The sequence below is a fragment of the Glycine max genome, chromosome 2, assembly GCF_000004515.6.
Source record: "Glycine max cultivar Williams 82 chromosome 2, Glycine_max_v4.0, whole genome shotgun sequence".
Classification (NCBI taxonomy): Eukaryota; Viridiplantae; Streptophyta; class Magnoliopsida; order Fabales; family Fabaceae; genus Glycine; species Glycine max.
Window position 1 is genome coordinate 2,137,970 of NC_016089.4, and position 71,246 is coordinate 2,209,215.

The 71,246-nt window shown below is 33.1% G+C and overlaps 7 protein-coding genes, 1 long non-coding RNA gene, 1 other non-coding gene and 1 pseudogene across 12 annotated transcripts; 4 read left to right on the forward strand and 6 right to left on the reverse strand.

Annotated features, from left to right (window-relative positions):
- Positions 1 to 1,065: 1,065 nt before the first annotated feature.
- Positions 1,066 to 2,325, forward strand: LOC106795230 (uncharacterized). Of its 2 annotated transcripts, none has more exons than XR_001383709.2 (2): positions 1,066 to 1,332; positions 2,125 to 2,325. It is a non-coding gene; the product is annotated as an uncharacterized lncRNA (long non-coding RNA). The 2 variants fall into 2 exon arrangements; XR_005889095.1 differs by lacking the exon at positions 2,125 to 2,325 and adding an exon at positions 1,478 to 1,948.
- Positions 2,326 to 7,250: 4,925 nt separating this feature from the next.
- Positions 7,251 to 9,837, forward strand: LOC100816739 (LEAF RUST 10 DISEASE-RESISTANCE LOCUS RECEPTOR-LIKE PROTEIN KINASE-like 1.5). Its single transcript, XM_003519732.5, has one exon. It carries the CDS (start codon positions 7,538 to 7,540, stop codon positions 9,383 to 9,385), a length of 1,848 nt encoding a protein of 615 aa, XP_003519780.1. The 5' UTR covers positions 7,251 to 7,537; the 3' UTR covers positions 9,386 to 9,837.
- Positions 9,838 to 10,668: 831 nt separating this feature from the next.
- Positions 10,669 to 16,906, reverse strand: LOC100803771 (tetratricopeptide repeat protein 38). 3 transcript variants are annotated; one of them, XM_041010291.1, is made up of 14 exons: positions 16,688 to 16,904; positions 16,412 to 16,564; positions 16,179 to 16,277; positions 14,553 to 14,654; positions 13,728 to 13,871; positions 13,252 to 13,343; positions 13,047 to 13,176; positions 12,858 to 12,929; positions 12,248 to 12,354; positions 12,115 to 12,166; positions 11,346 to 11,435; positions 11,173 to 11,257; positions 11,026 to 11,090; positions 10,669 to 10,918 (listed from the first exon to the last, which is right to left on the reverse strand). In XM_041010291.1, exons 1-14 carry the CDS (start codon positions 16,781 to 16,783, stop codon positions 10,832 to 10,834), a joined length of 1,374 nt encoding a protein of 457 aa, XP_040866225.1. In that variant the 5' UTR covers positions 16,784 to 16,904; the 3' UTR covers positions 10,669 to 10,831. The 3 variants fall into 3 exon arrangements, with proteins under 3 accessions (XP_040866225.1, XP_003519185.1, XP_040866223.1); XM_003519137.5 differs by having other exon boundaries at positions 12,858 to 12,962; positions 16,688 to 16,903; XM_041010289.1 differs by having other exon boundaries at positions 12,115 to 12,354; positions 12,858 to 12,962; positions 16,688 to 16,906.
- A 3,113-nt stretch (positions 16,907 to 20,019) lies between these two features.
- LOC100808374 (glutathione S-transferase U18-like) lies at positions 20,020 to 26,573 on the reverse strand. Its single transcript, NM_001317621.1, has 2 exons — positions 26,253 to 26,573; positions 20,020 to 20,397 (listed from the first exon to the last, which is right to left on the reverse strand). The coding sequence occupies exons 1-2, from the start codon at positions 26,571 to 26,573 to the stop codon at positions 20,020 to 20,022; spliced, it is 699 nt and encodes a 232-aa protein (NP_001304550.1).
- Positions 26,574 to 27,899: 1,326 nt separating this feature from the next.
- On the reverse strand, positions 27,900 to 30,998 carry LOC100817282 (glutathione S-transferase U18; annotated as a pseudogene).
- Positions 30,999 to 32,813: 1,815 nt separating this feature from the next.
- Positions 32,814 to 33,779, reverse strand: GSTU8 (glutathione S-transferase U17-like). Its single transcript, NM_001305053.1, has 2 exons — positions 33,459 to 33,779; positions 32,814 to 33,191 (listed from the first exon to the last, which is right to left on the reverse strand). Exons 1-2 carry the CDS (start codon positions 33,777 to 33,779, stop codon positions 32,814 to 32,816), a joined length of 699 nt encoding a protein of 232 aa, NP_001291982.1.
- A 2,059-nt stretch (positions 33,780 to 35,838) lies between these two features.
- TRNAG-GCC (transfer RNA glycine (anticodon GCC)) lies at positions 35,839 to 35,909 on the reverse strand. The gene has a single exon. It is a non-coding gene; the product is annotated as a tRNA-Gly (tRNA).
- Positions 35,910 to 39,363: 3,454 nt separating this feature from the next.
- On the forward strand, positions 39,364 to 41,100 carry LOC100817815 (wall-associated receptor kinase-like 20). The gene is made up of 2 exons (XM_003519734.5): positions 39,364 to 40,417; positions 40,775 to 41,100. The coding sequence occupies exons 1-2, from the start codon at positions 39,580 to 39,582 to the stop codon at positions 40,828 to 40,830; spliced, it is 894 nt and encodes a 297-aa protein (XP_003519782.2). The 5' UTR covers positions 39,364 to 39,579; the 3' UTR covers positions 40,831 to 41,100.
- Positions 41,101 to 43,830: 2,730 nt separating this feature from the next.
- On the reverse strand, positions 43,831 to 49,004 carry LOC100818349 (hydroxyproline O-galactosyltransferase GALT6). The gene is made up of 7 exons (XM_003519735.5): positions 47,882 to 49,004; positions 46,595 to 46,827; positions 46,222 to 46,512; positions 45,996 to 46,124; positions 45,709 to 45,879; positions 44,576 to 44,683; positions 43,831 to 44,407 (listed from the first exon to the last, which is right to left on the reverse strand). The coding sequence occupies exons 1-7, from the start codon at positions 48,666 to 48,668 to the stop codon at positions 44,198 to 44,200; spliced, it is 1,929 nt and encodes a 642-aa protein (XP_003519783.1). The 5' UTR covers positions 48,669 to 49,004; the 3' UTR covers positions 43,831 to 44,197.
- Positions 49,005 to 62,976: 13,972 nt separating this feature from the next.
- On the forward strand, positions 62,977 to 69,038 carry LOC100818886 (exocyst complex component EXO84A). The gene is made up of 7 exons (XM_003519736.5): positions 62,977 to 63,147; positions 64,184 to 64,281; positions 65,411 to 66,461; positions 66,745 to 67,224; positions 67,401 to 67,589; positions 67,836 to 67,972; positions 68,439 to 69,038. The coding sequence occupies exons 1-7, from the start codon at positions 62,977 to 62,979 to the stop codon at positions 68,563 to 68,565; spliced, it is 2,253 nt and encodes a 750-aa protein (XP_003519784.1). The 3' UTR covers positions 68,566 to 69,038.
- The last annotated feature ends 2,208 nt before the right edge of the window (positions 69,039 to 71,246 follow it).

Here is a 71,246-nt window from a genome sequence, read left to right on the forward strand (position 1 = left end):
GGAATACTAGGTCACGGTAATTAATTTATTAGATAGCAGAAATGATTTCATGCAATCTTGTTCTCATACAATATATACTTAGACGCGGCGTATCATAAACCTTGGTATTAGTGAATTGTACGTGTACAAGGAACATTGGGGGTTGAATCTCCGTGGAAATTGCGATGTAGTTTCTACGGTTTTAATGTTGAAAAGGATTATGCAAATTGGCAATGATATTCATACGTACGTGTTAATGGGATATATATTTTACAAGGTTTTCATAAAATTTAAAAGATAAAAATCAGTTTTATACTAATTAAACAAAAATTAATTACCAACATGTTGTGTCATAATTGATAAATAATGTATCTCATGAGCATCTGGTATAAGTTTAATCTTTAATTAAAGAAAATGTCAATCTTTTAAATAAATCTTAATATTCCGAATAATTAATTCTTAATTTTCGACTAAAAAGATGCATTGGTTTAAAAAAAAGTGATATAATTAACCTATAACTTTATTTCTTAAACATATGATTAGGGGTTTAATTCCTCATTTGTGTTTGTACAAAAATACATATGTTATTATATTTTTAAATGAATCTCAATATCTTATGAAATATTAGGTTAAAAAAATGAGGAAAATATATTTTAAAATTAGAAAATTAATTATATTTATAAGTTTTTTTTATGCATATATAAGGTTTGATTTGGTCACTTGAAACTTGTAAAATAACATCTTTGACTTGATTTCTCACAATTTTGAAACTGCTTTTAATTCGACGACTGTACGTTTTGATTTTTTTAGTCTATTTATATGTTTGGTTAAACTTTCATCTTATCATAAAAATGTCAAGATTATAACATATTTAGGACTTCATGTTATTGATTTTACCATGAATATATAAATCTTTAAGAAGAGTTATTGACACGTTTTCTGCTCATTTGTCAAACATATTTTACTTATTAAAGAATAGAGTAATGATGTTGCATATACTTTCGTCACAACGAAAAGGCTAATCATGCTCGGCCTTAACTTGTTGGTAAGTGGTATTATGTGATTTTCTTAATTAGTGGATATGATTAGAGATTAAGACAGCAGAAAATATTGAAAAGAAACCCTTCTAGTGCGTGGTTGATTGAGAAGAGTACTAGAAAGCTAGAATCGAATAAATATGATATTAGACGACAGAGAAGGTTCCAGGTAATACTAATGCTCGAGACCAAGAACAAGAAGATTAATTGGTATTACTTTTGCGTGTTGAAAATGAAAGTGGAAAATGAAAAATTGTCAGAGATGGTGATGGAAGATTTGGAATGGAGACAGAAAATGTGCGTCACCATGGCCGAGGTAACTTTAGTTTTTGTATTCATTTGTTGGGAATTGGAGTAGCTTCCATAGATCGAAGGCGGTGTTATTTGCATTATTTATTTTATGGGAAAGTTCCAAAAAAGATCTTTCTTAATTCTTATAGTAGTTTGTTTAATATTTATAGATTGTGAAGGAAAAAACAATCCCTTAAGCTTTAATGAAGGGGGATGCTCCGGTGGACTAATTTTTTGCAAATGGTTTGGTGCCGACTAGAGAGGTCGTCAAAATCGACACCATTGTGAGATGCGTTTGTTGTGTTTATCTGTTTTTAGGAGTTGAATGGGATATGGGTAGGTTTTTTCTGAAAATAAATTTTGGATTTTCGATTATTGTGTGAAATGTGAAGTTTATGGGTTGTGAGTTTTGGTGTGGATTCTTGAGCATTTTTTGTTGGTGTTGTCTTTCACTTGAAGGATCTCGGTTGATTTGTGGTATTTTGTTTCGACAATATGTTCAATTGTTGTGGTTGTATGTCTTTGTTCCTTGGTATTCGGTATGTGTAGCACTTGCTTGTTGTACATAGAATAAATATAATATATAGATTTGGTTTGCCTAATTTTATAAATTAAGTTTAGCTGAGGCTTTTGGGAAGTAATTCGGGTATTTATGTATTGGTTTTAAAATTTGATAAAGTAGTTTTAAATTGGGATTTGGAACTGTCAGAGTTTTGGATTGTTGTTTGAGATGAAATGATAAGCCTTTATTTGATGTAGGCAACAGCTTATATCAATCAGTAGAATTTGATATGAGAAAGTATTTTGTTTTTTTCAGTTATGGATAATACAGAGACAGAGCAAGAAGAAGAATTCGTCATTAAATAACCGATACGCAAAGTCACGGGTCACTCATCTACATCGTCTAATATTTTACAACTAAATCCAACGGACAGTAACAACTGCCCCAAACTGGACGACATCTTTCACTGGTCCACCGTAGAAGGAACCTTTAATGAATACTAAATAAAACAACCAATGAAGGAAAAAGTAATCCTTTACTTACTGTTTTTTTAATGTGCATAAAAGTAATATTGAGATAATCATTTTTTTTATACAACGACAAAGATATATAAAATTTAAATATAAGTCTTGGTACATCTATCTCAATTCATTACTATTAGACCAACTTTATTAATTCATGCTACTTAATAGAAATACAATGAAATGTTAAACACGATGAAAAATTATCTTAAACGTATGCGTTGCATTTGTCATAAGGTTATATCATCTTTAAGACCATTTTTAAAATAAAAAATCGTTTTAGGATTACTATTGGAGAGTGAATTAATTCTCTACTTTAAAAGAAAAAAAAAGCCTCGAGATGATGAAGTGTTACAATCTTATCATTGAATTTTTATAAATTAGTTTTGACTTTTGAGTATATAATTTATCGTTTGTAATAATAGAAAATTACCAATTTTGAATTCACGTCATGCTTAAAGGAACAAAAACGATTTAACATTTTAAAATCACAACACAATGACTATAACATTAATTGCACATTATATGCTAGCAACATTCAAATTTATTTTGAAGCGCCTTCCAAATTAAGAATCTCTATGGTCTCTTAAGAAGAAAGTATGAATAGTAATAAGATGGCATTAAGTGTTTGGTTGAGCTGATTTATCACGGAAAGCTTTAAAAAACTGATGGGCATCACACATCTGTCTTTCATAGCAAAAAAGAGCATAGACAAAAACAAGAGGAAAGCTACACTAAACAAAGAGACAATGTGGGTTTTTTTTTTGGTTTTTAATAAAAGCACCCTTTTTTTGTTAATGCATATATTTTCTTTTACCTATCAAACATCTTTAATTTAAGAGTTTAATGATCATGCACTAACGATATAATTCAATCATAAATCATTGTTAATATGATTTTTAAAATATTTATTATAAATCATTGTTAATATATTTTTTTACGTTTGTGATTAGATAATGGTATAAACTTTTTTATGTTGTTAGTGTATAACTTTTTTTCTTTTTAATTTAAATATTTTTCTCTTTTATACTTTATTTTACCTCAATCAAACATTCTTATTTTTTCACTCTCTTTCTATTCTATTTCACTTTTTTTTTTTCATTTCGCACCTCCTTTCGTTCCTTTTTCTTTTTCCACAACCAAACACAATGAAAATAAATTGTTTGACTAAACATAAATCACATTTACTCATTCTTTAGTTATCTCATTGTTCTTTGTTTTCTTGCACATTTATTGTTCTTTGTTATTATTTGTTAATATATTTTGTCTAACACTACGATGTGAGAAGCTTAAAAATGTTTGTAATAAAAGAATATTTCAAATTAATCTTAGAAAGACTATTAAAAAACATACTTTGGTCATCAGGATTGGGTTATCCATGGTACAATTGTTTCATATAAGTGAAAATTTTGGTTAAAATTCAAACATTGAATGTAGGAAAGGCTATTGGGTGAATCGGAATAAGCACAATGTGTTTATATTTCTTTTTTCTTTTATTTGTTTGTACTAATCAAAGGTAGGATTAATTGTGAAAAGCTTTTTTCTAGAAAGCTTAGGGTTTTAAACTTTAACAAAACTATTTTTGCATCATCTTAGTCTATACGACAATAATTATTCTTTCATTGCAAAAATATTTCTGTTGCTTTGTTTTTCAAATGCTTTTTTACAAAAAAAGATTTTGTCTGCAGAAAAAAAAGTTTGAAAGATAATAGTAAAACGAAATTCAGCCCTGTTTTTTGTGTTTAGTTTCTATCTTTCAACCTCAGGTTTAAACACTTAATAATGATGAAAAGAAGATCTAAAAGTGACATGGCACACAATAAATAGCTAAACGGACTTCTATCTTCAATCCCATGAGGCTAAGATTGATGCTTAGTTTTGTTTTTGTTTTTTTAGGGGGGATGCTTAAAATTTAATAGACCTTTTTTTTAAGAATTAATATACCTTCTTATGACTTATCTAATATTATAATATATGATTTTATAATAATTGGTACTTTAAATATCGAAATAAGCTTTAAATAGGTCATTGTGAGATTACAATAATTTATTTTAATCATTTCACCTCCTTACGCACACAAAGCTCACAACCACCTGCATTGATATATATTTTCCCAAGCCCAATTTTGCGGTAAGTGAGTGGAAAAAATCACACATCTTTTTTCCCTTACACTTCGCTCATCCTCTTCACGGTTGCATGCTCCCCAGCCTCCCTTATCTCAAAATTTCTTATCAAAACCTCGACATTAAACCACCGTGACACTGTATATTGTAGTAAAAAAAAAGGTTATGAATTTCAGCTACAATATTTTCTTTTAAAAAATTAGTTCCAGTAGGATATTTCATTCTCATAACCTCTCGAAAAATTCAAATTCAAAACATTGCCAAGAGTAACAAATCTTATAATGTTGATTAGTTTTTACGTAAATATGCAATTACTCATGTACTTATTCTAAAGCAGAATTTATATCCCTAATTGGGTTGGTCGGTCCAGTGAATTTATATTACCAATCCAAGCATGGCACAACCCAGCCCATGAAAACTGTCATAGTGGGTTAGGTGCAATGAAATGAAATAATCCTACTATTGAAATTACAGAATCAAATTTTCATGAATAATTTTTAAATTACAGAATAAAAAAACTCCGACATGGGGTAGTTTGAATGGCGAACGTGATGCTTTTAATAATAGTTCCCTGCAAGCCCGAACCCATTCCGGTTATATTAATTTTAGGCAAAATTATAAATTTGATCCCCAATAATTTACTTTATAAATTTGATTTCTTATTTTGTAAAATCGTGCAATATTGATCCTATAAATTATAATTGAATGTTGACCGTTAATAAGTGATGTTAAATATCATGTGTCACGTTCTCATTGGATGATGACTGTCACGTGTCATGTTCCGGTCAAATGTCACCTCCATGAATTGTTGTTTCCATTTTTAATCAAAACATGACACATGACAGTCAACATAACTTGTTGATCAACGTTTAATTGTGATTTGCGGGGTTAACATTGCCAAATCTAAAATGGAAGGTAAATTAAGGAACAAAAATATAATTTTCCCTTAAATTTTATAAACCGAGAAAATAAAATATAAATATTTATGTACATAAGCTGACATAAGGCTTGAGAAATGAAAAGTTGATTACTCGATTCGTTCGTATCCAAAAAAAAATGCTGGTGTGGGGCATGGGGAAACGTGTCCTGAGGCCACTGGTGCAACCTGTTTCTCTGAAAGTCTACTGCTTTATCAGTTCTCAGTGATTTCACGATCAACAGGGAGGGACCCTCTGATTTTCAAAAAACTATAGATAGCGTTCCATATTTTGGCAGTACTGGATATCATAATTACTCTTTTGTTCTGCAGTGCATACACAAGGAATTAAATATAAAAGGGTTTTAGAAAAAGCTGTGATATTAAATGTTACTCTATATTTTTAATTAAAGTTTTTTATTTATTATAATTTTTTAGTTGTTATTTTTAAAGAAATCATTAGTGAAATTATAATAATTTCATATAAAATAAGTACTATCTTGGGCCCTTGGAGTAATTATAGTCGAATTTTGTATGACGAAAAAGAGTTTAAAATGGACATTATCTAACTTTTGTTTTGAGTTTCTTTTAAAAAGTTAAGGATAAATGATAATATTTTGTTTTTTAATTTATAGATAGCTGATAATTTTTTTAAAAAAAATTAATTTATTTAACTTTTAAAAATATTAAAAATGCGATAATTTTATTCTGCCGTTTAGTTTGTGTGGCTGTTTTTTTCAAAAAAATAAAAGGACGACAATCATGTATAAATTGTTAATATTAAAAGTTAATCAATCACTAACCCATGTTTTAATTTTATCCTTTATAATAATATTAGGAGGCATGACTTGCTGCCAAAGCATACAAAACATTTTCCGTTCAGAACTAGGCATGTTATTATAACATCATGATCCACGGTGCTGTTTGAAAACCTTGAAGTAGCTGCTCTTCATTACGTATAGTCTTTATTGCATTATTACAAGATATGAAAACTGTACAAAATTCTTCCAATAATTTACTTCATAATTTTACCATTAAAGTGGATGACCATCCATCAATAATTAGTATAACAGATAAATGTTAAGAACATATATTTTTTTATCACATTCTCTTAAACATACTTTTTTTATTGGGGAAAATTTATTTAAAATAACAAAGTTTTGTGAATTTTATAATTTTTTTGTTATAATTTTAACTAACTATAATGACTGCATTTAATAGGATTCTGTTGGAACTTAGAAGGCCTGTTCACGATTTGTTCATTTCCAAAATACTTCTGAAAGTAACATTTCGAAATAGCCAAGTTATTTTTTGTTTGTAAAAGTAAAAAAGAAAAAAGAAAAAAAAGTTGCCTCGAGCTCGAAGATAAAGAAGGAAAATTGAAAAACAAGACATGAATTCCGGCGTTCAGCTGGAAGGCCCCACGAGCGGAAGTGGCGCGCACCAGTTTCCTCTTTCGAGATTTTTGTTTGGGTTGGTGCCAAAACACAATTCATGGGAGTTCTGGGTACATATGCAATATTGTTCACCCAAATTAGATTCCCTCATCTAAGACAAAATAGTTGCAACTAAAATATCGAGTTTAATTATTGCTACTATTATTATATGTAAATAACATTTTCGTTCTCGTCTTTCTAATTAAAACAAACTTTAGCTTTAATCCTTTTTTTTTTCTATTGTAATGTTTTACTACAATTTCCGTTAAATTTTAGTAAAATGTATACCTAAGCCAATAACATCAGTGTCTAAAAAAGTTTATTTTCTATTTTCTTTTAATTTATTTCTTCTTAATATGTATTTTCCTTTTCTTTTTCTTTTTCTCCCTCTGATACACCCTCAAAATGATTATCGGGATTCTTAAAATAAATAGCAAATATAAGCATATGCAAGTGCAATAAATTGAATGAGGAAGGTCTCTACACAATTCTTTGAAAACAAATTAAATTGTGTTTTATCTCACAGCTGCACGTGACCCTGTTTTGTTTGAAACCCTCTCTCTCTCTATTTCCCCAACTCCAAGAACTTAGAAGCTAGAAGAGTAGTAGTAGCATAGCAAAACACTTGTTCTCTTTCCCTCCTTCCTCCACCCCAAAAGCAGATCCCATCTAAGTCAAAACAAAAACCCCTCCACCCCTCCCATTCATTGATGAGTCCTCTCTCCCCAATCCATGTCTCCATCCATCTTCACCATCATTCTCCTCTCCTTCCTCCTCTTCTCCACACCTTCCAAGTCTCAAACACCATCATGCTCTTCCAATTTAAACACAAGCACACACACCTGCCCTCCATTTCCTTCTAATAATCCCCCTTACCCATTCTCATCTACTCCAGGCTGTGGCCACCCTTCCTTCCACCTAACTTGCTCCACCCCTCACTCCCAAATCTCCATCAACAACTTCTCTTTCTCCATCCTCTCCTATAACCCCAACACCTCCTCCATCACTCTCTCCCCTCACCAACAACACCCCAACAACATTTTCCCTTCCATCCCCACTCACCCCATCAACCTCTCTTCCACCCCTTTCCGCATCTCCGCCGCCACCTGCTCCCGCCTCTCCTTCCTCCGCCCCTGCTTCCCCCCTCCTCCCCTCCCCAACTGCTCCCACTCCCCCTTCCAATGCCACCTCCTCAAAAACCCCTCCCACCTCCTCCACGACTGCGCTTCCACCCACCACCACTCCTCCTCCGACACCGACCAGTCCTCCGCCTGCCAGACCGACATCCTCGGCTTCCTCGAAGAGCTCCTCCAGACCGGAATCCAGCTCGACTGGGACGAAACTCGTGATCCTTATTTCACCAACTGCTCCTCCTGCCGTTCAACCAACAACGGCATCTGCGGCTTCAATTTTTCCTCCCCAAACTACCCTTTCCAGTGCTTCCATTTCCACCCCGAATCCACACTCTCCCCTCCCTGGTTCCGCAAATTTAAACCCAGCAAAATCGCCATCTTCACCACCATCATCACCTTAACCTCCCTAATCCTTATAATTTCAGTCACCACCGCCATGCTCCGCAGATCAAAAGCTTCATCAGCAACACAACAAGACCCTAATACCCTCTTCCTCCACAACCACCGCTCCGCAAGCCTCCTCCCTCCCGCTTTCACCTACGAAGATTTAGCTCTTTCAACCAACAACTTCGATTCAAAACGGATAATCGGCGACGGCGGGTTCGGCTCCGTCTACCTAGCAAACCTCCGCGACGGGCGGCTCGCCGCGGTGAAGTACCTCCACCGCCACCACGCCGTTTCCGCCGCGTTCTCCACCAAATCCTTCTGCAACGAGATTCTCATCCTCTCTTCCATCAACCACCCGAACCTCGTGAAGCTTCACGGATACTGTAGCGACCCGAGGGGGCTTCTTTTAGTCTACGATTACATCCCTAACGGAACCCTAGCGGAACACCTGCATAACCGTAAGGGCTCGCTGACGTGGCAGGTGAGGCTCGACATCGCGTTGCAAACGGCGTTAGCGATGGAGTATCTTCACTTCTCGGTGGTGCCGCCGATTGTGCACAGGGACATAACGTCGTCGAATATTTTCGTGGAGAGGGATATGAGGATTAAGGTTGGGGATTTTGGACTTTCGAGGCTTTTGGTGGTGCAGGATAATAACACCACGTCGTCTTCGAACGGGTTTGTGTGGACCGGGCCGCAAGGGACGCCGGGCTATTTGGACCCAGATTATCACCGGTCCTTCCGGTTAACCGAGAAGAGTGACGTGTACAGTTTTGGAGTGGTGTTGCTGGAGCTTATTTCGGGGCTGAGAGCGGTTGATCAGAATAGGGACAAGCGCGAAATGGCGCTTGCGGATTTGGTTGTTTCGCGGATCCAGATGGGGCAGTTACATCAAGTGCTCGACCCGGTTCTTGACTGCGCCGACGGCGGCGTTGCCGCCGTCGCGGAGCTTGCTTTCCGGTGTGTCGCGGCCGATAAGGACGACAGGCCGGACGCCAGGGAGGTGGTGGAGGAGCTGAAGCGGGTGCGCAACAGAGCCGTTACGGCGGCGAAGGAGTGAGTTTTTTTATTTTGTTTTTAAATTACGGGGCCGAGTGCGCATGTGGAGTTTGACTGTGGGGGGGGGGTGCACTTGTGTCGGACGGTAACGCTGACTTGACCCCACTGAAGCTACTATGATGAGGTTGTTTTTTATATTTGAAATTGTTACTATACTATGATGTTAGTGCCACGTTGGTGTTGCACGCACGAGGGTTTTTTTTTTTGTTTTTTTTTAATTCTATCTTCTATGGTTACGTTACGTAACGTCAATGGGGGAAGTGTCAGTGACCCCGTACCGGTACGGTGAGTTTTTTATTAGTACTGCGAGTGGGAGCCTACCTAAATTGAGCTCACTTATTGGTTTCACTACTACCTCATATATGTCTCGGTATATATACCATATCTTGTATAAGTTGTAACTCTTTTTGCAAAGTACATTTTTCCATTTTCAATTATAGGATAAGTTATTTACGTTTTCCCTCTCTTTTTAACTTACCAGTAGTTTTGAGACTTGTTATTATTAGCTTTGTGTTTGGATACACATTTGTAAAATTGATTTTGAATCCATGTGATTTTACAAAGTTGATTTTAAATAAACGTGAGTAAATTATAATGTGATTTTTGTTTCAATAACAGACATTATTTGAAAACTTGCCATCAAAATTGATTTTGGGTATCAAATTACAAAAATATGCATGCACATGTATTTGATCTTTGTTATTCATCACAACACAAATAGGGATATACTTGAAACACATTGAGTGATTCAAGTTTAGGGAGATGGAGAAGTTACTTTTAATTGCTTGAATGAAACTTGAGTCCAAACATCCAAACATCTTGGTCGATGCAAAAATCACATTATCCAAACACACTTGAGGTATTTTAGATTGTTAGAAAGTGATTAATTATGATGGGGGAGCTTTTGTTTTATGTACAAGACGAGTAGAATAAAGTGAAGGGGAAAGATAGGTAAAGAGGTTGATTGGCGTGGATGTTTTTTTTAAAGGGGTTGGGGTTTGGAATGCTTTCGCGAAGTGTGAGGTGGGGGTTCTATATTGGTGAAGTTGGTTAAAAAGTCTTCTAAGAAGCTTTTTGACGAGGGCGTCAACGTTAAAATGACTACTACTCCGCAACTTTCCCCCGTGATTAGCGTTTCAAAATTAGACAGTTGATATCATAGCACCCGTCCGTCCGTGACCTACTTTTTGTTTTCACTACAATACAACCTTAATCAATGCGAAATTTGCACAATCCACAAGAGCATCATATGCTGCATAGGGAGTCTGAACTAGAAGCCACCAATGACCAAAACACTAATAATTTTTATTCGCGGTGGAAGGGACCGTTAGTTTTGATGAATTTTGTTACACATTTATTCCGAATGCTATTTTAACCAATGAAAGATTGGGTTTTGCAATGGTGATGTACACACATGAAATGCTTTTTTTATTATATGATTATTCCCTTAATTGAAGTAACGACTCTCCAAAGCCGTGGCCTTCTCGTTCGCAATTCTTTCTTCTGGCTTGTTAGCTAGTTTGTATGCCCTCTCCTGAAAAGATATGAAGCAATGATAATTGTAATTAGTAACAAGTTAGCTCCAGTTGATTATTCTTTAAAACCATTATTAAAATGCTTTGAGGGAAAAGCACCACGTACTAGTAGACGCCACAAGTAGGGGACGCCATCCCTCTTCTTGATTTGCTTCTCTAACACTTCAATTGCTGTGATTAAATTCAATTTTCATCACAATAGTTAGAGACGATTCGTGGGTTTGAACGTTACGATAAAAGTTCGAGATTTTACCCTTCAACGCATTTCCAATATTCAGTAACATATTATACCAAACTTCATTGAATACGTCCACTTGTTCATCAGATGCCCCAATGATCTTCACACCAATGTAATTTTGATATTGTAAGTTCCAAAATCAACAAAAGTGAGGCCAAAATACAGTAAAGTGGTTTGATTAGTACAACCTTATAATCAGTGGCATCGAAATCTGGATCAAGTAATTCTAGCCCACGCCTATCATCAGCTATTCCATACGCATAAAGTGCTTCTGCAAGCTAAGTTAAAAAAGAGAAATGGAGGGAAGAATTGTAACCAAGAAAGAAATATATAGTTCGTGTGAAGCAAAGCATGCTAATTAGAACACTATTCTAAGCAACAACAGCAGTAGAAGACTATGCAGTTGTATAAGTCTTCAAAGCCAGTTATTTTTTGCAGGGAAATAATCTGTTTGAACCACTCAACCACCCAAATATGAACATGAAAAACTACTGTTAGGCCACACACAATATATCTCAATTTTCTTTCAACTCTCTGCAAAATGCAAGCATGTGATGTGATGTCAATAGGTAAAGATTTCTGCACTCCAGCATTTGACTTTTACTTTATTCTTAAATTCTTCAGAACAGAACAGAACAGAACATAAACTCTATCAGGGCTTTTTTGCTAATCAAATCCAACAGTTATTATTTTTTTAGAACAAATTGAAAATCAAATAGAGTCACAATGTCCAACCTAGAACCAACCCATTTGTGCACAATTTGCCTACTTCTGAGTGTGACTCTCGTAAATGATGAATTTCCTGTAAAATACTGTTTAAGGTTGCATGTGACAAAGCTAATTGCTTGTGTTAAAATGAGTGCAACAAAGCATGGTTATAATATATTTGAGCTATGAACTAGACATACTATCTAAGTAGATTTTCATATATTCATGGAAGCAGCTACTGAAGCATACCATCATTCCTCTCTGCATCCGTTGTTGCTTCTTTTTAGTCATCCTCAAAAACCTACAGTAAGATAACATTAATATATCACAATTCATGCAACATTGCATCTCAATTATATTTTGCAAAATATAACACTTCCACCTGTTTTTTAAGCCCTTAAGAAGATCTTCTGCTTTTGAAATTTCTCCAGTCTTTGCCAAAGTCCACACTATCAATACATCAAAGTGCCACTCCATATACCAGTTTTCCTGACCATTTAATATACATCCATGATATGCACAAGCATAAGAAAGTTTTTCCAACATGATACACAAGTGATTAAAAGTTGTATCAAAATCATCACTAAGAAACACAGAAAGTACATTTATTTTTTTAAAAAAAATCATTCAAACTCATGTTTTATGTGTAATGTACATTTCGTCTTGAAAATGTAAATTTATGGACTTAAAAATAGTTTTTTGTTGTTAAATATGTATATTTTTCTTATTTGTTTCTATTTGGTAACTTTGTACTATGCATTCAATTTTCATCTTTTCCTTTTATTTTTTCATTAAAATTGTGAACTGGCAGTATCGCCAGTTTAATGTCCAATCTGGTTTAAGTTTTTAATACATCAGAAGAGAACACAGATAAGTATCAACCTAACCAAAGTGTAACGGAATTCAAGATTTAGATCAATATTCCAGTTGCATATTGAAGAGCCATACAATATTACCATTTTGTTGATTCATGTGGGTGTATCTTAACTTACTTGATTAGTTAGGCATTCCGCAAGCATCTTGAGACGATCACCAATGATATCCAATTCACCACGTACATACAACCGCAAAAGCAGACCCGCAGCATTTAAGTAAACCTGTATTCAGAGATATTATAACTTGTTACAGAAGTAAGAAAGTGAGAAACTACTGGTAAATACAAAGCTTATGAAATCACATACCTCTGCACTCATAGAATCATTTCTGTCTAGCTCCTTCCATATATAATTGTCATATATCTCTAGCACTCTTTGTCTCGGGGCATTACCTTCTAAGTAGCAAAGTGCTACATGCCACCAATTGTGTGTCAGCCTGAAAGAATGAAAATTCTGTAGCTGACTAATAGAAAGCTAGACAAAGCCATGGTTAAATGAATCAAATGCTTACATAAAAGATGAAGAACCCCATGATGATGAACATTCTTCCATGAACTTAACAGCTTCTCTAAAACAGCACTTATACTGAAGAACATGGCATAACTGCAGAACAGAATTCAATTATTACACTAGTTATTTAGGTCATAATTTATGAAAAATTCTTGTTACAACCAATTTCTGAAATTTGACAGCATAGTGTTCATAACTTGTGACTTCATTATGCCTAAAACTAAAGCTTGAGATAATCCCCCTATCAATGGTTAATTGCTTGATTTTTCTACAAACCTATTACTGCTTTCCTTTTTTAGATTCATAAGAAATACAGGGAACTTCTAAGACATTAAGTGGTATTGCAATGTATGCAAAAAGAACAGGTAGAGGTTTATTCAAAATCTTAATTGTTAACTAAACAACTTGGAAGATAGTAATAAGTACTACTCTAAGGTAGAGTGAATATTCCCATATTTAACAATTACATTGACCTACAGCATGCTGTGCCCAGCTGTCTTGCTTATTGATTTCAAATCCCCTTTTGGCAGCTTTCTCAGCTTCCTCCATCCGTCCAAGCTCAAGCAAAGGAAAAGCAAGCATGCCATATATGAAATTTTCTCCTTCATTGTGAGGCAGAACCTGTAACAATTAAAAGTATAAGGTACTCAGTTTTCATCAATAATAATAAATAAGCAAGCTACTCAAACGGTCCTTCAATAGAAAAATAATATAAAGAAGCAAGTTGCATCTTGTTTGGATGGCAAAAATTAGAGATCAGGATAGGATAGGAGTGGACTCTGATTTAAGCATATAATATGATGTTCCTAATTCTGGTGTTTGGTAGAACTTTGAAATTTGCAAGACAAAATTATGTTTAATAAAAAATAAAGGCCAACATGACACATTTTCCCTTGAAAATATTCAAACCAATAGAGAACTTTGGGTTAAGAACTAGGGTGATTACATATTCCCGTGGCTAAAAAATTGGGCTGCAAAGGTCTTCTAACTCCCATTCTCATCTTAACTTTTTTAGGCAACCCAAACAAAGGAAGCAAAAATAATGGAAGTAAATTCTGAGTAACAATTGACTTTTCTACAATCCAATTTAGTGGGGTTGAGTTACAAACTTTTCACTCCTCCATTATATAAGTAAAAGAAAAATCTATTATATTAACATTTTGGAAACTTCTTAAACAATATACAAGATGCAAAAATATTTTAGTAATGAAACTGTACCTTTTTATAGGTAAAGAAAACATTTATTTCCGAAAACCAATTATAGGAGAAATGAAACAGAAATGTTCTCTAATTAAGAGGAACCTTTTGAATAAGAGATAAAGAAAGACCAGGCAGACCCATGTAGAAGCATATGACTTGTGCTCTCTTTAGAGAAACCAGATCTCTTGGGAACTCTTTCAGAAGCTTCAAAACAAAAACAAGTTTCATTAATCAATAGAATTTGAGTAGCAAATCAGATGAATCTCAAAGCATGGTGCAGACAGATACAATTGGCAAACATGTCTGCAGTCTTAAGTAAGCTTCCATCTTCAGATAGAACTTTCTAAGTAACAATATGCAGAAGATCATCTAACCTTGTTCAAAATTTAGTTTCCACACATCTGAATAACAAAGGATCAACTCATCAAAGTGACAAAGTGTCCTATTAAAGCTACACGGATCATATAATGCCATTATACTCAGTGAAAGACATCAATTTTTTCAAAACCAACATTTAATATGTATTCCCTTAACTTAATGCCTTCAAGGACATACTTTTGGTTCAGGGTTCTTTCCTATTCTCTAGCACACACTTTATGCAGTTGATACCAAAATATCCATCAGCTGTCACCACTAACTTTGTAACTTGTAAGGACTCGGGATTATTCTTAACATTGCATCTATGGCATGAATCTATGTTGGCATTTGCATGAAAATAATTAACATGTCGGCTAGAGTTGAAAGAGCAAGAAAAAATCCATATGGAGGACAGCATACTTAAAGATGCAGGGAAAACCTGAGATTCTGTATGAACATTTGCTTATAGATCTTTCATTTGAATGTACAAAATAAGTCTATTGGAGCTTCAATTATGTTTTGGAGCCTTTTTGTGAAGAAACTACCAGAAAACTAATCTGGACTAGGAGGTCCCTACTGGATCCTAGCCTAATGGCACCCACACGATCAACTATCCAATGCCCTAGGGGGTGCACCTCCTATACAAGAACACACTAAGGGTAAGGGATACTGCGTCAGATATGAGATACCCAAGGCATGTTTACTTCTCTACCTACATTTTATCCCCATTGAACTCTAGAACTAACTTGAGCGTTAGAGTATAACCAATGTAAGATTCTCGCACTACCTCCTTCGGTATAGGTAGGAACATCGTCCTATAGTAATGCTTATCAATATAGTTTTAGCAATTTACATATCATCGCAACCAATGTAAGAGTGTTGGACTACCAACTTTTAGCAATTTACATATCAATCCTACAGGAGTTATAAGGTTGGTTTGGTGGTGAAGGAAGAAGGAAGAGGGAGAGGCTGTGAGTTTGAACTCCCTCACAAACAAAAACTATCAAATTAACAATTATCATTTGCCGATCAAAAAAATAAAATAAAAATCTTAAGTTAACATAGAATGAATTTCACACGCAGAGGATGAAAATATCTAGAGATCCATTTTAATAGATAAACAAGCAGCAAAACAATGTACACCGTGAAACTACATTCTTGAATATATACTTGTACTTATCTAGGTCCTCAAAGATATGAGTGTTTGTGTCATCAGTTTAATTAATCATCCAAAAATAAATAAATACACTAAGATTCAATGACAAACTTTGACATCAACTATGTTTTCAAATTTTATCTTTTTAAATCAAATTGGCCCTCAAACTGATGAGACTTGTATAATACAGAAAGGGACCTACTGAAGTCACTCACCTTGGAATGCAATTCAACAGCTACATCATCGTCTCTATCTTCAGATAGCATATAACTGATGGCATCGAAAACTAGTTTCTCGTACAAGGTGGCATGTTCCTGTAACAACAGAACTCCAATCATGCACCAAAGGAATTTATTTTTTATTTTATTTTTTGTTTCTGATGGATAGAGTCAGAGAAACAAAACAAAACAAAAAAACAAGCAATTGTAGGAAGCAAATGAGAGGGTACAAGGTTGGACTTAGCGGCATGAAGACAAGTGAGAGCACGGGAAGAGCCAGAAGAGTGAAGGAAATGTGCTGCCAAGATGTTGGCCAAGACACAGTGTTTGTCATGTGCCACTGCTTCCAGAATCACAGACCTCTCTCTGCCATAGATGAGAACCTTTCACACCCCCATTTGAGTATTGATATCAAAGAGTTTCAACAAAGACAAAAAAATCAAAATCAAATTAAGAAAAAGTCAGAGAGAGAGAGAGAGAGAAAGAGGTGATGTGAAATGTGGTACCTGATGGTAGTAAGAGTTGATGGCTGAAACGCATGCCTGAGAAGAAGTTGCAACATAGTATCCCCATCTGTCCTCCAATTTCACACCTTCTGCCATCGTTCTTCAAACTCCTTTCGTCTGTGTCTAATTTCCCAAGTCAAAGTCGTTGGTTATGGTTTTCGGGTTTAATTAGCTAAAAGATAAACAAGAGCAACCTGGGAAATCGACACAAGTACTAATTACATCTTATCTAACAAGTAGCAAGAAAGGTATTATTTATTATTAACACGTGTAATTCCAAGTTTGTCTTACTGTGCTACTACCTCTAACACCCCGGAGGACCAATTACAGAAATCAGAAGTTGTATGGTTATGAGATAATATAATTGAAAATAACTTTGAAAAATTTAATTGATACTATTTATATCATATCAGTAATATATATTTGTTAGTACATCTTTTAAAAATTGTGTTTTACTTAAAATAATTATGAAATAGATCACTTAAATTTTTTTATTAAGAGGTATGAATATGAATGAAGACAAAACATTAATAAATTTTGTGTTGATTTGTGGAACAATGATCTAAAAATAGTCAAAACAAATTATAAAGATCTAAAAAAAGATTATCAAAAAAAGTTTATATGGGTGAGATTTATGATGTGAGATATAGTGTATAAGTTATCAAAGATACATTATACCTCTTGTCCTATACATAAGAAATCAAAAGATAATGTTTTCTTGATTTTAATTATAAGAAACCTAGGATTATTTTCTTTTTACTCCTAATTAATTATAAGCCTTATTAATGATTACACTTTTTTCCCATGAAAGTTTGATGCATTGATTGAAAAATTATATTTTGAAAAATAACCTTCTCTTTAATCATTAATGTAATGAGTAGACTTAGAATAAAATTAAAATTTATGATAAGTTAATTAATCTAATTATTTTTATTAGTTTTGATGAATTAGGTAATTATTTTTTATAGATAGGAGTGAAGTAGTATGACTTATTTGTTATTGGATTTTTGTGGATGACTAACGTTTTTAGTATAAAAAAAACTCTCCTTTAATCATATTTTTATATTCACAAAAATCACATATTATTTAAAAATTTAAATATAATTTCATTGGAATTAATGCTATATTAATTAGTGGTTTCAAGTTTTTAATATCATGTGTGTAAATAAGTTAATATTTTAATGTATGTATTGCAATTAAAGTTTACAATTAATCTTGGATGTTGATAGATTATGTTGAAAGATGTAAATTTCACTTTAATGATTTCTAATTTTCCATCATTCGAAGTAATTTCTCTTTTATTATTGTTGCAACATACGTTGATATAATTTGATAATGATTTACAAATTTGGGTCTTTGAATTTTGCTTCGGAATCCTGATCCTTAGACATTATAGCGGGCCTTTTTCTTTTTACACCCTGCAAACTTATCCTACACTCTCTTCTCATTTTAATTTTTTCACATGATTCCTAAAATACTATGTATTGTTTATTCTTGATCACGTTTCATAATTATTTTTAAATGTATTATGAAATAGACATTCTTAAAGTATGATATTTGGGTTATGGAATAAAATTATGTTCGACAAAATTAACTGAAAAGTTAGTCGGAAGCTAAAAAATTAGCTGACAGCTGTAAGTTGAAAAACTAATTTATTAAATTAGAATTATTTGATAGAACTAACTGTTGAAGTAGTTGAAAATTTTAAAATGAAAAAAAATAATAAATCATTATTTATTTTAAAAATGTAACAAGGAAAAGGAATAAATATATTGAGGATAAAAGTGAAAGAAAATATAAAAATCTAAAAATTAGAAGCTAGTATTTAAAAAAATATTACTTTAAATAATATTTCAAAAAATATTAGAAGCTATTAAAAAAAGTTCACTTATCGAACAACCAAATGAAAAAAATTCCAAAATACTTCTTCAATAAGTATTTTAATTGTATTGTACAAAGACGTCCCAAAAGTATGATATTTTAGTTACAAAATAGGTGCTCTAGAAGAACTACACCAATTCATAAAGTGTTCTGAAATATATTTTGTAATTATTTTGTAATTTATTAAGAAATAGGTATTCCAATAGTAAAACATTTTGCTTATGAAAAAAGTGCTTCGAAAGAACATCATTCATAAGGTGTTCCAGAATCTCTTTTGTAACACATTTAAAATACCATTGCGGAATACAAATTCAAGAATTTATGTTTATTGAATTACATATTTAGTAACTAGGAAAGAAAAACATATGAAAAAAATAACAGACATACACGGTAATGTTAGTTTAGGAATTTTGAAAATATTAAAAGAAAATGGAGGTGCAGGTGAGTTTTGAAGGGTGTAGCAAGAAAGACCTAGACACCAAGTATGATAGTTCAAAGTAAGCTTGGACCAAATAAAAGAAGCAGCCCTGGATCCGAAAAATTCAAACTAGTTCCACTCTGTCTGGACAAAAACGAATTTTTTTAAATCAGGGCTTTTGTTTCTCTAGTACAATTTGAGATATATTCATAATTTTTTATTATTAAATTGATTATGAGACTAATTATTGATAGAAATGTATTAATTGCAATGTGAGGATCAATTTTTTTTTCTTTATAATTATTTAAATATGTAACTTCGAACAAATGAGTTGCATAAAAAAATTATTGGTTTAACAATAAAACTAAAATTCAGTTTCATTTCAAACAAGAAAATAAGAAAATTTCCTATTTCAAACGATAAAAAAATCTATAATTCATAGAATATTAATTATTTTTTAAAATAACGCAATAATTACTTTTTAAAATTTTGTTAAATAGTATAATAATCACTAACTATAAACATATAGTTGAGTACTCTTGAATCTCAGTCTCAGATGTACAACAACAACCAAACAATACTGTGAATATTTGTCTCACTATCCAAAAAAAGAAAATGAGGTTTATTGTGCGGATGGGCATGGCTCCCGATGCTACAAGCAATCTCGCTTGATTGGTCCTCTCGATTTCGGTTCCCATTCAAGGACCACATCTGACTTGGACTAAGCAAAAGAACGAATCTGCAATTTAATAGATTATGCCATGCAAATGCAAACCATTTGGCTTTCCTATTTTGGCATTATAATTGGATTCATTCGCCATTTCAACCCTTCACGACAATGTTGATCCCTTACGTAAAATTTCAGACATAACAGCTCAAAATGCAGAACAAATTTCTAAAATATTTTTTTACTATATTATCATAACATTTATTTTGACTTTTAAATATATAAAGTTGCAACAAACATAGCCTCAGATATAAATAACTTGCACAACAATTTTTGAAATTCATCCAGCAATTAATTTGATTCCATTTACTTTGCAGCAGCTGCAGCAGCCCATTTTAGCTGAAGAATCTTTGCAAACTCAACAAGCTTTTCAGTCTCTGGCAGAAGGCCCTTCACAGCAGGATCAGCAGCAAAAGTTTCAGCCCATAGGGTCAAACCAGGGTGCTTCGTTTCATCAAGCAATTTTCTTTCATTCATATTCTCTGAGACTCTAATGAAACTCAAAAAGCTTCCAAAACCAATGTCAACAAATCCAATCGTATCTCCTCCGAAATAGGCCTTCCCTTCACTGCACTTGTTGAACACTTCTTCCACCTTCTCAAGCACTTCTTCCGCTTGCTCAAAGTGTAGCTTCTTTGCCTCATCATCTTCAGTCGCTAGAACACTTTTCAAGGACGTAAGCCACTACTCTCAAGTAGAAAAAAATACACCAAAAATAACTTAATTAATTATATATAATAAAAGAATAAATGAAGTATGCACCAATAAAAAATTATTAGATAGTTCAGGATTATCACATTTATATGATCTGATCCAACTAATATCTGCATAACCCATTTAAGTTTTATAGTTTACCTAATAATTAATTAGTGTCATATGTGAATATTAGTGAGAATTATAATGATGATCTCAAATCACCTAATAATTTCTCATGCACCTAAATATCATTAGCTGTGTGTATGTGTTAACAACACAGAATCTGGACTGCGAGGGTCCAGAACCTCCTAAGAACAAAAGAGAAAAGGAAAGGCAAGGATATTTTTTCATTCCTCATTGCTGGTGAAATACATGCTTATTTATATTGCAATTCCTCACTAACAGAATTGCAATTGTGCCAGCTTGGGAATATTACAAAATGACAAATTTTGTTATGCTTGTTTCCCCTGCTGCAGGTCAAGGCTAATCCAGCAAGATCTTGTGTGCCAGCTCAGTAGGTCATCACACATAATCCTGAAGGTACGTTGGTTTTGTAATTCTTCTTTTCCCTTCCTTTTCTATTTGCACCTCTGTATGATTTCCTGTAATTACCCTTGTGCTTGCCTCTGTGTCTGATGCTTTGCTAACACTCCATGACCCTTGCAGAAGCACCTTGTCCTCAAGGTGATAATCCTGGAAAAATGTGGACCAGTCTTCCCACGAAGTATCATCAAGAGGGAGTCCTTGCCATTGGACCAATACTTCCTAGCGTGGAGGATCATTCAAAATTTGTTTGTGTTCCAAGATTGCTAGAAGGGCAATGATGGGTTGAGTGCCAAAGAACTTCTCAGGTAGCTGTCCAGTGGTGTCTGATGGTGGAGTTCCCTTGAATGGTTTTAACAACGAACATTGAAAAACTGGATGTATGCACGCTCCTGCCAGAAGTTGGAGTCTGTAAGCAACTTGACCAATGCGCTCTGTGATCGAAAAAGGCCCATAAAATCTCATTACAAGTTTGTCAGTGTGCTCCTGTGGTTCTCTGATAGAAGTTTGTCGATGGGGACGAAGTTTGAGCATCACCCAATCACCTACTTGGTATTCGACATCACGACGTCGCGTGTCGGCGTGATGCTTCATTAAACCCTGAGCTTTAAGAAGCTTCTTCCTAATGTACTTGAAGGTATCCTCCCTGTCAGTTAACATAGTTTCGAAGACGGCAATGTCAGAAATGTCTGTGATGTAATCTGGAATCGTGCAAGGTTTTCGGCCAAACATTATTTCATATGGAGTGGTGCTAGTTCCAACATTCCAAGAAGTGTTGTGCGACCATTCTATCCACGACAACAATTTGCCCCACGTTCCCGGCCGCCGGTGGACAAAGGCTCGCAGATACTGTTCAATAACTCGATTTAGAACTTCAGTTTGTCCGTCACTTTGGGGATGGTAAGCTGAACTCATCTGCAATTTGGTGCCACTCAAACGAAAAAGTTCCTGCCAGAAGTTACTAACGAAGAGTGGGTCACAATCCGAGACCAGACTTCGAGGTATACCATGCAATTTGGCCACAATTTCGATGAATAAACAAGCAACAGTGTGGGCTGTATGTGAAGGAGTAAGCATCCCCAAATGAATCCCCTTGGAAAATCTGTCAACAACCACGAGGATGACTGTGTGACCATGATACGGCGGCAGACTGGTAATGAAGTCCAAGGAGAGGTTTTCCCAAGGACGATGAGGCACTAGCAGAGGACATAATAGGCCTACGATTCGCTTTGTCTCATACTTAGTATGTTGGCAATCAATGCAAGTGGTAACAAATTGAGTAACATCTACACGCATGCTAGACCAATAAAAGTTTTCAGAGAGCCTAGCCAATGTTTTTGCGATGCCGGTGGGGCCCCCTGTGGGAGTTGAGTGGTACTCAGTAAGCAGGGTAAGGATGATGGGCAATCCCTGGGGCAACCAAATTTGACTTTTGTGTAAAATTAATTTATCAGTGAGCTTGAAGTCAGGGTATTTGGCAGGGCAGTTTTCGATCTCCTTGCGCAATTGAAGGTATTCTTGGTTGGTCGAGAGCTAGTGATGTATTTCAGTGAGGAAACTTAAGCAAGGTACTGACAGGACCATGCATGTAGGCACCTTCTATTCAGGTAGGCGAGATAAAGCATCAGCCGCCTGATTGTTGGCTCCTGAACAATATTTAATTTGATAGTCAAAGCCCATCAGATGCGCAAGATATAGGTGTTGCTCCGGGGTTTGAATCACCTGGGTAAGGAGCTCCTTTAAACTCCGGTGATCGGTGAGAATAGTGATGCGTTGACCGAGCAAGTATTGTTTCCATTTCTTAACAGTTGCCGTAATTGCAAAGAGTTCTCTGACATATGTTGAAGCCCGCAGAAGCTTTGGAGTGAAGGGTTTACTAAAGAAGGCAATCGGGTGGCCTTGCTGGGATAAGACTGCACCCATGCCCACCCCCGACGCATCCGTCTCCATAGTGAAAGGCAATTGAAAATTGGGCAGAACAGGAGCCTGAGACAAGACTCTCTTGAGTTGATCAAAAGCAGATTGGGCTTCTGCACTCCACTTAAGTGGTTCTGTTGTTGTGGCCTTAACCAGAGGGGCAGCGATGGTGGCGTACCCCTGGATAAAGCGTCTATAGAACCCAGCGAGCCCCAAAAAGCTGCGAAGTGCTCTGGTTGTTTGAGGTGTGCGCCACTGGTCAATGATTCCTATTTTGGCAGCTACCGATGCCACTCCCCCTTGAGAGACAATATGGCCCCAATATTCGACCTGTGACTGCGTGAAGAAACATTTAGATAACTTAAGGACAAATTGGTTGTAAAGAATTACCTGAAACGTAGTCTCTAAATGCTGCAAGTGCTCATGGAAGGAGGCACTGTAGATTAAAATGTCGTCAAAGAAGACGATGATAAATCGCCAGAGAAATGGTCTGAAAATCTGATTCATCGTTGCTTGAAAAGAGGACGACGCATTCCACAGACCAAAGGACATTACCTTGAATTCATAATGCCCATGGTGAGTTCTAAAGGCGGTCTTAGGGATGTCACCGGCGTGCATGCGAATTCGATGGTAGCCTTGCAATAAATCAAGCTCTAAGAACCAACGAGCATGCCCCAATTCATCAAGAAGTTCATCAATAGTCGGAATGGGAAAATGATCACGCACCGTGAGCGCATTAAGAGCTCGATAATCCATGCAAAACTGCCATGAGCCATCATTCTTCCTCACCAACAAGACCGGAGAAGAAAACGGGCTGGTGCTTGGCTGAATGAGCCCTTTCTGGAGCATCATTTCTACCTAAAGCTCAATCTCACACTTTTGGTAATGGGGGTAGCGGTAAGGGCGCACGTTGACCGAGGTAGAAGCATGTGAATATGATGATCAGTCGGTCTCTCCGGCGGTAAAGCAGACGAAGGTTGGAACATGACCTGGAAACGAATGAGTAATTCCTAAATTTCCGGGGGGGTGTTCGTCATCGGAGATGGCAGAAGTGTCATCCCTGAGGACCACAATGTGATAGAAAACACCAGGACTTTGTTTCCTGAGTACCTTATTGAATTGGGGTGGCAACAGCAAGTGGGAGATGGTCTCATGATCTCCTTTCAGCTCCACCAATTGACCCGCATAGAAGAACTTCATGCACAAGCTGTTATAGTTAGTGAGTACTGGTCCAAGAGACTTGAGCCACTGAACACTAAGCACGACATTGGCATCGGAGATGGGAGGATGTAGAGATCAAGGGTAAACTGAGTTGATTGGATGCCAATGGTGACTGCCTCACACCATCGCTTGCACTCCAAATGTTGTCCATTCCCTACCATAACTCGTAATGGTCGAGTTTCACGAGAGGAGAATCCCAAATGAGCAACAAGCGAGTCCTGGATTAAATTATGTGTACTACCGCCATCGATAAGGATCATGATAGAGTGGCCGGAGATGGTGCCAAATAAGCAGAGCGTTTTTGGGGCCAGATGACCCGCGAGAGAATGGAGACTGATTTGAGTCTGGGTTGGGTCGCTCACATCTGGTGGGTCAGGGGGCGATTCAGGAGAGTTTATATTAGAAAGGGACGGGTCTTTAGCATCCGCGATAAGGAAAAAAAACCCTAGAGTGGCCTCTATGGTATTTTTCGTCGCAGTTGAAGCACAGGCCGCGGTCACGACATGACGCAAGTTCCTCCGGTGACAAGCGTTTGAGGCCAGGAGCTGGGAGGCGCGGCGGTGGCGGTGGCAGTTGAGGGAGCGTTGGTGATGGCAGGGCAAAAGAGTTCGTGGGCGACGAACGTAATGGAGTAACAGGCATCACAGGCGGTGGTCATCCCCTAGTGAAGGCTCTCCCCTTGGAAAGCTTCTCCTCCTGTAGGCGCGCAAGGCCGATCGCCTGGACCAGGGTCAGGGGTTACAGAGCCTGCACTTCCCGCCGAATCTCTGGAGTGAGCCCAGAGATGAAACAACTCAGAAGGAACGGCGCAGGGAGCCCGACAACGCGATTTGCAAGTTATTCAAATTCAGCCAGGTATTGAGCCACTGACCCTTTCTGTATGAGTTTGAAGAGGGCCCCTGTGGGGTCTTCGTATTGCGAGGGTGAGAATCGTGTCTGGAGTGCCTGGAGAAAAACCGGCCATGAAGTGAATTGACCATTGCTGGTCATCCATTGAAACCAGGCAAGGGCACAACCCTCCATATAAAACGAGGCTATCGTGAGCTTGTCCTGTTCCGAGGTGTGGTGATAGTCCAAAAAATTGGTTGATCTTAAAGATCCAACCAATAGGGTCATTTCCATCAAATCAGTGAACATCTAATTTCATTCTGTGGTTGGTGACAGGTGTGGTGGAAGAAACGGGCACAAAGGGGATAATCGAAGGTGATAATGAGGAAGGGGAAGATAGTCGTTGCAAGAGGCGTCGAAACGAAGGTTCATAGAATGGATTGATTCCCCTAGGGTGAGGTTCAAGGAAGTGAGCTTAAGGATGGCATCTTCCAGCTTTTTAGTGGATGTGGTGGAGTGGAGAGGGTCAGACATGGCACGAGAGCACCAAAATGTTAACAACACAGAACCTGGACTTCGAGGGTCCAGAACCTTCTAAGAACAAAAGAGAAAAGGAAAGGCCAGGATATTTTTTCATTCCTCATTGCTGGTGAAATACATGCTTATTTATATTGCAATTCCTCACTAACAGAATCACTAACAAAATTGCAATTGTGCCAGCTAGGGAATATTACAAAATGACAAATTCTGTTATGCTTATTTCCCCTGCTGCAGGTCAAGGCTAATCCAGCAAGATCCTGTGTGCCAGCTCAGTAGGTCATCACACATAATCCTGAAGGTATGTTGGTTTTGTAATTCTTTTTTCCCCTTTTTTTGCTATTTACACCTCTGTATGATTTCCTGTAATTACCCCTGTGCTTGCCTCGGTATCTGATGCTTTGCTAACAGTATGTTTGGTTTTTAGCTTGAAGGATCAGAAGTATGTTCAAAAAGCAAAACAGAAAAAACATCTTGTTTCGTTTTTTAGTTGAGCCTAATTATTGTAAAGAATTTTGTCACAATTTTGCGTTGAAACTCATCTTGAAATTTAAGTAAAAGGAGAGTTGCTTTTACAATCTTAATTTGCAAAATAAGTTAAACTTAAGTTTACAAATTTTAATCTAACCATCCATGTGTGTTAACTTTTATAATAATATCTTAATTAAAACTCGTATCATCCGTGATTTCTGATAGATTCACTTTGTAAAACCTTTTTTTCCATTGTTAGAGACATAAATTATGTCACATTAGTTGGTACTTGGTAGGAATAACAATAACATAAAACCAAGAAGTACCTTGTCATCGATGTAAGAAACCCAAAATCGGGCATTAGCTCGATCATATGCATTTTGTGGAAGGATGGAGAGAGCATTGTTGGACCAAACCTCATCTATGTACTCAACTATGATTGCAGATTCACATATGACTTTATCTCCATGGAAGAAAACTGGGATTTTCTTGTGCACAGGGTTGGACTTAAGAAGCAATTCACTTTTGGGATTCAAAGTCTCTTCAACAACCTCATAATCCAAACCCTTGAGGTTAAGGGCAATCTGCACCCTCAGGGCAAATGGACTGAACCAAGCACCCAAAAGCCTCAAGTCCCTTTCAGCCATCACTGTTTACTATAACAGGTCAAACACGGAGCAATATTGTGTTTGTTTTGTTAGGTTACTCAGCAGGAAATGTGGAGTTTTATGTATGGGAAAGGAGGGTGAGATAACATTGTGTGATAAGCATGCTAGAATAAATTATTAGGTAATCCTAAATCATCCATGTATGTATGGAATATTGACCAATTTACAAGAAACATATATTTAGATTATTTAATTTTAAAAAAATAAATATATCCAGATTAAATCAGTGATAAATTAAACCACGACCACCTAATAATGTTTTCTTGAATAGAGGCTACACCAAATATATTATGCATTGAACGCATCAAATATGTCGATGACAACTGATTAAAGATATTATATAATGATTATTAATATAATAATACAAATTAAAAAAGACAAAGGAAATTACACGATGCTGGAATCAAAGTTCTTCTGCAAAAGTCAAAACTACCCAGGACGTCGTGAATGTAGGAACCGCCGACGATACTGACTTTAAATGAGTTTTATATGTTCTTTCGTACTATTGTAATTATAATGAAAAAGAAAACCAGTCCTCAACAGAATTTTATCGTAATGAAAGGAAAAAAAAAATGTGACGCAAGTGATGAAGTTAGATGCCAATAAAGTTCTTAATAAAAACTAAAGATGAAGGAAGCAATGATAATAGATGCCAACGTTTTCCACGGTTTCACATCTTCTTCCTCCAGTTTTTCAATATTCAGTTTCATATATCTTTATTGTATAAAGTCTTATGTTCTGTGATGACGTATTGTCTTGACTCTTGAGGGCAAGAGAGACATAAGAGAGTGAGAATGCCAAAGACATAGGGAGTATTTTTTTTTCTTCTTAAATTTAATTTAATATCATTTTATTTTTATTTATTTATAGATATTTTTAATATGGTGGCACTATCTTTTTTAATGTGTTGAACCCTTCATATTTAGGGTAGTGACTACTACCCAAGTTTTTCCCTTAGGAAAATCAACTCAAATTGTTTAATGTGTCCAACTCTTCATAATTCATATATAGGGTAGTGTTTTACCCAAGGCCTCCTCAATAGTCAATACATGAACCCAAAAAGTTGAAATTCACACAACAGTGGGACACAATAATTCAAGTGGGACAAACTAATAGTACTGCAGTTCAAAGAACAAGCCAGAATTGCGTTATCTTGTTTTTCTTGAACGATTCAATATTTAAAAGCCTTACGAATGCAGTTTGACCATTTGAGATGAAAAATAATTTATAAATATAATAAGTGATATGACTTAATAAGAAAATTGAAATACAAAGAAATAAACGATAAAAAATAAGTATTTGTAATATATGAGATATAATTGTTTAATCTATAATAAATTACCTCTAATTTGAATTGAGTTATGTAAATTTATTCAAGAGGATAAATATCTTTTGATATATACTTTTATTTGATTTTTAATTTGACTCTTAATAAAAATTAAACTTCTCATCGTTTAGAGTTTGATATTCCACATTTTTTTAATTCTAGAAAATTATTTTGATTTTTAAATTTAGACTTTCACCTTTGTATTGCAATGTGTAATTTTGATATTTTTATTTTACAATTTATCTAAATTTTTTTCAATTTTTTTTACGTACCTATTAGAGATGATATGATTGTTTGATGCATAGTGAGATTTTTTTTTATAAAGGTTATTGTTTTTCGTCACAAAGCTGTATGGTTGTTTTTCGTTCTCACACTTTTTTTATTTACCCAAACCTACTTCATGTAAAAAAAAAACATTTTAATATTACGAAGATAAAAAATATACTAAAAATTTACAGAAACAAATTTTAAATAATTTCATATTTATAAGAATAAAAATCATATTTTAACATATACTTTTCACATATACTTGATATAAGTTGTGTGCCACCGGGCCCTCGTATAAGTGGCTAGTAACTTAGGTTTTTTTAAATATATAATAGGACAAAATTTGTTGGGAAAAGAATTTTTCTTTAATTGGTACTCTACTTTTTTTTAGTAAGTTTCATGACTTTCGGTAGTGGAAATATTTTTGCTTCTAGATAAATATATATATATATATATATATATATATATATATATATATATATAAGTTGTGTATCTTTCCAAATAATATTTTTTAGTAGAACCATTACTATATTGCGTTTGAACATGATTTTGAATTCTAAATCACAATTTAACTGAAAATGGAATAAAACTCTTTATATGTAAAACTAACCATGCTAGCAGCCCATGGAGAAGAAGAAGGGTAGTCTTGCAGAGAAGATGGTGTTTTTGTTCAACAGTATCCTCTTTAAGTTAGTCTGCTGTCAAGAGCTACCTGGCCACAAAACAAATGGATTGAGCCCACTTGAGGGATTTTATTGTAACTGTCCTCAAGAAACCGAATCTCCTAAAATAAAGAAAAAAGCAGGGTTCTTTGCTTCATCAAACACTTTTCTTTCATTCATCTCTTCTATCACTCTCATCCAACTCCAAAGGCTCCCAAAAGCAATGTCAATAATTCCAATTGTATCCCCTCCCAAAGTAGGCCTTTCCTTCACTGCACTTGTTGAACACTTCTTCCATCCTCTCAAGTGCTTCTTCCATTCCCACAAAGTGTGGCTTCTTTGCCTCATCATCTTGATCAGCTGCTTCAGCCAATAGAGCATTCCGCATGGACGTATACCACTACTCCAAGACTAAAGATTAGTACTTATTCAATAAAAAACACACGAAAGCTTATAGCCTCTATAAGTTGGAAGTGTTGCCGCATCCAACACCGACATACCCTAGCATTTGTTTCATACTTCTTATTAGGTATATAACTTATACATTTGAAAAAACATTTTTTGGTTAATTTTAAAAAATAAATATATCATCAATTTAGATATTTTATTATATGTTATTATTTTATTAGAATCTCTTTGTTTATTTGTATGTGGTGTCCGTATCATAGACATTAAGACATTAGTTTGTCGAAGTGTTTGTGTTAGAATTTGTGCTTCATAGCTTATAACTAACTTTTGATGATAATTAAGCTGTTCATGCAACTTAATAAAAAAAACTTCTTGAAAAGGCCACACCGCCGCAGGTAACTTAGCGAAACACATTACTTACATGAGTTCAATTAAGTTACATATATAAATTATTGAGAAATGATACCGTACCACTGTAAATTAAGAAGTTCGGGTATAGTTGAATTTTATAACATCTATTATTTCTTCTCTACCCATTCATTTGCCTCCATATTTCAAAGTAATAAACTCAACTCATATATTCTTGCCTTCTTTCTTTATTTCACATTAACCCGCACATCAATCCAGCACCAGCGAATTGAGTTTGAGTTTGAGTTGTGTAAATTACATTTGAGGCTTGCAGCTAACAATTAACATGAATTTTGTCATTGGTACGTCTACAAATTCTATAAACTCTTCTCAGTAATAATATTATGCCTCCTTATCATTCGTTTAGCTCAAACTATATTTACATATAAGTTCTAACTTCTAAAATTCTAAATATACTGTATATGAACGCAGCAGCTAAACACAGCTTGCTCAAAACGACTAAGTGTGGAACTTCCTAGCTTCGGAGTCCAGAATTCTAGAAAAGTTAAAGCACTGTGGAACTCATAGATTCTTGCTTTTATTATTATTATTATTTCACATTAACCCGCGCATCAACTCAGTGAATTGAGATTTGAGTTGCCCAAATTATATCTGAGGCTTGCAGTTGGTGGATTGATGCGCGGATTAATGACACAAAGAAATAAGGAAAGAATCTAAGTTGAGTTTATGTTTTTGAAATATGGAGGCAAAGAATGGGCCGAGAAGAAATAATAGATGTTATAAAATTCAGCTGTACCAAAACGGCAAAACCCCCTTAATTTATGGGTACGTTCTCTAAGTTATTTCTAAGTTAGTTAGTAAAAGTAAAAATAAGAAAACCAAAAACCAAAATCCAAAATCCAAAATCAAAGGGGTTTAGTTTAGATGGTAAAACTCTGGTACCTTCTTCGATTTTTAGCGATGAAAAAAAAATCAAAACCAAAAGGAATATATATAAATACCTTGTCATCGATGTAAACAACCCAAAATCGGGCAATAGCTCGGTCATAAGCATTTTATGGAAGGAGGGAGGGAGCATTGTTGAACCAAACCTCATCAATGTACTCAACTATGATTGCAGATTCACATATAACTTTATCTCCATGGAAGAAAACTGGGATTTTCTTGTGCACAGGGTTGGACTTAAGAAGCAACTCACTTTTGGGATTTAAGGTCTCTTCAACAACCTCATAATCTAAACCCTTAAGGTTAAGGGCAATCTGCACCCTCAGGGCAAATGGACTGAACCAAGCACCCAAAAGCCACAAGTCATTTTTAGCCATATAAAAGATCAAAATGCACTGTGTTACTTAAAAGGAAATGATGCATTTTATGTATGTGAAAGAAAGTGAGATAACATTGTGGGATGTATCAGATAAGAATCAACTTACAAGTTGAGCAGAGACACGTACAACAGTGCTTGGGACACAGTAATTCAAGTGGGACGGACCAATTAATAATTATACTGCATGCATTGCAAAATGCAAAGAACAAGCCAGAATTGATGTGGTCTTTTGTTTTTTATATGATATATCTTTCTTTAGATTTTTTTTACTAGGTCTTTAGATCTAGATAATAGGAAAAAATGCGTTGGTTATTAATTTTTTATTAAAAGAATTAATTTATTCTATGAACTGATTTATTTTTTTGTTAAATTTGAATCGTTTTAAAATACTAGCATAGTCACGCACATTAAACATAATAATATTATTAATATGAAATGATTAATTTTATTTTTTTAAGTCGATTCAATCTTATAAAATTGATAATTTTGAAGAAATAAAAGTAGAATAATTTTTTTATGGGCGGCTCAATATTCCAAAAATCATAGAATAATGATGCATGGTTTTTTTTACCCTAGCTTTGAGATAAAAAAATAGAAAAGAAAATAAGTGAAAATGTAATTAGTAATGTGACTTAGCATGAAGATAGAAACACACAGAAATAAAGGATATAATAAAGGATAGAAGATAAGTATTTGTAACATGAGATATCATTGTTTGACCATATATAATTTACGTCTAATTTGAATTGAGTTATATGTAAATTTATTCAAGAGGATATTTTGATAACATGGTTGTTTGATGGTTAAATAAAGAGTGATTATATTTTGATGAAAATTCAGTTAATAACTTTTTTTTTTCATTTTCTTTATCATATTACATCATCAATCAAATTAATCATTTATTTCTCGTATTTTTTTCTCTGAAGTTATAGACAATTCAAAATTATCCAAGAAACATTTTTTTAAATAAAGAACTTAAAAAAGAGAAATTTTAAAAATTTCAGATAACAAATACACTGAAGGCAATATCCTTACATATCTACAGAACACGCAAGGAATGCCACACTTTTTTTGAAAATTACCCCACAAGAAGCCGGGCGAGGAGCTCTTTTGGTCGCACCATCCGTGTTGCACTTAATAGAGTTACATTGAGGAGGAAATCAAATCTACTTGAATTATCCCAAAACCTTCCAAAAAGGATGAACTAATCTTTGGCCTTGTCATCCAATTTTTTAAATATGCAAATCTGATCCCGAGGAGACTTAGAAATAGATGATTAAACCATACAGAGTTAGCTAAAAAGATTAATTTTAGATACTCGCATCTTTAGAGAAGAAAATTCTAAATTGGCCTCTTTTTTTTCGCAATAGGTATGCTTAATGTTTTACCCTTCTTTAGCTTTATCTTGGGTTAGGTTTATGCCCTCAAGTTTTATTTTATTTTTATTTTAATCTTGCCTTTTTAAATAAATTTGGGTGTGCTGCGTCTTAGCACTCCTTATTGCTATATATATATATATATATATATATATATATATATATATATAAATGAGACATGACCTACAATCAACAGACAGAGACTCAGTTGCTAGCAGAGGCAACCTAAACAAACAAATACAAAAGCATAATTTTTTTTATCCCAATTGTTAATTCTCTTCAAGTGAGATTCGGACTCTTCAATTGAAAGGTTACCCTCACAACTCAAAAGTCAAAACCGAAGACACTCCCCTTTTTCTCTACTTTATTTATAAACCTTTTATTTTAAAGTTATTTTTAAACCAACATAAAGTTAGAACAAAGATAGCCTACAAGGAAAAAAAAAATCACAATTTCAAAGCCAAGTAATCTTGCAATTAGTTCCATTTACTTTGCAGCTGCAGCAGCCCATCTTTTCTTAAGACTCTCGGCATACTCAACAAGCTTGTGAGTCTCTGGAAGAACACCCTTCACAGCAGCATCAGCAGAAAACGTTTCAGCCCATTTAGCCAAAGAAGGGTTCTTTGCTTCATCAAACACTTTTCTTCCATTCATCTCTTCTATCACTCTCATCCAACTCCAAAGGCTCCCAAAAACAATGTCAACAATTCCAATTGTATCCCCTCCAAAGTATGTCTTTCCTTCACTGCACTTGTTGAACACTTCTTCCATCCTCTCAAGTGCTTCTTCCATTTCCACAAAGTGTGATTTCTTTGCCTCGTCGTCATCTCCAGCCAGTAGAACACTTTTCAAGGACGTAACCCACTACTCCCAGTAGAAAAAAATACACCAAAAAATATTAAGTACTCATGCAATAAAAATTAAAATCACATGAAAACTAAGCTTATGGTGATAATTAAGTTTTCATATGCAACTTACTAAAAAAAACTTAGGAAAAGAAAGGATCAAGGTACACTTTTAATTTGGATTTTATAATAAGGGTTGGATGGAGTAAATTATTTCTAACATTAGATAGTAGGAATAAGAATAAGCAAAATTAAAAAAGGAGTGAAGGCACAGAAATATAAATACCTTGTCATCGATGTAAGAAACCCAAAATCGGGCATTAGCTCGATCATATGCATTTTGTGGAAGGATGGAGAGAGCATTGTTGGACCAAACCTCATCTATGTACTCAACTATGATTGCAGATTCACATATGACTTTATCTCCATGGAAGAAAACTGGGATTTTCTTGTGCACAGGGTTGGACTTAAGAAGCAATTCACTTTTGGGATTCAAAGTCTCTTCAACAACCTCATAATCCAAACCCTTGAGGTTAAGGGCAATCTGCACCCTCAGGACAAATGGACTGAACCAAGCACCCAAAAGCCTCAAGTCCCTTTGAGCCATCACTGTTTACTATAACAGGTCAAACACGGAGCAATGCTGTGTTTGTTTTGTTAGGTTACTCAGCAGGAAATGTGGAGTTTTATGTATGGGAAAGGAGGGTGAGATAACATTGTGTGATAAGCATGCTAGAATAAACTATTAGGTAATCCTAAATCATCCATGTATGTATGGAATATTGACCAATTTACAAGAAACATATATTTAGATTAGTTAATTTAAAAAAAATAAATATATCCAGATTAAATCAGTGATAAATTAAACCACGACCACCTAATAATGTTTTCTTGGATATAGGCTACAGCAAATATATTATGCATTGAACGCATCAAATATGTCGATGACAACTGATTAAAGATATTATATAATGATTAGTAATATAATAATAGAAATTAAAAAAGACAAAGAAAATTACACGATGCTGGAATCAAAGTTCTTCTGCAAAAGTCAAAACTACCCAGGACATCGTGAATGTAGGAACCGCCGACGGACGATACTGACTTTAAATGAGTTTTATATGTTCTTTCGTACTATTGTAATTATAATGAAAAAGAAAACCAGTCCTCAACAGAATTTTATCGTAATGAAAGGAAAAAAAAAAGTGAAGCAAGTGATGAAGTTAGATGCCAATAAAGTTCTTAAAAAAAATTAGTTAATAAAAACTAAAGATGAAGGAAGCAATGATAATAGATGCCAATTTTTTCAATATTCAGTTTCATATATAGGGTAGTGTTTTACCCAAGGCCTCCCCAATAGTCAATACATGAACCCAAAAAGTTGAAATTCACACAACAGTGGGACACAATAATTCAAGTGGGACAAACTAATAGTACTGCAGTTCAAAGAACAAGCCAGAATTGACGTTATCTTGCTTTTCTTGAACGATTCAATATTTAAAAGCCTTACGAATGCTGTTTTACCATTTGAGATGAAAAAAAATTATAAATATAATAAGTGATATGACTTAATAAGAAAATTGAAAGACAAAGAAATAAGGGATAAAAAATAAGTATTTGTAATATATGAGATATAATTGTTTAATCTATAATAAATTACCTCTAATTTGAATTGAGTTATGTAAATTTATTCAAGAGGATAAATATCTTTTGATATATACTTTTATTTGATTTTTAATTTGACTCTTAATAAAAATTAAACTCCTAATCGTTTAGAATTTGATATTCCACATTTTTTTAACTCAAGAAAATTATTTTGATTTTTAAATTTAGACTTTCACCTTTGGTATTGCAATGTGTAATTTTGATATTTCTATTTTTCAATTTTTTTACGTACCTAGCTATTAGAGACGATATGATTGTTTGATGCACAGTGAGAATTTTTTTTATAAAGGGTATTGTTTTTCGTCACAAAGCTGTATGGTTGTTTTTCGTTCTCACACTTTTTTTATTTACCCAAACCTACTTCATGTAAAAAAAAAAAAGACATTTTAATATTACGAAGATAAAAAATATGCTAAAAATTTTATAGAAACAAATTTTAAATATTTTCATATTTATAAGGATAAAAATCATATTTTAACATATACTTTTCACATATACTTGATAGAAGTTGTGTGCCACAGGGCAACATTTGTTGGGAAAAGAATTTTTGTTTAATTGGTACTCTACTTTTTTCTTTTAGTAAGTTTCATGACTTTCGGTAGTGGAAATATTTTTGCTTCTAGATAAAAAAAAAAAAATATATATATATATATATATATATATATATATAAGTTGTGTATCTTTCCAAATAATATTTTTTAGCAGAACCATTACTATATTGCGTTTGAACATGATTTTGAATTCTAAATCACAATTTAACTGAAAATGGAATAAAACTCTTTATATGTAAAACTAACCATGCTAGCAGCCCATGGAGAAGAAGAAGGGTAGTCTTGCAGAGAAGATGGTGTTTTTGTTCAACAGTATCCTCTTTAAGTTAGTCTGCTGTCAAGAGCTACCTGGCCACAAAACAAATGGATTGAGCCCACTTGAGGGATTTTATTGTAACTGTCCTCAAGAAACCGAATCTCCTAAAATAAAGAAAAAAAGTAATACAAATTTGCACCAGCCGGGAATCGAACCCGGGTCTGTACCGTGGCAGGGTACTATTCTACCACTAGACCACTGGTGCTTTTTTGATTACATATTATTTAATTAATATTATAAAACCATTGTAATAAAACCAAAAACTTATGTCTTAAAACAAAATTTAATTTCTACATTCAACTAATGCAGACTCTTCCGTTCTGACCTAGAGACTTTTCTGACCCACTTTCATTTTTCCCTTCACCATTTTGGATGTGATTTCTTTGACAACAGATGTCTTGCTCCCCCCTTTGTCCCATAGAGTTTGATATAATGTTATTCATCATTTTGTTATCCAACAAACTAGATTCCTTACTACTATAAAGCAAACAGGTTCGGCTCCTTCACCCACAGTCTAAATTTAAGAGGTTCCCTTTCCCAAATATGCTTGGGTTTTCCAAAGAGTCATCATATTCACATAAAATTGCTAATTGTAGCCACAAATTCTTTTTTATTTATGTAAATCACATTACTTTTCCTTGAGATGTTTTTATCTTCTCTCCTTTCTTATTTTTAAATATACATTTATTTTCTTTATAAATGCACAATTTACATTTGACTCAATTTTAATGTAAATAGTGCATTTAGAAAGAAAAAAAAAATCTCTATTGTTTAATTTTCAACAAGATTAATAGCTAGTTTACCAATATTACATTGATATGATTTGTGCTAGTATGGATCCTTTGAGTAAAGTTTTAAATTCAAATTTCGTGAAATAAAAAAATGTTATTAAGGAAAAATTAAAGGCAGCTAACCAGTTTTTCAATTGAAATTAGTCAATGGTGGAGTAGATGATACTTTTCTAAATTTTAAATGAAATTTTAAAGTATATTCAATGCATTTAAAATTTATTTTACCTTCTAAAATATTAAATTAATAAAAAAATATTCAAAATTACCTATCGAGGATATTGAGAGTTATAGAAAAATATAAAATATTTTTGGGAGACACTTTTATAATTTATAAAATATTATTGGGAGACACTTTTATAATTTTATACTATTATCACTTATGATTATGTTTGAGAAGATATTTCAATTAGTTTTTAACTTTTTTTATTAACTGAAAAACTCATCTGTTTATTTGGTAAATAAACTTTTTTTTAATAACTTCTAGCATTTTTTGAAACATTATTTAAAGTAACGTTTTTTAAAACACATGCTTTTATCTTCTAGTTTTTTATATTTTTATCTTTAATATATTTATCAAATTTTTTGCTTACCCTTTTTAAATAAATTATGATTTCATTATTTTTTTAATCATTTTATACTTTTCAGCTATTTCAACTATTGATTTTACCAAATATGTTAACTTTTCAGCTTTTAACTATTTTTGTCGATATAATCTACATTAAAGAAAATTATAATATAATTTGTATTCATTTATTAGAAGAATACATATTTAACACAAGAGAATAAGAATCCACTTAAGATTGACTTGGCGGTGGAGGATTTGGATATATAACTTGGTGTCTTAAGTTTTAATCTCATTTTTTGCTATTATAAAAAGAAAAGAAAAAACATAAAGAGAGAATAAAAGAATAATTCAAGCATCTTAAAAGAGAGGAGTGTAGTTTATTTTGTTTCCATTGTAGGCACAATTTTTTGTTGTTGAGCTTCTAGATCTGAGCAATTGAAAGATATAATATGTAAATTGTTAAGCAAAACTTATCATATATAGAGAAAATATTCAGCAAGAATTAGTGCCAACAAAGAATAAACGTGCATGTGATGTCGAGAAGATTCACATGGAGAACTAGTAGAAATATTGTATCACGACCATTTAACTTGCTTGGGTTCAGTAGTAGGAGATGGAAAAAAGAATGTGCAGTAAACAAATAAAGTGAAAAAGGTTTTATTATAGATGAGATGAAAAAAAAGATGTAAATATAGATGAATATATTCTCTTCTAAAGTTATTTGCATTTTAAATATTCTTCCTTCCACCAACTTTAGTACAAATGACTGAAGGCACAACGTAATTGATGAGTGGATGATATATAATTGGATAATAATAACAAGAAAATAAATTATAGGGATTAGAGAAAAGAAGATGAAAAGTATAAATGTAATCATCACCACATTATTCTAATTCATAGTTCTTGTTATAATTAAGTAGCAAGTGCGTCGGCAATCATCATATGCCTTCAAAAGCATAAACGTTTGGCCAAGCTTGTTTTGGGGACTGAAGAGCGAAGTAGAGGTATCTACTGCTTCTTTTATGAAATCTTTCCTTATTATTTATATAAAACATATTAAGACATAAACATCAATCCTAAAATATTTGTAAAAAATGTGGGAGAGTATTGTTCTGTCAAATTATACATTACACACTTTATACATATACTTTTAAAAAAATGATTCGCAGATTGATATATCCTTTTAACTCGCGGGTTAACTGATTTATTCCAAGATTTAAATGTATTAAACCAAAGAAACTTACGTTTAAACAGTATTAAGTTTTTCTTGATCCTAATCTATACGAATGAAGGGTTACATACTTACATATGCCCAGTTTTAATTTAGAAATTAGAAATACTTAACATACATTTGTTCCTTCTTTCATCCCACTTTCACCTCATTTCTCTTTCTCGATCTCACTCTCCATATCATTTATTTATAACATCTATCATTTTATTTCTTTATTTTTTTTTCCTCTTTATCTTCTTTTTATTTCCTCTCATATACATCCGAAAAATGGAGTGTATGTTTGTTATTATCTTTAGATATAGTATAATGAAAGTCAAAGGTTTTAGACTCCAAACACATTTGCCTGTGACTTGTGTAATTAAGGTCGTAACGTGGCTGCTCGAGCACATGATCATGTGATTTCTCTTAGTAAGAGATTTGAAATAATTAACGTGCTCTAACATCTTATCAATTTTTCCACTTTAAAGTAAACACACAATTCATGAAGGTGGAGATCCCGGCCAGAAGAAAAATAAAGCCCGTTCCATCATATTAAATCCGAATTTTAGTATGTACTGACAAAAAACAGTGATGATGGTAAGTACATCACCGAACCATCTAATTAATCTAATACTAATAAAAGAAAGGACAAAACTTATATATTACTTAAGTGTTTTTGATGTTGTTTTCTAATCAAAATTTAAGTCTCATTTTTGTAATCAGATGTTTTTTTAAATTATTTTATTGGTGTTTCAGTCGAAAAATTTAAATGAATATTTTTAATAAATTGATTCCTCAATTAAGTTTTTTTTCATCAACAAAATTTAAATTTAAGACTTTATTTTAAAAAAATTCATTTCATTTTATTTGAATCAATGACACTCATGCAGCAAAATTTAAATTTAAGACTTTATTTTAAAAAAAATCATTTCATTTCATTTGAATCAACGACACTTATGCAGTAAATGTTTGCATGCTTGATGAAACTTTAATTTTGATGAAAAACAAAACTAAACATTTATAAACCTCCATGTAAGTTTTATCCTCAAATAAAAATATATAACAAAATGTTAAATAACATACAATGAAAAGCAATAAACAAATCCTTACATAACAAAAATGCAAGTTCCTCAATCCTCATACCTTCATCTCAGAAAGTTATTATTCATCTGCTAGCTAGCTAGAGGGTAGAAGATGCTTTCAACAATTCAATAAATAGTAACACTAACACCAGAATCATACCTATTAGTCCCTCCTCTTCTTGCTTCACCACTTTCCTTTATTCCCCATCCTCATAACAACAACAACAATGGATTTCACCAACCCTTCACTTCTTCTCTCCATTTTCCTTCTACTACTTCCTTCTCTGATCTCATCACAAATCTGCCAGAGAAACTGTGGCAAAGAAACTCTCAAGTACCCTTTTGGAAGTGGCCCTGGTTGTGGTGACCCTCGTTTCCAACCACATGTAACATGTAGCAACCAAAAGCTCACATTCACCACTCACACAGGCTCCTACCCTATTACCTCAATTGACTACACAAACCAAATCATACACATCTCAGATCCCACCATGTCAACATGCTCCTGCACTGTCCCTAGCAAAGGCTTTGGCCTAAACTGGGATGCACCATTTACTTTTGCTGATAGCACCATCTTTGCTCTGGTGGATTGCTCAATGAACTCATCATCTATATGTCAATCAAATGGCTATGATGATGGGAGCAATTCCAATTCCAAGCTTTTATGTGATCAAGAGACACCAATTTGTAGTCTTCTATACTCATGCAGGCCTATTAGCACCACCATTAACCTTCCAATCTCGACGTGCTGCGTTTACACGCCGGTTAATCTCGGTCCAGCGTTTGAGATGGATCTGCAGAAGCTGCAATGCCCTTCTTACACGGGGTTCTACAACTTCAATGATCAAGAAATGGATCCTGAGAAGTGGAACTATGGTATAGCACTCAAGTACAAGTTCAGTGTCACAAATGACTATCCTGGCTCGTGTGATGCTTGTGAAAGGAGCCATGGGGTGTGTGGGTATGGTGGGACCTATAACTCTTTTATCTGCAATTGTCCTAATGGGATTAACACTACAGCGGATTGTTTCTTCATATCTTCTTATAACAATGGTTTTCGAAATGGTAAGCGTAATTATATTGTCCCTAATCTCTGGTCAATTGAAGCCTATCTATTATTTAGGTCCTTTTTTGGTAAACTTTTCAGTACTTGAAAGACAATAAAATATAAAGGTATAATGAATCCAGTTTCTCTAATAAGTTAAAATCAACTTAATGTACTTAGTTTTTATAGAAGCTCTCTGATCTAACTTTTCCAAGATGAGAAATGTATAATTAAATGTTGGCTTTGAAGAGATACTCAATTCATTTTATTTTTTTGTTGTATTTTTTTGTAAGTACTTATTGAGAAATTTATCAAACAAGACTTCATTCATCTGTAAATGGCCAACACTAAAATTGTTTTGGCCCTTTTGTTTTCAGGGGTTGCTTGGTTGATCTATCCTGTGGCATGTTCTCTTGTTTGGTTCTTCTTGTAAGTTATCTTGCATGGAACTTCAACAATCAAACTCATGACCCAGAGAGTAACAAATCAAAAAAATTCTGAAGGGTGTGACAAGTTCGAGTGTTGGAAAATTTCATGGTTAGGGGGGAAATTATGTATGACTTTCTTGGGTTAAAGAATGTGGCCATTAATTCATGGTGTCCTTCTGTGGCAGATGTGTGCACATGCAACCTGTAATTTGAATCTCCTCTCAGTTCATTTATGTTCAGAATTCAGTGAATGACATTTTTTTTAGAATTTTTAATTGATTGCCTGCATGTCAATTACCATAGTTCAAGTGGTAAAGGGTTTGATTCCTCTTATAAGGATTTAATTTGGAGTTTAAGTAATGTCAATGTAAAAAATAGACATTAGATAGCTTTCCTCTCTCACTGGGTCTATACGATCTCTATTAGTCGTAGTCTAATTTGACTCCTAGATGTTGAGAGTCTTAAAAAACAAAAATAGAATGTCTGACGTACACCTAAATAAATGAATTCAACAACCAATAAATTATGTTCATTAGCACAAATTCTGTTCCTAGAAATGTATGTGAAAAATATTAAAAATACTTAGCTAAAAGAAGTAAAATCTAACGCCGTAAGTATCTCAAAAGCCTTAATTTGCACATGTTATACAATTGACATAAAAAGAAGAAAACATTTTTTTTACTCTTTGACAGGATTTTAAGGTATTGTCATAAGTCTTAAACTTTTCTTTTTTTGAATCGATTATAGAATTTATTCTCCACCCAAGACTTAATCATAATTAAATTTTATTATCATTCTCTAAAATTGTTTTGCCGGAATGAAATCCATGTCATTTCCTGCAATAAGTTCAATCTCAATTGAGCCACACTCAATCTGAAAAATATTAGCATATTTGGAAATTCCTTGAGAAGTAAGAAATCACTATTAGAATATAAGAAATTATAATTATTAACTTCTTAAAACCACAACTGAGATGTGAAAAATCACGTTCCAAAATGTGAAATGTAAAAACAAATACACTATATGACATGAAATGCGTGTTTGGATTAATATATGTAATTCACGCTTAATTAAATTTTCGCGTCAAGATATATCAAAAATAACTAAAAGTTACTTTTGTGATTCACATTTTAATTGAATTGTGTGACTGAGAATCCAAACATACTATAATTCAACTCGATATTGACCTTTATTGAACTATGAAAAAAGGAAAAAATAGGCAACCGATTATTATGTTATAAAGGTGGAAGCTTCGTGGGGGCCGTCATGAGCAATTGAGTTAGTGATACAGGCAGTACATTAGTGAATCTCTAAAGTGTGAACCTGTAGAAGTAGAACACTACGAGTCTGTCTTGATCTAAGACTAGAAGTGTTTTTAAGAGTTTATTTACTGAAAAATGATTTATATTTTTAATAGAAAAGATATTAAAAGTATTTATAGCTTATATCCGAACAGACCTAGATGGATTGGTAAAACATTAAAACAATATGGGATATGGAATGTGATTCCCAGCCTTTAGTCTCTATCCACTAACAAAGAATCTCTAACTTTGTCAAGGGCCCTTTTCTGCTTTATCTCTATTATCTGAGAAGGTGCAGCAAGCTTTAAGCCTACATGTTTATTCTCACAGCAATAGGTCACTGGCATCACGCCTTCAAGTTTCATCCATAAAGCACCGAACCGATTAAGATATACAACTAGAAAGTACGGATATGATATATATAGCACATACACAAAAATGCCACAAATTTTGACACAATTATAACATAACATATAAATTTTCTTGTTTAGATAAATTTCTCAAATACTTATAAGAAAAAAATTACAGTAAGCTTTTTTTATAAATTAATTTGTAAAATTTTTCTCATATTAACTTTTCTATAAATAAATTTCAACTTATACATGAGCTAATCTTAACTTATAAACAAGGTCTATTTTATTTTTTTTCTTATTTTTTCCTGTAAATTCTTATGAACAAGTTTATTCAAACGTAGCTATTAAATTAATTTTTAAATTTAAAGAGCAGATTAATGTCTAAAATGTAAACATGAATTATTATAAAATACAATAAAATTTATAATTCATCAATTTATTTTTCCATGTATTAATTCACAATTAAAAATATTCAACCTGAATAAATGTTCAAAAACATCGAGTGTGTGGATGCGTGAATGTTTTAACTTAACTATTGAGATTTTGAATTTAAGTCATAAGTATATAATTGTATTAAAGATTGAAAAGGAGAATATGATTTAAAAAAGGAATAATTTTTTGTCCACCAATTGAAAAACACCCTTAATTGACATATAAAATACTAAGAATTAAAAATCAAATTCACTAACAATTATAAAAAATTCAAGAACTAAATATGCTATTGTATAAATTTAGAGATGAAAATGATTAGTGGTGGCAATTTTAAGAATTAAATTGAATAATTATGGTCAAAGTTAAAATTAAATTTAGCTTTTTATAATATTAAAAATTAAATTAACTAATAATATCAATTAATATTAGATACATTTTACTTAATGGAGATCCAAGATTTCCTACTTGAGTTCTTGCCTTCTGAGACATTTTGGGTCATTATGAAAACCTTTTTTAGGTTCACATGTAAATATTTATTTTATTCACTGGCACAGAATTTATACTTGAGAGTATATTTCAGGATCTCGCTCCTACTTGGTCCTTGTTTCCATCTTACGTAACCCAGATTTTTATAATTGTTTGGAGATAATAAATGATAGGTTGTTTGGCACAAAGCAATAATACATTATATATTTTATGATTTGATATTTAGTTCTATAATTTGGTTGTTTTCTGATACGTGATACTTTTAATTTGGTATTGCCATAGGCTTATTGATATTAAGAATATAAGTACAAAATCCATTAGCAAAATATAAGAATTAAGAAAATCAAGTAATTCGAGACCAGACACAAAATACCTCTTCACGGAGAAGATAGCAACTTCTTTAATGCATGAAAGAACATAGGAAAATGAAGTCAAAGCAGAAAAAAGTAATTTTATTCTGCTTCTGCACCATTTTGCTCTACGTTACAAACCATAGGTTTGTTCCTTTACCTGTTCCTGTAGTATCCAACTTTAACTCTATCTAAGATGATATACCTACACCATCTATTCTTTTAGGTAGGGGGGGTTATGGATCAAAATAGGGGCAAACCACAAGCATAGAAACTTGACATAAATCATCCTCACCATTTTAAAGTAAAACCCCCCGAAACCCCCCCTTAAAAGGGAGAAAAAGTGCTTATATACAGAGATATATATTATGATCATAGAACTTGCCTAGTTAGCTGTGCATGTTTCTTTTTCCCTTGTCGTACACATCACCTATACCTACCATCATTTTGTCATCTCATGTTGCAACAGAGTGATTTTCCTTGATGTTGCAATTTTTCCCACATGCATGTCATTTGCCTTGGTGATTGGTAGTGTGCAGTGTAGTACTCTTCAATGCACCCAAATTGGCAGAACTTCAAGTTGTGCATGTACTCTACCGGTCTTGTGCTGTTGAAGTGCTCCACCCACATTCCCATGCTCACGTCCTCCATTTTGAATAACTGCACCATGTTGAAAATTGGTTAAGTATGTCATCAACAGCCAACAACTTCCTTCAGTGCATATCAGAAAACAAACTGAGATATAACAAATCCATATGCATGCATGTGCGTGCACACTTACACCAAACCAGGAATAAACGGAGATAAAAAAATTATTCGCAAACATACTTTTAATTTGCGCTTCTCAAATTCAGATACAATGAACTGAGCAATGTCAGCTGAGACTATGTAACCTGGACCGTTAGCATAGATGGGATATTCTTCCTCTACCCATTCCTGAAAGTTAAGGGCAAAGAAAAAAAAAGTCAGAAATGCCTCCACAAAGTGAACATGAGATGACAATCCAGAGTCACAAAAGAAACTGCAAGTCCATAACAACAAATGTCATAAATTTCAATGTGTGAAAGTTGAAGTCATTGAACTGAAATCATATTGTGTGAAAGTTGAAGTCATTGAATTGAAATCATATTGTGTGAAAGTTGAAACTCTGCCAATCATAAACCTAAATAGAAAGGTTAATCTGTTAAGTAAACGTCTGGTAATCATCCAATCAGAATATCACTGCAAGCTCAAAATATAAGTTGCAGCATTTTAGTTGATGACCTACAAACTCAAATGTTTCAACTATCAGAGAATTTGTCAGAAATGTCAAATGACTGAAAGTCTTAAACTATTTAATAAAGCTGATCACTATTCATAGTTATTAATCTCATGATATAGTGGCACATAACAACCGACTCCAAAAACACTGGTGGTAGAGCGCATTACAAGACTCCAAAAACAACAGTGTTATGGTCATAGTAAGATTACCACTATGTTAAAAATCCCCCAAAAATGATGCTGTTTTGAGGGCAAAAATTGATTGTTGAAAAGTCTCCCTCTAGTGCTGCAATGGCTACTATTTGAAAATGGACCATTATTCAAACTTTGTAGTGGCACATGGCCACTCCACGCCACTATAATAGTGCCCTATTGATAACTATGGCACCAGTAAATTGATTTAATACAAAAGGGAAAAGAAATGAGCAACAGCATTCATAAACTCAAATAAAAGTGGTAGTTAAAAACAAATACTCAAATGCAAACAGTAAACCTAAAATAAGTAATGAAAAGTTCAAATTCTGCTATACTGTAGAAAAGTAGACGAATCAACAAAACTAATTGGACCAACAATACAACATTTCATGATAATTACACACGGATGGTATCAAAAAAGCTAACTGCATATGATAAATTGAAACAGATTTAAAAATATAGAAAAGCACTTCAAAAAGAAAGAGAAATCAAGATGAAATTTATACCTCATAAGTTACAGCCCATTTCCCATGGCGAAGAGGCCTATGGTGATAATTCATATTTCCCATGTACAGACTTCTACTTCGAACTTGTCTTGCTTCGTTTAGGATAGAATCCACTCTGACAAACGTGTCATCATCACATTTCATTATATACTTAGAAGTCATGGTCCGAATCTGCAACATGCATATTCAATAACTAACAGTCAGTGATAATGCAAGCTAAAAGAGAGGATAAAATATTAAAATGTGTGCATAAAGAAGCAACATTTAACTCTTCTGCCATCACTCACCCCATATTCACAGATAGCTATGGTCTTCAACACAACAAGGTCATAATGATCCATGTATGGGACTATAATAATATCACCAAAATACTCTGCTTCTTTCTTTATGTCCACATTTATATCCTTCCTTGCATGCTATCATATAAGAAATGGAAAATAGTAAGTATAAAACATTGTGTAATCTTGAACCTTTTATCCTTATTTAGGAGTGGATGATGCAGTGACCCTTTACCAAGGCTACAAAAAATCGAGCCACAACACGTGAAGATTGGATTAGCTTATGCTGCATCCAGGACTTCCTCACTGCCATCCGTTCAGCAAAATGGTTTCCAGCAGAAAGGATACCAATGAAAAGCTCCACATTCACATTCTGAAGAGGAGGAGCTTTCCACTGAGGAAGCAATTCAAGATGCATCTGTGGAGCAAAGCTAGGATGTGATGTAGGTAAGGAAGCAGCAAATATAGAGTGTACATCAACATCCCCATTTATAGATAGTCCAGTAGCATCCTCAAGGGCAAACCCCTGCAAAATATGAATATAACACAAACAATATAAGATATTTCTGCAAGCATACAGAAGAAGGAGATATGATTTGTGTACCCACCGTGCGATAGGGAAAGGATGTCACATGCCTCCCGTCCACACTAACATGGTAACCTTCCAAGCCAGCACTTATGGTGAGAACAAATAACTTGCCCTCCGCAAAAGGATATGGCCAGTCTACCATCATCTTCTTTTTTCGCCCTATCAATCTGTTTAACCACCATGTCGCCTTCCACTCTTCAGAATGATTATTGTCATCACGAATCCACTTTTCACATTTCACATGTCCATCAACTTCACAAAAATAAGAAATTCAGCAAAGAGAGATAACGTCCCTTGAAATAAGACATGCAAAAGTAAGAAAATAAAATAAACAAGAAGCAAGCTTGCAAGATGTCCACATTCACAAAAGCGAATGAAAATGACCATACAGAATGAAAATCTTCTCTTTTTTTTCCTTTGAATTTTACATTTGATCCCCAATCAAATTCGTCAAGTCAGGCTTTCCATATAGTAGTCATCATAGTCAACAACAACAACAACAACAAACACCATATCTCACCAAGTGTGGTCGACTACATGCATCAAACAATGCTATTCAATTCAGTTAAAGACGAAGTCATGATGATCAAACTTAAATAATTTGGCAAAACACCATAGTTTAGTAATGTAAAAAGATAGGATCAAAACTAGAGTCTTTTTCTTTTTTCCAACTCACAGCACATACAGTCCCCACTCCAAAATCAACTCCAATGAACTAAAGAGTACTGCCATTGTCAACGACAACAACAAAATTCTTATCCCACTATGTGAAGAGGCTAGGGCAACTATATCGATCACACAATGCCACTCAACTCAGTTAAAAACCAAGTCATGATAGTCAACCTTTAATAATTTAGCAAAACACAATGATTCGATAATGTAAAAAGATAGGATCAAAACTAAAGCCTTTTTCTTTCTTCTAACTCACAGCTCAGACAGTCCCTACTTCAAAAACCAACCCCAATGAACCAAAGAGTGCCCCCATTGTTATTTACAACAAAAAACTCTAAAATCAACTTCCTAACCCCAAAGTAACCGAATCTTCATAACATATTTGGCATTAGACCTCACCGCACATTATCAAAGTGAAACTCGAATTCTAATCAGAGATCAACACCAAAAACACAAACAGCAACACCACACCTAACTTTTGGCCTATCCTAAATCCAATCAACAAACACATGATCATAATAAACTAACAACACATTTTAAAAGCCTTAGAGCAACAACCCCAACTGGTTAGGGCAGTGATGTAAGGTCCCACAATGTTCACATGGGTGGAAACGATCTATCTAGTGGAACTAACCAGTTTCTTCATCCGCACGAGATTTCCACCCATCACACCTGATAGCAGAACCCCATTGCATCCTATAGCAAGTGTTCTGCTCAATCACTGGCTTCCCACTCCAATCCCCTCTCAGCCTCGGATTGAAATGCAGAATCCTCGGCGGCTCCTCCTTGTCCACTGCCTTCAACCCTTGCAACTCCATCATGAACTGCGACACCATCACCGCCTCTCCCCCGTCCCTCACCACCGCTATCTTCGGGTCACTCTCGGCGTGGGCCCACCGCGGCGTCCCCACCACCGTCACGTGCGACCAGAGCGTCAGCCCACACGGCAGCACCAACACCCCTTTGTCCCGGAACTCCGTCCCGGCGACCGACACCGAATTCGGACACGAATCCGACCCGTTTTTTACCTTAATTTTCGCAAAGCTCTTCACTTTGCCGCTCTCCACTTCCCCCCAGAGCTTCTCCCCGGCAACCCACGCGTGCCGCGCCACCTTGTGCAGCTCCGAACCCTCCGTGAAGCTCTCGTTGAACCTCAAGGTGGAAACTTTCTCCAACTTTAACCCTGTCGGTGCTCTGATTTTGACACTGTTGCGTGATTCTTCGAGCATGAGTGGCATGGGCATGGGCAATGCGTCGGTGAGGAAAACGACCCCGTTTTCGGCTCTGAAAGCTAGAGGGATTTCGAAGCTCATGAAGAGAAGGTAAAGGAGCATCACCACCATGAAAATCTGAAGCAGTGTGAGCCTGTTGGGTAGCACAAATGGCTCTACTTTACTACTAGTACTACTACCCCTCTTCATTTTTTTTCAAACCCAGAAGAAACAGAATCAATGGTGTTCTGTTCCGTTTCTCTGGGTTTGTTCAACTTTTATCGAAGCTCGTAAACCCTAAGAAAGAGAGAACGGAACACTGAAGAAAAGTGGAAAAGCCTTCTTCTTGTTGCAATCACATGCAGAAAACAGAGGGGAAGGAATGAATAAATGAAATGGAAGCTTTTGTTATGTTGTGTGTCTTTGTGTATAAAGTTTTTAATTGTTATGTATATTATTGTTTATATTTTATTATTATTATTATTGTGCCCATAGAAAGTAAAGGGGGAGAAGATCGCAGTAGCTATGGCATGGAGGTGAAGGAGGTTGGCGTTGTTCATTAGTTCAGTCTGAAAGCTGAAAACGACATCGTCAAGGTAAAGTGGGGACCACGTGACACTGTGAATTTCATAATCAGACTCTTTTATTCCGATTTTAATTTTATTAATTTAATACTAATATTGTATGGAAGTAATTGTATAAAAATCTAATATACATATATCACAACACATGTTAAATTTGTTAATATCCCAACTAATTTATACACGGTTAATTAAATTATTAAAAGAAAAAAAATGAAATATAACAAATGATATGAAAGAAAAAAGATCTAAATTTGATCCCAGATAATTTATACACAATTAATTAAATTATTAAAATGAAAAATGAAATATAATAAATGATATGAAAGAAAGATAAAAATATTGTATAAATAAAATATTATATGAATATACAATTATTTGGCTAAAAATATATATCTTATTTGTTTGTAACAAGAATATGACAAAAGTAAAAATAGATTTTTTTATTGGGAAATATTTAATATTTTGTAAATATAAAACTATTCAATACTTATACTTTTGAAATACTTGATACTTTGAATGTATTGAAGAAATATAAAAATCCTTAATTAATTGTGGTCTGGAACTTACCTTTTTTCGACTACAAGATTCCTTTAATCGTGACATGAAATTTTCCTTTCATCGAATAGCCGTAAAGGAAAGGAGACACGTGGTCATGAACGATGAACCACACACACACACCGCGTTCTCCAATTGTCATTGGGTCGGTGTTCAACTTTTCATTCTTTCTCTAAGGAATATTGCATCTTCCTATTATAGTTATGCTACTAATAAAATATGGGTCCCTTTACACCTTAGTTAGAATAACATTTTTTACAGAATAAAAATACTCTAAAAAGTGTATTATTTAATATATTAACAACATAAGTATTTTTTATTTGTATTCTTAAAATCTTAATAAATATTTTAAGGACACTTAAAATATTTAGTTATTTTTATTGTGTACAAAAACTACTTAAAACAATAGTATAACTGACTTATAGTGTGTTTAGATAACATCCAATGTTGATTAGGAAAAAAAACACTAGAATCAATTTCATTTCACAAAATCAAGACGATATCATGAAAAAGTATAAATAATTATTTGCTATTTGGCGCAGACTAAAATAAATTTCTTTGTAATTGGTGGTGAAATAAACATAACTGAATATGATATGTATTTCTAGAATATTTTATTTTGTTCTTTCTTTTCCCAGCTTGCACCTCTGAAACCTTCACACCATCGCTGGAAATCAACGTGAAGAGATCTAAGCATATCTATTCATGGCTTCACCATTTTCTCCCTTTTATTTTGTTTTAACTCACTGGTGCGGGTAATGGTATAGTATGGTAATGACACAATACTCATTCTATATTAAATAATTATAAATACAGGAAATACTTGTAGTAACAGATTATATTTTGTTTGTACAAAAATATTTGTCCACCTTAGCCTACGCCTTATTATTTTGTCTTCATCATAAAAATTTAATTAATTATTTTTTATTATGAATCTAATTGAAACACACTAAAGAAAGAAATTGCAATTTATTAATGAAAGAAAAAGGATGCAAATGGTTTTAGTTTGAGTGGAAGACCATTTGAAGAATGATTTGAATTAGAAGGGGCGTCGCGTGGATCGTGGTCGCACGATGTGTTAGTGATGTATGTATTCAATCTGTTGGTCATGTCATTGTAATGCTTTTCCTTTTATATTCAGTGCGTTTGTTTGATATACATTGGATCGTTGCCTGCCTTGGTTGGTGGCTTTGTGTCAAAGAGGAAGTGTTTATATTCTAGAGTTAATATATGACTGAGATGCTTAGCAATTAATAGTAAGTTTCTTAAATAATTCACTTATTCTTATTGACTCATCAGGTATGGATTTATTATAGCTCACGTTCTGGTTTTAGAAGGTTCCGAATCTTATAGGGAAAAATCCCATTATCTTTGTACCGTGTATACGCATTGGTGCATCAAAGCATGTAAATTATTATTTCCATATCTAGGAGATCTAAGCTGAATGGGGTTTGTAAATATTATAAATTGTTCAATTTTTACGAGTAAAAAAAATTATTGTTATTATCTCAATTACAAGCTAGGAAAAGTCAATATCAACCCAATAGTAAGGTTTAAAATAAAATTTTAAAAAAATATTTATTTTTATCAAAATATCATTAGTTATGATTTTTGAATTTGACAAAAACTATAATTTTAATATTTGAATTTAATAACATAAAAATAGTTTCTTAAGATTGTAATTTTTTCCTGTAAAAAAAATTGTAATTCTTTATATACATTAGTTTCTTTTTTTTTAAGTTTAATAGATGTGTCCACGTAATATATTTGTATAGTTTGCATGTGTATGAAGTATTTTAAAAAGTTATAAGTTATTCCATTTAGTTTTGGCACAAATTATCATATTTACTCTTGAATTTGAAAAAAAATATATATAAAAATATCGAAATTACATGATGGATCCCTCAATACATATAAAATTAAAGGTAATTATCTTGTACTTATATGGGATACTAGGATAATTTTCTCCTCCCGGACGTGGTGTTGTTTCCTCTTATTATTCCTTGAGTTCCTTCTTTGATGTGATGAGGGTGAATATTTGTAAATACACTTCAACACTAGAGTTAGAAATTCCTCCAAATATAATAAATGAGAATAAATAGAATGCAATTTCTCTAAAATTTCATCCTTTATATATACATATGGGTCTTAGATCCATGGGTTGATGGGCCTTACCTTTAAGGCTAGTATGAATGTTAATTTATGATTACCTGCTAATGAGATCTTAATGGTGTTTATATTACCATTAAATAATCTCCTTCTCTTAATCCCTAACATGCTCCCTAGATTCCTATGATTTAGGGGTGCTCAATTCTAGTCAAAGGGAATTCATCAAATATAGTGGTGTCTAGTTATGACCGAGGGGATATTTATTCATGTCCAAAAGGATAGTTCATTTTTCTTAGTGATATCACTCATTTAGGATGGTTAATTAGTTACCTTAAGGGGATTTCTAATTTAATCATTAACTGATCCCTATGGATGCATGTCCACTTAGTAGACTACATAAATGAAATTTTTCATCATAACCATGTTCTTTGAGTTTTGTTTTCTTTTCTCAAAAGGAATGGGAGAACTTAAGAAGGATAATGAAATTCTATTAAAAAATGATAAATGAGAATATGTAAAAGAGAAATGGACAACTAAGAAATTAGGAGTGGATATATAGATCTAGATTTACATACCATTCCGGCTCATTAAGTCCACATTAGCAGGCTTTATCCGCAAACTTGTGGACTACCCATTTAACTTGCCCAAGTTCAATGTACAAGTATTATTAATATGTTATATTAAGATTTTGATGTTTAATTTAGACAGTTATTGTTATTTTTGTTATGTTTAAAATGTTGGTATATTTTAGTGAGATAAATTTTAGCTTAAAAAAATGAAGTCAAATATATTTTTTTTAATTTTATAAATGTTTCACTTTTTAAAAATATTTGTTATAAAAAAATATTTATTCAAATTAATATTTGAGTTTGCAGACCAGTCTATTTATTTGCGGGCTTTTGTAGATTGAATACAGACTTTGAGAAAAAGATCATTTATTTCATGGACCGAAATTATCTAACTTGTCTAAAACACGGTCAGACCTTAAATGGGTTGGAAAGGTCCGCATACCCACTCCTAGGAGGAATAGAAGGGAGAAAATATGATAAATTTTTGGATTGTTTGAATTGAGAAAAATATAAGTAAAATTGAAAAGAAATAATATTGATGTTGTTTGGTTTAGGATGAATTAGAGAAGACAAATAGGATTAAAAATAAAAACATTATTTTATTCCAGTATAATATGTTGATACATCACTCTTGTATTCGGGATTGCAAGGACAATGTAAATAATATTAAAATTTAGAGTAATCGTTACCAATATTTATTTAAGAAAATTTGAAAAATAATCTTTAAAAGAAAATTATCTCAAAATCAAAGTTTGAAAGTTAATTAAGCGTAAGAAATATGTTAGCATCTTACCATGTTCATCTTAGATATCAACGCACCAAAAACAGTGCGTGCAACTTCCTTTTATTCTTTCACATATTTACTTTAAAACAAAATGCATAATTCACCAAAACAAAGAGATAGAAAACTAAAGAAAAAAAGAAAAAGACAGGATCAAAGACTTGTCATACACACAGGGTCTAGGATTAGGAAGCTGGAGCTCACACGAGTAGTAAGTAATAAAATAAAAAAGGAAGACGCATGGAACACAACAAGATTCAATTAAAATGTAAAAAAATTAACAATAACCAAATTTTAAAAGTAGCGTAGCAAAACATAACGTATAGACTGAGCTAGGTGTTTCTATTGGTTCCCACAATTGCTCCTAGTCCTAGTCCCTATAAAATTTTAAAATACCTAGAAAAAACTATTTTACCCTCAGTTCATCAATTTCACCTCGTCTTCTTCTCCCCTTAGTCTTACCCGTGCGGCCGTGCTTCTTCTTTTTTTCACTACTGTTGAATATACAATGGAAAGACAATTTGGTTGTAATTTTGTTGTGCGCGTATTTTTTACAATATTTTATTAATTATTAATGCAAGTCGCATTTTTAAAATAATTAAATTAATTGTGATATAATTTATTATTTTTAATAATACTCAATATCTTTTTTAATTAAAATCAAATTAATTGATTACAAGTTACCATTTATAAAGATAATCAAATTAATTATTATAAAAATTATTTTTATTAATCATAATCAAATCAATTCATGATATTATTTTGATTATAATTAAAAAAAGTAATTCATATCATCATTAATTTAAATTTAAATAAAATGGTAACAAGTGTTGTAAATATAATTTGTATCAAAATTAATTCTAGTAAAAAATGTAACTTAATTCTATAATATTTCTTTTTAAAAAAATACCTAACAAAAACACGTTTCTGTGGTATAACAAGAAATGGGAAAAAATCACACATCAAAAACATGTTTTCATTTTGGATTTTTTATGCATAAACACATTTTCTTTGTGTAATTTTTTCGCATTCCCTTTTTATACAACGAAAAATAGAATAGAATCATGATTCTGTTGTAACAAAGAGAATGCAAAAAAATCATATAACAATAAAATCATGATTTTGTTATGCATTTTATTCAACAAATGATGATTTTGTGGGAAGGGTAATTCTGGAAAAAAAAATTCAGCTCCTTAGTAAGGGCCAAGAGCAAAATGCATGGGACGAATAGTAACTTTTGACTCAACCGAAATGTCTTATCATTGTTATATCTGGGGCAAAAAAAAATATACAAGGAATCACGATTTTGTTATAATAAAGGGAATTTAAAAAATCATATAACAACGAAATGATTTTGTTATGCATTTTATTGAACAGAACAATGATTTTGTGGGAAGGGTAATTCTGGAAAAAAAATCAGCTCCTTAATAGGGGCCAAGAACAAAATGCATGGAGCAATAGTAACTTCCGACTCAACTATGCACAGGCCAGCCCAAAAATAAAACAGCTAAATCATAAATTTTAGGCCCACCAATCAAAAATATATTTTTTCAAAAAAAAAATTATACAACAAAAAATGTTACATTTATTAGAAAAATATCACATATGTTAAAAAAACAAATATATAATTTTTTTCATTTAAAATTTCTCTTAAAATTTATTTTATGTCTTATCATTCGGACATACATGCATGAGCATAGACAAATGAAAAAACAAGAAACTGATCAGCTGCACACAAGGAAGACCCTCGACGGCTTTAGGTGGAGTGGCAAAGTGCATGATGGAGTCCCTCAATACATGTCAAATTGAAGTGTCTTCCACTTAGTAGGCTACACAATGGAATCCTCTATCTTGTCCTCATATTATGCACGACAGAGGAAAGCGTGTGTATAAGGAGATTCAATTTTCAAAATGCAACATATTCTTTAGAACAACAACATTGGCAGTATCATACTCCATCATTATATTGATTCTTGACTTTTACAAAATGTTATAACTTTAATCTCTAAATTTAATTTCACAAAAAAGTAATATCTGTATTATATTTTATTATTTGTATTAGTCCTTTTATTAAGTGTTTTCTAATAAGTTTAATGGATTATGGATGTCACAAACCATATCTGTATATATTGCGTGTGTAAGAATTTTTTTGAAAAATTTAAGGTTGGATAAAGAAAAAGTTGTAAATTCTCCTATTTAATTAATCCCTGGATTTGCATATGTTGTTATATATATATATATATATATATATATATATATATAAACTCTTATATTTAACGAAATTAAAAAATAGTTTTCAATTTACAATGCTCCAAATATTATATGTTAATTATCTTCAATGAAATTTCCTAGTTGGAACCTTATACCTTGATGACACACATGTAAAATGATCTTCATGTTCTAATAAGCAAGGACCAAGGTTCAACATCTTCGTACTGTTAATATCTATTGTGTTGTTTATGATTACCATCTCCATTTCTTTGACACTAATTAAAAGGACTTCCCCCAACTAGAGAATAACAAACTAATTTTAATTATTTATATTGTAGGCTTTCATCAAGATCATGTTATGCTTCCTATGTACAATTTTCTACAACCTTAGACTATTCTAAAACTACAAAGACTGGAATCACAAATTGATAATGTTAAATTAAAGGTAGATTTCATCCTTACTTAGTTGGCTACATAAATGTGGAATCATCTACCCTGACCTAGCCCAATATGTAAAACTATTAATGGATCAATGCTCTTGCTGATGTATTATAGTAGAAAGTGATAGACAACCTTTGCACACTTACTTGAAACTAGGAGGTCGATATGTAAAATTATTAATGGGTTTCCCAGATTATCAATTATAGGAAACTAACATGATTTTGAAGCCTGTGATTCTCATAAACAATAAATAAATAGATAATGCGTACCTTTCTCCATAGACTTCTCTCCGGTATACTTTGATTTTCTTGGAAGAAGAGAGAAAGAAGATTTCACTTCCTTAGACTATTCTTTCTGCCTCTCTTCGTTTGTGGTGACTATGGGTGAGAGAAAACACTTTTCTGTTAGAAAGAGGACCTTGTTTCACATTAATGGGTATTAACCCTCTTTTATAACTACTACTCCCATCAAGTAGCATTTACTTACAGAAACTTCTCTTATTTAACCCAATTATAATTTAGCCTTTAATTATTAATTATTTATTTATTAGTCTCTACATAAGTCACATGTCTCTCACATGAAACATTAATTCTAATATTCTTCCACTTGGCTCATGTGACATAAATAAACATTACGGACTAAATAAATAAATAGATTAACTAACATAATGCGCATTAAAAATGACTAAATTGTTCTATACATTGGGTACATCATAATTTCATGATTAAGAATAAGAACCAATTCGAGTCATAGTGGATGTACATCATCTAATCAACATAGTTCCTTCCATGTACTACAAATTAGTCTTTTCCTTAATATGACCATTAACTAGGAGTACATAATTGGTCCAACATAATGTCTTCATTCAAGACAAAACTTGTTAACATTACTCTAACACAAACATGCATGCAAACATAGAGAACATATAATCAGAAACATATCATAATTGAGCTCAGAGTGTCACTAAAATGCATAAGATAAATTACACTTAATGATTATCAATAACAATAATGTTCATACTTTCAACATGTTCTATAATGTCTTGGGCGGTAATCCCTTATTCAAAGGGTCAATTATCATAAGGTTTGTGCTAATATGTTCTATTGACACTCTTTGTTTTTTAACTTTTTCCTTCATGACAAAGTACTTCAATTCCACATACTTAGCACCCTTAAAGTACTTGTCGTTCTTACAAAATACTGCTGCAGAGTTATCACAATACATTTTTAGCGGTCTAGCAATACTGTCGACAATTTCAAGCCCTGTAATAAAGTTCTGCAGCCATTTAACCTGAATTGTAGCCTCAAAACATGCTACAAATTCAGCTTTCAGATTCAACAACAACTGATGCATACAATATTACTTCCATTTGTTTTCATTCCATATCATTTCTAGGACATTGTGTGAGACTAAATTTGTCTCCTTTCTAAATTAGAACAGGTGATGTTAAACACCTTTCCATCTTGAATCTCTCTAATACTTTATTGATATATGCTTTATGAGGTAAGCCTAACAATCCTTGTGATCAATTACAAAATATTTCTATCCTTATCACATACCTTACCTCACCCATATCTTTCACTTCAAAGTTTCTAAAGAGAAATTTCTTAGTCTCATGAAGAAGACCAAGATCGTTAGTTGTAAGCAAGATATCATCAATATACAAAATTAGAAAAATAACCTTACTCCCACTGACCTTTAGATACATACACCGATCAACAGTATTTTCCTTAAATCTAAAGGAAACAATGGTATCATTAAACTTCAAATACCATTGGCGGGAAGCTTACTTTAAGACTGTATATTGATTTCTTTAGTTTGCACACCATGTGTTCCTTTCCCTCAACTAAAAACCCAATTGGTTGGCCTATATAAACATTTCTCCTCTAAATCTCCATTAAGAAAGACAATTTTCACATCCATCTGATGTAGCCCTAAGTCATAATGGGCCACTAATGCCATGATAATCCTGAAAGAATCCTTTCGTGAGACCGGTGAGAACGTCACATTTAGTCTTGAAGACCCATTTACAACCAACTCTTTTACAACCCTTTGGTAATTGTACAATGTCCCAAACATCATTATGTTCCATGGAATTTATCTCTTCTTTCATGACATTTAACCACTTTTTAGAATTATCATAGCTTACAGCTTGTGAAAACGAAACTGGATCATTATTATTAATGCTTAAGTTTGTTTCTATTTCATGTAAGTATACCACATAGTCATTCGAAATAGATGGTCTCCTTTCTCTTTGAGACCTCCTTAATGTTACTTCATGCAGTTCTTCATTATGTATCATGCGCCCATTATTGTGTTGTGCTTCTTCGTTATTGTTTGTAACAATAACTAAAGGAGCAATCATCTTACTGCTAGAGGCATAAGCTAAAAGGACTTGTATTCTAACTTCTTTAATTTCCACTTCTCGTGAAACTGTACTCCCACTGATTTCACCATTTTCAATGAACCTTGCATTTCCAGTTTCGAAAATTCTCATACTATGATTAGGACAATAAAACATATATCCCTTGTACTTTTCTGGATAACTAATGAAATATCCACTGATTGTTCTTGCATCCAATTTTCTTTCTTGTAGATTATAAATTCTTATTTCTGCTTGGCAATCCCAAACATGCAGGTGCCTTATACTAGGTGTCCTATTTATCCACAGTTCAAAAGGTGTCTTTGGAATTGCCTTATTAGGAACCCTATTCAACAAATATATGGCAGTTTTCAAAGTATACATTCACAAAGATATGAGTAAACTTGAATTGATTAACATACTCCTAACCATATCCATTAAAGTTCTGTTACGCCTTTATGATACATCATTTTGTTGTGGTGTACCAGGCATTGAGTATTGTGCACAAATGCCACGTTTCCGAAGAAGTTTAGCAAATGGACCTGGGTGTTGCCTAGTTTCATCGTGTCTTCTATAATACTCACCACTTTTATTAGATCTAATAATTTTCACCTTTCTGTTTAATTACATTTTTACTTCATTCAAGTAAATTTTTAAGGAATTCATTGCCTAAGATTTCTCATGCAATAAGTAGACATAACCGTAATGTGAATAGTCACCAATAAAGGTGATAAAATATCTTTCCTTTCCGAAAGAACTAACATCAAAAGGTCCACAAATATTAGTATGCACAATTTCAAGAAGCTGAGTGCTTCTTGTAGCTCATTTTTTTTGTATGTTTTGTTTGTTTTCCCTTGATACAATCCACACAAATATTTAGATCCGTAAAATCTAGATCAGGAAGAATTTCATTCTTTATTAATCTTTTCATCCTTTCTCTAGAAATGTGACCTAAACGTTTGTGCCACAAGAAAGCAAATCGTTCATTCACTAAACTACGTTTAGTGTCAACATTATGATGCAGAGTTAAAACAGTTTCAACATATAAACCACCTAATTTCAATTCATATAAACCATCACAAATAACACCAGTACCAATGAGATGATTATGCTTAAATAAACTGAAACATCCATTACCAAAATTAAAAGAGTATCCAATAACATTAAGTTTAGATAATGAAACTAAATTCCTAGATACACTAGGTACATAAAGAGTTTCTAGTAAATCTAAACGATGTCCAGTGTCGAGTTTTAAACAATAAGTTTCGACTGCTTCCATTGGAGCTTTCACTCTATTCCCCATGAAGATGAACTTCTTATTTGGGCTTTTGGTTTGGATTGTAAAGAATCTCTATATAATGTTAGAAACATGAGTCATACATCCAGAATTAATCCACTATGTATTATGGGGAACTTTAGTTAAGTTTGATTTAAAACATACATGAGCATTAAGCTCACCTTTCTTTTCGAACCAAGACTTACACTTTAGGCAATCCTTCTGGAGATGTCCTGGTTTCCTACAAAATTGACAATTATTGCCCTTTGATACCTTCTTCTGGATTTGTAAAGAGTCATCATTGATCTTTAATTATCCTTTACCTTTATCATGCTTCTTCATAAATTTCTTTCTAGCTCCTTGATTCCCTTGGTGGCTTACATAATAGACTGAGTGACTTCCTTGATTCTTAAGCCTTGTTTCTTCCTGAACTAACATAATGTGCAATTCATGCACATTCCATTTATCTTTCATGGTATTATAGCTCATTTGAAACGGGCCATACTCAGACGGTAATGAGTTCAAAATACACTGAATAAGAAAGTTCTCATTCACAGTCATTCCCAAGGTCTTTAGTCTTATTGCAATGCTTTTCATCTCAATGACATGTTCATACATAATACGTGAACCATCAAACTTCATGGTGGTCAATGTACTCATTAATGTCCTAGCAACAGACTTATCAGCTGTTTGAGAGCGCTCTCCCACTAATTCCATAAACTTTTTTAGCATTATCGATCTTAGGAAGAGTTATCTAAATATTGTCTACAACAGTCATTCTCATCAACATTAGGTTGAGTCTGTTATATTTTACTCAAACTTTATAATGAACTTTCTCTTCTTTGTTACTAGCATCAATAATAGTAATAAACTTCTATTCAAACATAGCAAGATCAAGATCCAAAACACCGAGGTGAAATTGGACTTGCTTATTCCAGTAAGAGAAGTTAAGCCCATTAAAATTGACACAGATGATACATGAAAATTCAGTGAATTGGTAACATGTATTACATAATAAAATTTACATAAATGTTTTGAGACATAAAATACATGTCATACATATGATTCATTCAGATAACAATCAATGTATATTGATGTTCTCCTTTGGGTGATACACCAACACACAACATACAAACATGATGATGCTAATAAAAATTCTTAACAATATTTGGAAATTAAATATGCACCAATTACTAGTATCTATTTCCTTCAGGTATATAAATAAAATTAATGATACACATAAATCGCCTACAATTATATTCATTAATTATAAGAATAACTAATCAACCTTTGGACGATCCATAAATGCCTTATAACAATGGATTTCAATTATCCATAAACTAATAATCATATAATTTAGCATCCATTATTCTATGAGTAATTGCAATAATCATTAATTTGGAATTAAATAACCTTATAAATTTGATCAATTTGGTGACTAACAAATTCAACATATATTTAATTCCAACCAAATATATATGGCTTAGACATACTTATTTCTATTAATAATTCATAGCCATTTTATTAATTTCATTCCAGGTCATAAAATAATATTCACATTTATTTATGTTTTGCATTCAAACACGTTCAAAGAAATATGCAACATATATATATATATATTTACGGTTACCAATAATTTTAAAGCATTCACGATAATTTAATTGCAGGGTATAAACTTAAAACTTTTAATCCTTTAATCACGTTTAACAATGGTATTTGGAAAAAAAATGAACATATGAGATTGAGAATAGCAAAATGGGGTATGCAAATAGCAATTTGAAAAGGAATATAAACGTACATACCGCGACAAAGAGAAGCCCTGCTTTTTGTTCAAGGACAAGAAAATAAAAGAAAACAGCCTATAGACTTTCTACCCACTTTCTTTCTTTGTGCATACTCGCAAAAGGATTCCGAAAGACAGTTTTAATATTCATAAAATTTCATTTGTGTCGCAGAAAAAAAATCCTAAATTTTATAATTAGGAGAAAAAAAATCCTAAATTTTATAATTAGGAGAAAAAAAATTTGGAGAAAATCATCATTAATGGAAAATCATGTAATTTTATAATCTTATTTTGATACCACATGCAAAATTATTAATGAGTTTTCTAGATTATCAATTATAGGAAATCTAACATATCTTGAAACCTATTATTCCAAAAAATAATAAATAAACAGATAATGCGTCCCTTTTTTCATAAACTTCTCTTCGGTATACTTTGATTTTCTTGAAAGAGGAGAGAAACTTGTTTCATATGGGTATCAATCCAGTTTTATAACCAGTATTCTCATAAGTAGCAGAACTTCTCCTATTTAATCCAGTTAAAATTCTTAACCCTTAATTATTTATTTATTAGTCTTTATTTAAGTCACATATTTCTCACATGAGACATTAATTCTAATACAATAATAAATAAATCGTCTCATAATAACGATCACATAACAATTATAGAATAAACTTTGAAACCAGGTACGAGGTCACTTTTAACACATGTTCAAGTTCATTCCACTTTGGTAGACAAGAAAATCAAGATAAAGATTCCCAATTGAGAACAATAAACAAGATGCTCAAGCAAACAAAAATTTTGATTTCAAAAAATACATAAGCTAATTAATTTCGATTGATTTTTCAAATAAAAAATTTAATCTCATAATTTAAATATTAATAATTAAGAAAAATTTCATTCCCTTTCAAAAAAAAAAAAGAAATTTTCATTTATAAAATTACTAGAAGTTATACCTATATACAAGAATACTCCTAGTAACTTTGCTTATTTGTTGTACGGGGATATTCCAGACTTTAAAGGTAGTACTTCTCTTTGAATGACGTGAATGTGGAGATATCTTACGTCAGTGTCACACCTATTGATTCTTTAGTAATTCAATGAGTCGAATATTACCTCTAAACTATTAGGAGTAACAAAGAAATAAAATTATTAGGAATACCTTGTGTAAGTACAAAAGTGATATGATTTTATACAATTACACGTGAAAATAAAATAAATTAATGAAATTATAACTAATTTATATATATATATATATATATATATATATATATATATATATTTATAAATTTATCATTTATTTAAATAAGATAAATAATAAACAATAATGTTTCTTGAGCACAACTTGTGCGTGCTTGAGTTTTATTCTTTAATAAATTTGATCTCTTGGCTGTTAAAAAAAGTCTTCAGATAAATGATAACATATATATTTTGATAGGAATCCAATACACATTTATATTAAATATTTCAAATAAAATTTAAATATATCGTAGACAATGATTATTATATGTTTAGTTTAGATAATTAAACAGACAACATCACTTGAAAAATAACAAAACAAAAACAAAGCAAGCATTACATTTACGAGTCCTATGAGATTGTTGCACTGCATGTTTGTCTCGCCTCTCTTCTCTTCTGCATACACACAACATTCCGGTCCTAGTTCGTCACATCACATATATCAATCTGATTATTATGACTTCCATTAGATTTTCTGTACTTTCATTTCGTCGATCGTTAATCCTCCATAGCCAATTGGAATATTGAACCTTCTGCGGCTTTTCGCAATTGCATGCATACAACATAACATAGACAACCACGTACGACGACAACAACAACAACGTAAAATGGATCAGTCACCATTCACGAGTCAGAGAGGATCTGTGTCATCCAGCATTGGAAACTCTGCAGAACTTGATGCCAATCTCACACTCAGCGATAAGCTCAAGGTTTTCAAAAGCTCCACCTTTGATCCCAATAACTATGTCGCCTCCAAATCACGCAGCATGAACGAGAAGGTCTCTATCTTTCCCTTACATTAATTTCAAGTTTTTAATGAGTTCCATTGCAATATTGGATAAATGGGTCTATTTGTTGATGACTGATCTGCATGCAATGAAAGAAAAATGATGAGAAATTCTATGCTATCCTTAGAAAAATTAAAGGGTTTTGGTTTATGGAGAAAGTTTCTCCTCTTCTTTCTCGTGTGGCATGTCTGAACACATTCAACTATTTGCTCACTGTATCAAAACCCTTAGATTTTTGGAAAATTATCCATGGACACTTAACACTAGATGACACTCAGAGAGAGAGAAGTATAGGTATGATAGGTGATATAATATGATAGAAAAGAGTGATAGAGAAATAATAGTTATTGATGGAATATATGATATGTATGAGTGTGTGTATATATATATATATATCATCACTCTTGGGTACCATTGCAACTCTCAAAATGATATCTTGGTGAGTGTAGGATAGACATGATACCCACGAGTCCCTAATGTGCATGTGAGAAGTGTGACTGTGTATATTATACGCCAATATGAAAAATTAAAAGCTGAGTTTTTAGTTGTTTGAAAAGTGTTGTGCTTAAAAGTACTTGTTTATGCCAAAAAAAAGGTTGAAGGTTTCATATGTCTACTATGTTAGATGTTAGAAACAATCCGAGTGGCAATCTATTTTTTCTTCAATTGAGAAATCCATGAGTTGCAACTTGCAAGTTCTAGCTAATTTAGACTCCTGCAGATTACAAATTTGTGATGCAAAAGTGTTAGACATTCATCCTATTCCTTGTAACAAGGAAAATGCAGGCTGGTTAAGTAATCCCAAAATCTCTAGAATTAAACAAGTTTTTTATGCTTTAAAAATGTAATAATAATTGTAATTTTTATGCCATGTCGTTCTCATGCAATGTATGCCAAGTGCCAAAATGATTCTTTGTAAATGAAGTCAGGGGATTATGGAAAAATAAAATTGTACTGTTTTTTGTCCATTTGATTGAAGAAATTTTGCTTCCTTCCTATTTCATCAATTTCTGTACACCGTTTACAGGAGATAAGACACTTGTGCGCTTATCTTGTTGATCTGAAGAAGGCTTCAGCAGAAGAAATGCGTAAAAGTGTTCTTGCTAATTATTCAGCCTTCATACGGTGAGTACACACACCCCAAAATTGCTAACTACATATCTTAGCTTTGTTGCTACGATTTCATATTCATATGCATCATATCTGAACTTCTGAAGGGATTTAAGCATTTCTATTTCATGATTTTTTTATTATGATGAGAATTGATCCACTGTCTTCCCTTCCAAAAGTTACTACAGATTGCATCATTGTCAACATGTCAAGTGGTTGTAGAAATTTAGAAACAGGTGTTTGTTCCAAAGTTCTGTCCCTATTTAAGTTTTGGTACGGGGATAGGTTTCTTAGGAGTTTGTAACTCTTTACCACTTTTGTAGTACATGAAAACACAATGTCTGATGCCAGCAGGCATCTACCAGAATAAACTCCAAGAAGTTTTCAGGCTTCTTTAATGAGGGAGGGACACATTCTGAAAATGTTTTTCCCTGATTTCTAGTACAGTGAGAAGAGTAAGTAGACGAGAGAAACTAAGAAGCTGAGCTGACTTTCAATTCTGTTACCCAAGCTTTTTTGTTCCGTTAGTAGTAAATTACATGCGGAAGTTAATTGAAGTGGAAAAAAAGGGGGAAAAACAGATTCTGTTGCATTAGTTGAGTACAAAATTGTAAGATACTGTTAGGGCACTGAACAAAATTATCAATGTGAAATTTGGTTTTCATTCCTTTGTTAGTTTTCAAAAGGTGATATTTCTAATATTTGAACATAAACATTGTCCTATATCTGCTCATAGTGTTTGCCACTAACAATTCCATGATTTTCTGCTGTGTTTTATTTGGTACAAGGTTTGCAACTTAAGCTTTTAGGTAAGGGTCCAAATCCAATAATGTTTCTTATAACTTTTGCTTCCTTATAAACATTGACCATGTATGACTCATGATGATTCGTGATTTTTATAACTTCCTTATACTGTGGTCTGTGGAATTCAATGATTAAACTTTGGACCACTCAGTCAGCAATATATTAACATCAATTCAAGGATCCACTTAAGAAATTTAAAATTTTGAACAAGGGGCCAAGAAGGTTTTGTGATTCTACCAAAAACTGACAAATCTATTGTCGCCTGATAATTAGGATATCCACTATCTCTAATCATGAGTATTATTGTCTTCATGACTATCTCTGCAATACTTTTATGCAGTACATCCAAAGAGATTTCAGATCTTGAGGGAGAGCTGGTTTCCATGAGAAATCTTCTAAACACTCAGGCTGCTGTAGTTCATGGTTTAGCAGAAGGATGCATGCTTAGTTCCATGATTAGTGGAAATGAAGATTCAGACATGGATGATTTACTAGATGAAAAAACAGATATATCCAATACAGAAAAATGGCTAATAGGATATTTAGAAACCCTTGAAGTTCTATTAGCAGAGAAAAGAGTGGATGAAGCTATGATTGCTTTGGACGAAGGAGAAAAAATGGCAAAAGAAATTAGTGAAGGGAAAACTTTAAGTTCAAGTTTATTCCAGGCATTGCAAGATGCCATTACTGAACACAGACAAAAACTGGCTGATCAGCTAGCAGACACTATCTGCCAGCCATCAACTCGCAGTGCAGAGATTCGATCAACAGCATTGGCATTGAAAAATCTAGGGGATGGTCCTCGTGCTCATACATTACTACTAAATTCTCACCAAGAAACATTGCAGCGTAACATGAAAAACCTTCAATCCAGCAATTCTGGTGGAGTTGGGGCATTTACTGCTACCCTTTCACAACTCGTCTTTTCAACCATTTCACAAGCAGCATCAGATTCTTTGTCAGTGTTTGCCGAAGAAGAACCTGCGTATACATCTGAGCTAGTAACTTGGGCCGTTAAACAGGTTGAGAAATTTGCTGTTCTCCTTAAGAAATGCATTCTTGCCTCTACAGCTGCTGCAGGAGGTTTGAGAGTTGCATCTGAATGTGTTCATGTTTGCATGAGTCACTGTTATCAGCTAGAGGCTAGTGGGCTGGCTCTTTCCCCAATCTTAACAAAATATTTTAGGCCCTTTGTCAAGCAAGCACTGAGCACAAATTTGAAAAGAATTGAACAAAGTAGTTCAGCACTAGCTGCCGCAGATGATTGGTTTCTTGCTTATACACCAACCAGCAGCAGGCATTCTGGGCTACCTCCATCTTCTTCTCACAGTAACCTAAGTTTCCAACCAAAGCTTTCAAGCAGTGCTCACAAGTTCAACTCCATGGTTCAAGTAATTACTTACTTTTTTGGTTCTCAAATTTATTTTTTGTTGTCGCAATTGTAAGGTCTTTTAACATAATTTTTCAATTGTTTCCGTTTGAAAAAAATTTCTCAAAAATCCATCGCTCAGTATCCTATAGTAGTTTGATAGCATTGATGTTACTAGAAATTGAGATAGCAAAATGAGAGAGTATAATATTGGAAAAATTCATCAAGAAGCTTCTTTCTTTCACTCCTTGCCTTTATATATCTTTGCTCAAGATGCTTAATAAAGTTTTCTGTTATCTGAATAGGAGCTATTTGAAGATGTAGGACCTCTTGAAATACTACAATTGGACATTCTTGCAGTTGAAGGCCTTATACAAGTGTTCAACTTTTATGTCAATTTGCTAATAAACGCATTGCCAGGTTCAGTGGTAAATGAGAATCTGGAAGGGCACAAAATTGTTAAGATTGCAGAGGCCGAAGAACAGCAGATAGCATTGCTGGCTAATGCAATGTTGCTGGCAGATGAGCTGCTCCCGCGTGCTGTCATCAAGCTTTCAAATAGCACCATAGGTGATGACTCTCAGAGGAGAGGATCAGACAAACAGCGTGAACTGAAGAAAAGGCTCCAACGGGAAGTCGATCGCTTGCGGGACAGCTTTTGCCGGCAACATGCTCTTGAACTTATCTTCACAGAAGAAGGAGAAGCTCGTCTAAATGCATTAATATATTTGGGAATGGATGGTAATGTAGAACAACCTGAATGGTTTCCTTCTCCTATTTTTCAGGTAAAATGTGTAACAGAAAAGGATGCTTCCTTTGATGCTAAGTTGTTTATTGTTATGCCTTTGAATCATTATAACACGCTTTCTCTTTAGTACTCAGATACAAGCATCAATAGAAACATAGTAGTAGTATCTTTGTTTAATTATAAGGTTTATCATTTCCTTCATATATTGTTCAGGAGATTTTTGCAAAGCTTACCCAAGTGGCAAGCATTGCAGCAGATCTGTTTGTGGGAAGGGAAAGATTTGCCACTGTTTTATTGATGAGACTCGCAGAAACAGTGATTCTGTGGCTTTCTGATGACCAAACCTTCTGGGAAGAGGTTGAGACAGGATCAACGCCTTTAGGTCCCATTGGCCTTCAACAGGTAGTCACTTGAAATGAGTTTATAGAGTTATTTGTTGAGAGCGGCTCAAACTTATTGTAAATTAATCTGTGCTCTATAAAAAGCTGCTACAATAATGTCTGCTATAAACATTTAAAAAGTTGCTTTTGATACCTGTTTTTAGAAGGTAGTTTATGAAGGATATACTGAAGACATTTTTTTAATGCTTAGGACTTAAGATCACTTACCAAAAATAATATCCGACTCACCGTTAGGTCATTTGTGCAGCTTTATTTAGATATGCAATTTGTGATGATATTTTCATCCCAAGGCCGTTACTTATCTCGTCATTTGCATCAAGCTATTAAAAACATTATTGAAAGGGCTATTAATGCTGTTGCCGCTACAGGTCTAGATCCCAACAGGTACATCTATTTAGCTTAATACTATGTTTGAATATCTAATGCTAAGTAGAATGAAATAGAATAAAGTGGAGTAGAATGCAATGAAGTTATCGTTCTCTTGTTTGAAGTGCAATGGGAAAAAGAAAGTTGTTCCATTCCATATCTCCCAAATTTGTGGGAAAGAGAAGAAAAAGAGAGATATTGGATGGAATAAGATGGGAATTCATCATATCCTATCCCAATCCTATTCAAACAATCCAAATAAAGGAATCTGGTATCAATACATTCTGTGTTGCTTCATTCCATCACCTTCCATTCCAAACATGGGTGCATATATATACTCATATTGAATATCAATGGAAAGAAACTAGAGAGAAAAAAGTAAAAATATGTCTTGACCAACACCATATAAGTACATTTATGATGTAATTAACCATCTTTGTTGTATACTGCTGCTTCATACTAATTAAGAACCTGTGAATGGCAGTGTCTTGCCCGAGGATGAATGGTTTGTTGAAGTTTGCGAAATAGCTATTAAGATGTTAACTGGGAGAGCAGTCTTTGACAATGTAGAGGGTGATGTTGCTAGCCCCACTTCATCTGTCCAAACATAATCAATGTTATTAGTCCATTCTCATGGAAAAATTACAGTTCATCCACTTGTAAATCTTGGCACATTATAGAGAGCAGAAGCGAAATAAGACATTGAAGTGAAACAACTTCATGTTTATCATCTAGGCCACTACATGATCACGTTACTATGATAAATGGAGCATGTTATTGCGGTGCTTTTCAGTGTTCAAGGAATGTGTTTCACTTCAAACTTTTGTGGATGAATTGCATTAAATCTGTGTGCATTCCCATGCTACAAGTGTCTACATTGCAGTCATGCTAAAGGATGCAGAAGATCAAGATCTAATGTTAAGTCTGGCCATACCATCTTGTGAACTTTGGTTGATAAATCACGAGAATTTCTAGAACCCAAAAACTGCTACCAGGGCCTTCAGGTTTTGGATTCATTGTAGGCTTGTAGCTACTTGTATATTACTCTTTTCAGTATAACCATAGCCAATTGATTAGTTTTAGAGATTCCAGGCATTACTTTTCTCTTAATAAAAAATTTGACCTATTGATTAGTTTTAGAGGATGAATGGTTCGTTGAAGTTTGTGAAATAGCTATAAACTAAGATTCCTCGTGCCTATGTGAGAGTGTATTTTGACCCGATCAAACTTCAGCAGTGAATCTTTTGAGAAGTTTGCCTGTTCTTTTTATAAGAAGACTCCTTCTACGTTAAATTCATTTTAAAAAACAAAAAATACTCTCAATTACTTAACATATTTTAGTCAATAAACAATAAATCAATTTTTTGAACTCTTTTCATAAGTATAGGAGAAAATCACAAGCGACAACTATTTCTGTAATATCCTTTACTTGTTTGTATGAAATGGAAAATATTATTAGTTAAGTAAAGATATTTTAAGTAGGTAAAGATACTTCTTAGATTTCATCTTGAAACCAATTGACATTAAGTAAAGTTGTCCAAGCGAAAGTGAAGACGAGGTCCCAAGGTCTAAGTAAAGTTGCCCAAGCGGAAGTGAAGGCGAGGTCCCAGGTCAGAGCCTGCTCTGATACCATGTTAGATTTCATCTTAAAATCAATTGGCATTAAGTAAAGTTGTCCAACAAGTATACAAGCTGCACTCCAAGGATTGAGGCCGTCGATGTGGGACTTGGGTATTTTCCCAATAGATAATGCGAAATTGTATTGAGAAATTTTTGGGCTTGCCAATCAAATCTAAATTAATTTACGTGGCACACGAATTAAGGGATATTTTTTTAACAGAAAATTATTTTAAAATATTAAAAAATTGAAAAAACTCACCCTTCTTTCTTAAAAAAAAAGACCTAACCTTTAAAAAAAAACTCAACCTGATTTGAAAATTTATTTAAAAACCTTTTTGTGGTAAAATGTTTCGAGTAAGCTAAAAAGCTTACATTTAAATAGGTTAATAGGCTATGTATATATATATATATATATAAAAAAAGAGATATTCACCCAAAAAAAATTAGGTTAATAGACTTGAACGATAAGCTTATCCAAAAGCAATTTATTTAAAAAACTTTTTTTAGTAGGGTCGTTGTTGACTTGTTGCTTTCTTTGTTTCTTGGTCTCTTGTTCTGTGAATCTTTTGGGTTATCCAGTATTTATATTAGTTTTGATATAAATAATATAACCCTTGGGATTTTGATGGTTCAGGTAGTCTTTCTTTGTACTAAATTGGGTATCCCTGGTACCTATTATCTATAAAAGTATATTTTGTTTGCTGAAAGAAAAAATTAGGAGGAAAATTATATTATGTAAAAGTTTAAAATAATCTTTTAGAAAGTTATAAGATAGAACTTCTAGAAACTAACTCATACATAAATTAATTTTAGTTTATGAAAAATCTTATTTAATTTTTCTCCTAAAAATACTTTTAGAAAAAATTATTCAAGTAGATTAGTATAGAAGTTTTTATAGTCTCAATCAATTAAAAATAATTTTCGGTATGAGTTTAGAATAATTATCATAAAAATTAATAAATTTATTGTTTATGATAGTTTATAATGTGCAAAAAAATCTTTACGTTATTATTGTATATTGAGCCTTTCAATAAATCAATGTACAATTTCAAAAATTATAATAAAAATTTAAAACAATAATAACAATATTATTATTATTATTATTTAAATAAGTCTAAAGTCTAACTTAACCTATTTTTAAAAGAAACTTTTAAATAAGTTTGACGTTTTAACTAAACAAACTTTAAAAGAAATTTAACCTTATTTAACAAATAAGTCTAGTCTGATTTCATATACAATATTTAGCAAACTTAGATTCGTAGGATTTAAAATTTTAAATTTGAGATCTTATCAAATCTAATAAGAATATAAGAATGAAATAGGTAATAAAGTTGATGGGTAAGTTTAACCAAGCTTTAAAAGAATTTTAACCTTATTTAATAAATAAGTCTAGCCTATTTTCATTTATAATAAATATTTGGAAAAGTTAGATTCTTAGGTTTAAAAGTTTTCAACTTAGATCTTATCTAATATATAAGAATGAAAATAGGTAATAAATACTAACTAAGTGTAGCTTAATTGATAATATACGTTGAGTTTGTAAGAAAGAATCTGAGTTAGATCTCTATAAAATACACTCTCACGGAAAGACGAAAAGTTTTAAGTGTAATTATGTCATGGATCGAGGATTATTCTCATAATTGGTTTGGTCTAAAAACTGAAGTTTATGAGA

Excerpts from the sequence above, each read along its gene's own strand:
- LOC100803771 (XM_041010289.1), bottom strand. The coding sequence starts at position 16,783 with ATGGCAGAAGGTGTGAAATTGGAGGACAGATGGGGATACTATGTTGCA. Across the intron at positions 13,344-13,727 it reads ACAGCTGGGCACAGCATGCT|TTATGCCATGTTCTTCAGTA; the intron begins GTAGGTCAATGT and ends TCTGTTCTGCAG. Across the intron at positions 11,436-12,114 it reads GGATGCAGAGAGGAATGATG|CTTGCAGAAGCACTTTATGC; the intron begins GTATGCTTCAGT and ends TTTTTAACTTAG.
- LOC100808374 (NM_001317621.1), bottom strand. The coding sequence starts at position 26,573 with ATGGCTGAAAGGGACTTGAGGCTTTTGGGTGCTTGGTTCAGTCCATTT. Across the intron at positions 20,398-26,252 it reads TTTCTTACATCGATGACAAG|TGGCTTACGTCCTTGAAAAG; the intron begins GTACTTCTTGGT and ends ACTTGAGAGTAG.
- GSTU8 (NM_001305053.1), bottom strand. The coding sequence starts at position 33,779 with ATGGCTCAAAGGGACTTGAGGCTTTTGGGTGCTTGGTTCAGTCCATTT. Across the intron at positions 33,192-33,458 it reads TTTCTTACATCGATGACAAG|TGGGTTACGTCCTTGAAAAG; the intron begins GTATTTATATTT and ends TACTGGGAGTAG.
- LOC100818349 (XM_003519735.5), bottom strand. The coding sequence starts at position 48,668 with ATGAAGAGGGGTAGTAGTACTAGTAGTAAAGTAGAGCCATTTGTGCTA. Across the intron at positions 46,828-47,881 it reads TCGTGCGGATGAAGAAACTG|TTGATGGACATGTGAAATGT; the intron begins GTTAGTTCCACT and ends ATTTTTGTGAAG. Across the intron at positions 44,408-44,575 it reads TTGAGAAGCGCAAATTAAAA|TTATTCAAAATGGAGGACGT; the intron begins GTATGTTTGCGA and ends AACATGGTGCAG.
- LOC100818886 (XM_003519736.5), top strand. The coding sequence starts at position 62,977 with ATGGATCAGTCACCATTCACGAGTCAGAGAGGATCTGTGTCATCCAGC. Across the intron at positions 63,148-64,183 it reads CACGCAGCATGAACGAGAAG|GAGATAAGACACTTGTGCGC; the intron begins GTCTCTATCTTT and ends CACCGTTTACAG. Across the intron at positions 66,462-66,744 it reads AGTTCAACTCCATGGTTCAA|GAGCTATTTGAAGATGTAGG; the intron begins GTAATTACTTAC and ends TTATCTGAATAG.
- LOC100817815 (XM_003519734.5), top strand. The coding sequence starts at position 39,580 with ATGGATTTCACCAACCCTTCACTTCTTCTCTCCATTTTCCTTCTACTA. Across the intron at positions 40,418-40,774 it reads TAACAATGGTTTTCGAAATG|GGGTTGCTTGGTTGATCTAT; the intron begins GTAAGCGTAATT and ends TTTTGTTTTCAG.
- LOC100816739 (XM_003519732.5), top strand. The coding sequence starts at position 7,538 with ATGTCTCCATCCATCTTCACCATCATTCTCCTCTCCTTCCTCCTCTTC.